The sequence below is a fragment of the Larimichthys crocea genome, chromosome I (assembly GCF_000972845.2).
Source record: "Larimichthys crocea isolate SSNF chromosome I, L_crocea_2.0, whole genome shotgun sequence".
Lineage (NCBI taxonomy): Eukaryota > Metazoa > Chordata > Actinopteri > Sciaenidae > Larimichthys > Larimichthys crocea.
Window position 1 is genome coordinate 15,208,399 of NC_040011.1, and position 72,089 is coordinate 15,280,487.

The window sequence follows — 72,089 nt, forward strand, 5'->3', positions numbered from 1 at the left end:
CGGACGCTCAGTCTTTTAATGATATTCTGGCTTTTAGATGGCGAAATCCCTTTTTCTGTTTGTTTTATTTAATCATTTTAATAAGAGGACACCGTGTGAATGTGAATTTGAATGGTTGTTTGTCTCTATGTGGCCTGTAATGGGCTGTCTCTCGCCCAAAGTCAGCTGGGATAGGGTCCAGTTCTACTGTGACCCTGATGAGGATAAGCAGTTACAGATAATGGATGGACGGACTCGTCCGCCACCTCGCACTGAATGCCAGCTGGGATCAGCTCCAGACCCCACAACCCTGATAAGGACAAGCCGATTTTACTAAGACATATAGCGCATTAAGTTTAACATTCAGAATTATAGTTAAAACATAGAAATATAGTAATAGTATGACCCAAATGCATCCCAGTTTATTAGAAGAAAAACTAGCCATACTTATTTTAAGGTTTATTTAGACTATTTAAAGGTCCATCCGTCAGGGGACAAAGAGTTGAAGAACAAGAATTAGCTCTCACTATGTATTTCATCTTCACTAGCTTTAAAAAGGACTTGATATCACTGAGCCACTGAAATTTGCATAACACAAACAAGAAATGGAAGATGAGCTCTCACCCATCACCTCCTTTCCCATGCAGGGAGAGGAGGTGATGGTCTAATCATCATGCTGAACAAAATGATGTCTACGTCTTCTATATCAAGGTATGGGGAGCATGAAGAAAGTATTAGACAACAGTTATTAAAATAAATCATGACCATGAATCATTATAAATGTATTTAATACACATTACGTGGACACAGCTGGTGCACCAGTGCTTGGTTTTTAGCACAGCCTTCAATGGAATGTTACATGAAAATACAGAGAGCAGCCAGACATAACTACAGCTCTCTTTGACCCAGTATGATTAGTAAGGAGAACAAGGCCACCAAAAGTTTAATAAACGATCTATTGCCTATCATACCCAGCCTGTCCCCGTCTGCCCTAACAGATGTGAACATTCTCAAAGTCTCCTGACTAAAGCTACACTACTGGAGACTCTTTATAACAATCAGTCAAACGTGTACCATGAAAGATGTTTCTCACAGAAACAAACATATAGAAAATGATCACATACTGTCATGTGAATCAGCTTGACGGAAAATTTTGATCATTGCTTTGCTTTGTTGTGAAGCTGAAACAAACTGTGCACTGCCTGTCCAGGATACAAATAAGCAAGTGTTTGCTAACATGTGTGACAAAATGTGTAAAAAAGTGTAGTGTTTACAGCTTGCCCTGCAGTCACCAATAGATGAATGAATACATAATTCATCTTCAGGCATGCATGTTACAAATTGAACAGTTAGCTGCTCTTGAGAGACAAAATTGTGTGAAGGAAAATATTCAGAAGTTTTCATCGCATTCACTCTCAGTGGACTTTTTTCACAGTAGACACATGCAGAAAATCACAGAAGCAGAAGCACATAGCTGGCACAGCTGGATGGAATGCAGCCATTAATAATTTTATGTCTAAAAAGTTGTATGTCAGTTTTGGTTCTTTTTTTGTTCATTTCAATGAATTTCTCTCCAACTAAGAGTTCTGAAGATCAGTCATCATGGAGTCACCACGTGCCACCTGCTGTTGGATATTTTTTGCCTGGTGTGTGTGTGTGTGTGTGTGTGTGTGTGTGTGTGTGTGTGTGTGTGTGTGTGTGTGTGTGTGTGTGTGTGTGTGTGTGAGCGACCAGTCAATCCTCCTCCTCCTCAACAACTGGGCATAGTTGCAGTGACATAACAGCAACTCCACCAGCTCATATCCAAGTGGTATCACCACTGTGGCTGACCGCCAGTAAATCTGGAAGCATGCTGGCCGAAAAAGGTAAGACTGTTGCTTCTGTCCGGTCACACTAAATATCTTAACTTCACGAACCAAACTCGGCAGCGCGTTTCTGAGCCTCATGTCCGCCCTATGTCGCCGCAGGCAGCCGGTGTTACGGTTCAAAGAGCGACCCTGTTTTTTGGCGCAGAGTTGAATTAACAATAGATTTATTTATTTTTTAAACGATTGTTTTTTGGAGTCTTGTTTGAGTGAACCTATCATAGTCGTGTTTTAAACGTTGCTTATGTTGTAAAGTGAACGAAACCACAATATAAAACAAAAAAATACCGTAAAAAAAAATACCGTATACATTTACAGCCTGCCATCACTGGAAAACAGGACAGACAACCAGGTCAGCCTGTCACCTTTCATGAGCCGTCTGTTGTGCTTACAGGGTCTCAAAATATAAAGATTAATGGTATAACGGTATGTTTGACTGCGTACAGAAACTTAATTGAGTTAATTGGCTCATATGTGAATGCACATGGGTTTGAATAAGATGCCAAACTGTTGCTGTCTGGTGTTATTTTTAACCTTGTTTAGAACACTTCAGTAGCATACAGTCTCTGGTCGGATTATTAATTCTTGTTTGTTCAAACCAATGGAAACAGATTCAAGTGTGCTCTAATACAAAAATAACAGTACATGTACATAGTAAATTAAATATACTTAAAGTAAGGGTTCATTACACAAATTATTAGAGACTTCTACAGGAAGAGAAAACTTTGTTTTTTTTCTTGACATTGTAATAAAAAAACAAACAAACAAAGAGGCATTCACGAGGACAGCTTTTCCTGTTTTCAACAGGCTGAAGGTCACCAGTTAACAGGGTCGCTTGTTAAACTGAAACACCGGGTTGCCTGTGGCGTGGTTTGTGGTCTTTCAATGAAGGAATAAAAGAGTTCAATAATATAATATAAGTATGTATACATTATTCAGTAACGTCAACATGAGTTCACTATTAAGAAGCATAAAAGTCAATTCTGTAATAATATATATCATCAGTAAATATTTTGACGTTTTAATGGTAAGTCATATTAGGGCCAAAGACATCACTCACTTAATCTATCAGTCAATGGACAATCAATTATATTAATCAGTAACATCTTTGATATTGACTCATATTGTTTTTGTTGAGCAAAAATGCAAAGAAATGACTTTGGCGAAGCTTGTAAATTGTTTAGTTTCCTGCTTTCCTTTGTCTCTTGTGACAATCGTAATCAGAAACAGATTTATTGCCAAGCAGGATTTCACATTCAAGGCATTTGCATTGCTTTGGTACATGGTGCTACATCACATTGCATGGAAAGGAAAGAGTAGTGGAGTAGTTAATTACTAAAGTAACATTTCATCATCTTTTCCCCTCAGTTCCTGACACCCCTGTGGAGGTCCTCGTGGATCTCCTAACAAAAGCCAAAGAGATAGCCACAGCAAGTAGCAATGTGCCAAAAGAGTTGATGAGTCACTTGCAGAAGGCTCTGGACATAGCCAGCGGCCTGGATGACTACTTGGAGAAAATGACCACGCAGGAAAGTGAACCTCTGGCAGAGCTTTATAAGTATGTCTTGGTTTCTTACATGTCACCATCCATAGTCCAAAGTACTTCCTGTGTGACATACATTTGTTCATTCATATTTAACTGTAGAAAAACGATTTCCCACGACTGGGATCAAGTGCACAAGGAGGGCAAAACCATGTTCCGGCTTCCCAAAGAGTGCATCACTGGACATATTGAAGGTTGGATGTGTACAGATCATTGTTATATCATATTTTCTGGTTTACCATATCATAACAACTTGCTCTCTGCTGTGTTTTTGGCAGGTCAGACCCTGAAGATGCTGATTCACATGAGTCAATCTAAGAGGGTCCTGGAGATTGGGATGTTCACCGGCTACGGTGCACTGTCAATGGCTGAAGGACTTCCCGAAGATGGCTGCGTAACTGCCTGTGAGTTAGAACCATACCTCAAAGAATTTGCCCAGTCCTTTTTTGACAAGTCTCCACATGGCAAGAAGATTACTGTCAAAACTGGACCCGCCATGGACACCCTGAAGGTGAGAGAACAGAAACCTCAATATTGAAGGAGTGAAGAGAACTGAACATCTTTTAATATCCTTTAGAGGATGGAGTGTTTTGTAAACTTATATTACACATGGTTAGCACTTTTCTCTTTGGGTGCTTTGCATAATTAGTGCAGGCAAAGGTTAACAGAATCTTTTTTTTTTTGGTGTTAATAAGTTAACAAACTGTGGAGCACACAGCCAGTTTCCTAATAAGTCTCGTCCCGTCCAGGAACTGGCTGCTGCAGGTGAGCAGTTTGACATGGTCTTCATTGATGCTGACAAGACTAATTACATCAACTACTACAACTTTATTCTGGACAACAATCTGCTGAGATTGCAAGGGGTCATCTGTGTAGATAACTCGCTGTTCAAAGCAAAGGTTTATCTAAAAGACACAGCAGATAACAACGGACTGGCGCTAAGAGAATTCAACCAGTTTGTCTCCAGTGATCCACGCGTGGAGCAGGTTAGCTTTCAAACCTTTACACGCTACCACTCCATGTGTTTGACTGGTGTTCTTTTTTTTATTTTAAGAATCTCTTTCTTGTTTTAAAGGTTATTATCCCTCTTAGAGATGGCATCAGTCTTATACGGCGGGTATCTGTGGCGCCTGAGTACTCAATGACACAGGTAGTGTTTAGATAACCCCAGTGTTCAGGCCTCAATGAGCCAGTAGCTGTCATCATACCATCACTGAGGATTTCCTTTTAGCTTCATTCTCACTGATCATGTCCCCTAATCTTCTTTTGTTTTTGTATTAGAGTAAAATAACAGATGACGAAGTGTTTCGTGGGGTTAAGGGGCGCCCCATCCTCGATCGGATGCGTCTGGATGGAAAGGTGGCCTATGTGACCGGTGCTGGGCAGGGCATAGGCCGAGCATTTGCTCATGCCCTGGGTGAGGCTGGCGCAAAGGTGGCTGTGGTGGACCTAGACCAAGATAAAGCTGAGGCAGTGGCTAAAGAACTCTTTCTTAAAGGTAAGGGGTGTAATCACAAGTGTAGACTTAAGCATGAACTGCGTATCTGGTGACGGACTCAAGCTGTCTGAGGTTCACCAGCTGTATATGATAGAGCACCAGCACACAGAAAGTCATTAACTAAACCCTGGTTAAGCTTAAAATTGTTTTATCATATGGCTTATATTTAAATATAACATATATAGAAAACTAGTAACTATTTAATCATTTTGAGGGCCAACTCATTTTTTAGCATGTAGTACACTGCAGCACATTTCTTGCATATTGGGCCACTAGAGGGCACTTTATCATTTGCTATGAGAGCCATTCAAGAGGATTCTTTTTGTTTCTTTCAAATACTTGTTTGTGTGAAACACGTGAAAATAATGAATATCACAATTTCAACAGACAGTCCAACAGTAAGTACAGTAATGTGAGGACAAATAAAGGCAGTTCTTACATTTAAATGCTCAAAATATACAATTCTAATGTTTTCTGGAAAAGAAATCAATCAATCAGCTATAAACTTTGAAGTCATAATAGTTGCAGTTCGACTTGTCTGATAGGACTAATTAGTCAACACATCAAGATTAAAATAAATTTTGAGTTTTTCAACCGTTGTAAAAAGAATAATGCATCAGCAGGAAGCATTTGCTTCCTTTTTAAATGTAAAGTTAACTAACTGAGAAGCTCATTAAAAACAATTTGAGTGTAAATTTATATTGATGGTGTCATTTTTAGTATAATCTGCAGTAATTTTTCTGTAATTGAAATGTGACGTTTTTGAAAACATAATTCTCACAATACCCTTAAAGTTGTAATTGTCATAAACCAAAAATGATTTTGCTTATTCTTTTGTGACAAACCAACACAGCAGCTGTAGATCTAATTGATGCAATGGCAAAATCAGGAGGTATATCTTAAATCATTAATTATTAATTTAGAGATGCTACAGTAGTCAATGGTCATAATGGTTGCATATTTTTTGTTGTTTATGTAGCTCTGTTTTTCTCCCCTTCAGCCTTGATTGTGAAAAAAGTCCAGACTGACTTGATGAGTGAATATTTTTCAACTTTATTTTGAGCAATAACTTCAAAGAAGTCAGCGAGTAACCAAAGGGGGAATGCAGAAAGTGGAAAATTGTCATCAAAAGGCATAAATGAGACAACTTATGTCAAAACATACAAGAGTCACTGCATCATGTTGATCTTAAACTGGTGAAAGTGGTCAGCCTTGGTTTTGGGCCAGCAGATGGCAGTATACTAAAGCACAAGATCTGCTGTGTCAGGTTATCCATGATACTCTGAACCTTCTATTTTCAAAAAGAAATAAAAGTCTATTAAAATAAATGTTTAAAGAAAGAAAACCCCATTTTAAAAGCATTTTTTATTACTTGTGTTTTTTCTCCATCTCAGCAACATTTTACATCTCAAACTGCTAAAATGTCCAAAGATAGAAGTTGGTTATTTCATACTGTGTGTTACAATATATACAGTTTAGTGTTCTAACAGACATCCGTGTTTTTTGATACAGGTATCAGTTCCGTTTCGATCACAGCTGACATCAGCAAATCAGACGACGTCCAGAGGATGATTGACAACATTGTCTCCAAATGGGGGGCGATCCACATCGCCTGTAACAATGCCGGCATCAACATGAACTCAGCCAGTGAAGACACCAGTCTAGAGGAGTGGGACCAAACTTTTAATGTCAACCTGAGGGGGACTTTCATGTGCTGTCAGGTGTGTATTGGTTGCTGTAAATGACAGTGTGTGTGTGTGTGTGTGTGTGTGTGTGTGTGTGTGAGAGTGTGTGGCCACCAGAGAGATTATTCAGTCCAAGATATTGCACTGTGATGTATCGGTGTGATGATGAATATTCAGGCGGACAGAAATGCACTTATAAAGATAAATATTATATTAAAGTTGACTTCAATTTTCATTTATGTTATAAATGTTAATGGTATAAGTCAGAAATAAAAGACAAACATTTTGTAAAAAAAAAAAAAAAACCTTTGAAAGGATTTATTAGGCGGAGAAAATAAAATTCAATATAATGTTTAAAAAAGCTTATGCATGTTATGAAAGTCAGTTCCCTAAATAATAAAGTACACAGTTAAAATTATGCACCTTAATATGAGTGTGTCTTTTGTTCATCTTTGAGAAACTGGAATTATTGTACAGAATCAGACTAAACTTCCATCTTTAACAAACAACAACAGGCAGTGAGGGAATCAGGAAGACTGAAAATTAATATGTGATAACGCTGTAAATGGTTGAATTATGAGCAATTAAATCACAAGCTAAGAAAAGCAGCTCTAAGGTTTTTAAATGACATCTGCAGCTATAGAAGCAGGGGAGTTTTGCCAACCCATAAAACAACATTTATTTCATATCATTCTTTGTTATATCTGAAGAAAAAAAATAAATTACCAGATAATGACAAGGAAGCAGACACATTATGCAGCAGGTGCAGACGATGCAATAAGCATGACGATAAACCCTGAATATTTATTTAAGAAGGCTGTTTAAAAAAAAAAGAAAAGATAATTTACTATATTATACTATATATATTTCTGCAATCCTGTCATCACTTTGCCAGAAAATCTAAAAAAAAAACAAATTGATTCTTGATCATGTATTCCTTCAGTAATTTCTTTCTGTCAAAACTAGTTAGAGTATGACCTAATTACTGATGGTCCAAGCAGCTTTAGCGACTCTGTCGTGACTAAAATTAGTTCTAAATTATCTAGCTGCTGTCAGACATCTATATACAGTGCGTACGTCCCACCATCCCTCATGTGCAGCTTTTAAAATCCACTCAAGTGCCCCAAATGTTGTTTAACAACTATCTCCGTCTCCAAGGATGGACTACATGTTTTTGTGTTGATCCGTGCTCAGACTTTTTGGTAGCATATCAGCGCCATAATAAGGTGTTTAATGTGTCTCTTTCCCCCTCAATCCTTGCCTTAGGCGGCAGGTCGAGTGATGTTGAAGCAAGGATACGGCAAGATTATCAACACAGCCTCCATGGCCAGTCTAATAGGTGAGTGATGATTCTATTCCCCCACCTTCTCTCTGGAGCCCCTCCATGTCTGCTTTTAATCTCTCCATTTGGCGTGGAGAGTTGGGTCGAGAGGAGGAGGAGGAGGGAGAGGGGGAGGAAGGGAGAGTTAAATACATTTGTGCTGTACAACTATGTGTGGTAGTGCACATCACATTAAATAGTTTTTATCAGCGGATGGAAAGTCGTCCTCTCTGACTTTACATCATTACTGTGGCAGAGTTGAAATAAGAAGAAGATTCTGCTGCATTTCTCCCGTTTACGAGACACTTGAGGTGAACCTGCACATTTCAAACAGGATTAGCAAGCCTTTCTCCTCTGCAACTTTTACCCTTGTTAAATTGTTCTATAGCGCTGCATCCACCCCTGCATACAGTAAGCATAGCAGGAAAGTGTTGTGATTGCGTCTCGCCGAGGCGGTTTTGCATCATAATAAACATCCCCTCTCTGCGGAGCTGTCTGGAGGATGTGGAAGGCAACCTGAGGTCCAACTTGTGAAGGAAGGGGTTCCTGTGCTACGGCAAAACCCCAGCCTGTGCCAGCAGCCTTGTTTGAACAGCGGAAGACACTTTTTAGAGTTCAGTTAAAGCCTTGTAATTCGCAGCGACGGTGTAATGTTCCTCCTCCAACAGGTTCCTCCAGAGGAACAGCAACACTTCATCAGCAGTATAGTCAAATCGCCAGTAAACCGCTGCGCCATATGGGCCCCAGTCCCGACTGCAGGGGCAATCTGTAAAACAGGAGCATGCTGGTAAATAGAGGCCGGCGTAAAAAAAATGATCAATTACTCACATTACGTACAGTCCTTCAGGAATTTACTTTATTGGTCTGGACATCTGTTATAATATTGTCATAATGTGTAATCAGATGGGACCTGTTCTAGCCAAGTGGAAGCCCAAAAAGCAGCCGTAAATGCCCAATTAAAATGCACAATGACAGCTTTTTGTCCATCTGCTGAATAGAATAGTGTGTGCCCACTATGCCCCCTCCACACACACACATACACACACACACACACACACACACACACACACACACACAACCATCAACCACCATTTTTTTTTTTTTTGGAATAATGGCCAGCAGCTCAAAGACTCCCAGACAGGAAATATCCAAGTGGTCACACACTCACTTTTTGGATCTGTGTGATGACCTTAACTGAGGGATTTGTGACTCTCGCACTCATACCTGCAGATCTCAGCTGCATAGGAACGTACATTACAGGCATGGCATTCTGGGAAAGGAGTGCATCATTTGAACTTGTAACAATTCAAAATGTAAAGGCATGCCTGATAAGGAGCATGTTTTCTCCCACTTGAAATGGGCAATAAGTAGCAGGGTGAATGTTAAAGAGGGGTTTTGGAGAATGCTCTCCTTCTACCTCCTTCTCCCTTCTCTGGGGATTACTGCTCTTTAAGACCGCGAAAACATCAATGCAGGTTTATTTAAAGGATGAAGGCATTTTCTGAATGGTATTTTGGGGCCGTATCATCAGGTCTTGAGCGAGGATTAGTGCTGTTAGGCATTTTGAGCTGTGTTTCCTGTCCTGATAAGTCGGATTTCACCTTCAATCTGCGTGTAAGCCCTGGGCTCTGCTCCTCCTCGCCTGCTCCTCTGAGGTCCTAGCCTACCCTTATCCAGCCCAGCCCAACACGATCTTACCTTCCTCTGCTATCTCGCCACGCTCTACACTCACAACCACAATCCCAGGTACAGCGCCGTGTGTCCCACCATTTATATCTTATTTCTTCAGCAACTTTACCTCTATCCTGCATGTTTTTCTCCTTTTTTTTTTTATCTGTGCAATGTATGCGGGATGCTCCAGCCTCTTTCTCCCCAGGACCGGTCCCTGCCTCTTTGCAGCTGGCTGGTATTTATCATCCCGGTCTCACACTGAAGCCATTTGGCAGTCAGATCGGCGGGTGATGAGGTTAACTACTAAAGTTGTATGTAACTTGGAGCCTTCCTTGTGATGATTAATCAACCAGCAGAAAATGAGCCCCTGTCCCGGCATCCCATGCAGTGTGCAGCATCTGTGATGGTCAAGCAAACAAATGGCTCCCTGTCTTTGTTGCTGAGGACAGAGCATAACTGGACATTATAAGCAATTAATTTTACATGGCTTCATCCGCAGAGTCCCCAGCAGCTAATGGACGAGCTTTTATGTAGGATCCGCAAGAAACCGCATGAGCTGCAATATAAAATGTATATGTTGTCAGCTTTTGTGAGGAAGGAGCCTATTGCTGTCCTCTTTTTTTCTTTATTAACAAAATCATTTTTTTAAATAATTACCTGATAAATTTTAATGATGCAGTGAATGTTATCTTTATAAAACGCTGTGTTGTGTCCATTTATGTTAACTGGTTTTCTTTCTGCTCTGCAGTCCCCCATCCCCAGAAGCAGCTTTCCTACAACACGTCCAAGGCTGGAGTGGTCAAACTGACCCAGACTCTGGGCACTGAATGGGTTGACAGAGGAGTCCGCGTCAACTGCATCTCACCGTAAGTGCCAGGCCGCCTTCTCTTCGCCGCTTTGTGCCAAAATGTACCGGTCCACCTTTTGAGTGTTGTAAGGGATTGAGCTGCAAAAGGAAGTGGTGATTAGTGTGTTTGCTTTCATATGAAGAGCCCCATTTGAGAATGATGCACTAATTTAAGACCTCAAACAATACATCAGTGCTTAATTAGATGACGTCTTGAGGGATGAATCAACCAAACACTTGCTCTAATTGTTCTATTCAATTAGGGAATCAAATTTGCAACCTCACTCCAAGTGTCGGCGCAACAATAGCGCCTTGTTTGTATCTATTTGTCTGTGAAGCTGAGCAGGGGGAAGAAAAGAGGAGAACACAGGAAGGGCTGTATGTGTGTGGTGTGTGTGTGTATGTGTTAAGTGGAGCATCCCTTAGCCCCAGCCATCCCTGAGCAAATCCGTCCGGTGGCACCGGGCGAGCCAGGCCCCGTCACAGCCCCAGAACAAAGCCCTCACACTCGCCTCGCTCAGCTTTATTTATCGGCAGCTTGTTTGCTAATTTTAATTTGCAAAGAAGCAATTCTCTCTCTCTCTCCCCTCACTAACTGGGTGTCTCAATGGGCCGCTGATTTCTTTGAAGTGACAGTCGGTAAATATGCATAAAAAAGGGACACAATTAGCGCTCGCGAGGTTGACTGGAGCCTGATTCCATTGGCAACTTTAGCCGCAGCGGTGATAAGCTGCATTATCTAGAAAATTGGCTGAGGGAAAACAGTACCTCTGATTGCCAGCAAAGGTTCCAGATAACAGGGCAGCTGAAGAGAAATATAATTGAGGTGGAATATGTTAACCAAGGTGTCACACGCTCCTTGGAAGTGCTAATTTATCCAATGTTGGAATTCCATATCAAGGCACCAGGATACATCGAACAATGATTCAGGCCTCACGGCTTTTAGTCACTGTCACGTCAATTGTGTAGAAAGTCAGAAGTCGTCGCATATTAGGCACAGTGTTGACATATTTGTTCAGATGTAAGCTCTGTGATATTTTCCTGTAGAAAGTGGAGAGAACTGCATTTGTTGTGACTGGTGTTGCGGAGCCATTAAGACGCCGGTGCAGACACAAAACCAAAAGCAGCATATGTTTTCTTATAAATTCCACCTAAACACTGTCTCATTTCAATCATGAGTCAGAGCAGGAATGTAAGGGAGTTGCTTATAATAAATACTTAACTGAAGGCTTTGAGGAAATTACGCCAGACGTCCCATCATACCCGTGGGCTCTCCCTGAGATGTGCCAGTCATTTAAGTGCCACCGGTCCCACAGTAAATATCATCAGAGATGCCACGCCATGCCCTTTCTTCAGAGGATAATTGGGTTTATTTTTGTTACCAAAGTGGTGGCTCTGAATCGACGCTGTCACTCCTGGCTCTGTACTGTGATGCCTTCTGATTTCGTTGTGTGTGTGTGTGTGTGTGTGTGTGTGTGTGTGTGTGTTTTTGTACCCCCCTCCTCCCTTTTCTCTCTCACTTTCTCTGTCTCTCTTTTCAGGGGGATTGTTGACACCCCTCTCATCCACTCTGAGAGTCTGAGGCCTCTGGTGCAGCGCTGGCTGTCAGATATCCCTGCTGGTAGACTGGCTCAAGTGACAGACCTGCAAGCTGCAGTGGTCTACTTGGCATCTGACGCCTCCGACTACATGACAGGGCATAACTTAGTCATAGAGGGTGGGCAAAGTCTGTGGTAGAGGGGGTAGATGAAGAGATGAAAACTTTTTCTTTTTTTTTCCACTCTTCACTCTCCTGGGGTTAGTCTCAGAAATAGGTGGCATTCACATTATCTCACATTCACAGTGATGTTAGTTTAAATCTTGCTGGATGTTTAACTTTCGGTCAAGTTAACATCTGTTCTGCGGTGTGACGAGATGACTGGCAGCTTTTTGTCATCAGTTAGCCATCATGTGTGTTATGACTGTGGCACACTGAAGGTTTTTAGTGGATGAAAAAGACTGTATCATGTTAAATTGCTACAGAGAGGTCTAACAGCTGGCAGTGTTTTGGTCATACAATGGAATTTTGCTAACAGGACAAAAAAATCAGAAGTCCGAGAAAGTAAAGGGAAACTGTTACCACTGTATAACGTCTCTATTTCTGCTGTATGTTCTCTTGACTGTATTTTATACAATGAATGCTGTTTAAATAACAATTTTGGTAAATGTGACAGATGAAAGCCACCGAAAGAAAGCATCTTTTGACTGTATATGTTAGAAAAATGCTTGAAAAGTTTCATTTATTATTTTTACATCACAGTTTCTAGTTCAAGCTGCTTTACAGGTTAATAAAGAAATGACAGGTTTGTATATGTTTGTATGCTTCTTGAGTACATGAAAAGTTCAACTACATCACACACAAAGTGCCTCATACATAATGACGGCTTCAGTGACGACCACCAGCCTACACCCGAATGGGATGCCAGTGCGTTGCATCGTGCACCTTGACTTACTACTCCCTCCGGTCTAAGACCCATGTGTACCACATGCAGGATTACAGCGTCCTCTCTCCTCTCTCCAGCTCTTTCTTGCCAAATGGTCCCCACAAGTGCTACTTGTGAGCGCCATCTTAATTGCTCCATTAACTGTTTGTGTGCTGAAAAACAATACTTAAAGGAGAGGTTAGCCGAGGACATGACCCCAGCCGCTGCAATTATATGAAAAGTAGTGGCCAATTAGCACTCTCTGCAATGTGACACTGTTGGTGTTTATGTGAGCAACTTCAACTTCTCACTGTTAGTGATTTACATAATTGGGGGATTGGTCATTAATGGGAATGGCGTATGAGAGGATCCCATTAAGATATGGAGTGAGATCTGATCATCTCCTCTGCTCTGTGCTATTTATCTCCAGCTGCATTGGCACATTAGAAATTATTGGGATTCTTATCCTCATATTTTATGGTGAAACGTCGAAGTTTGCCACAGTGTGTGCATGCAAAGTCCTGCAGAATTTGTTCACAAGAAGGCAATTTGTCTTTTGTGGGCCATTGCCCCGTCATGCCACTGAGGGGCAGTGTAAAGACAGGCAGCTCCAGCACTGACACAAGGACACAAAGTTACAATAAGAGGTTATCACATTATTTGCTATCATCTAAAAGTAATAATAGTTAACTCTTTTTTACATGTATGGGATAAAATAAGAAGATCTCTCCAATTCTAGTATGCAAACATCTCAGCAGGAGCGACAATCAAAGAAATGCTAAACAAATACTCATATTTTCAGTTAAATGGTTCCATGGTGGACATTTGAATTTCAAATGCATTAAAAATGTAATTATATCCATGTATCAAGAGGAGATTGGATTAGTCTTTAAAGTCCAGAGACAATGGAGAGCAAATATGAATCTGAAACTCTAGTTGATAAAGTGCAATATCCATTTGTATCTACAGACCGAATCTTCACTGAAGACAAATAGGATTCCAGTTAACAGGCTCAGTGTTTTTCATGTATATTCTTCCAAGTTGAACAATGGTGAAGTTAGGATACACACTGTGGTTAGTTCTGACAGTTACTGCAAATAAAAGTGATTGTTGAATCCCCATGTCCACCAAAAGAGATGCAAAAAAAAGAAAAAGAAAACACGTATTTGGGACCAAAAACCTATTTTTACCCACAGCCCTCTTGTTTCCAGCTATTCGCTATCATCACTCAGTGGCAGTGTCTAAACTGTTGTTTTGCCGTCATGTTTTGCACTATATTAAACTCTTTCAGAGCCCTCTTGGAAAGGTCTTGTTTTCCTTTACAATTGCAGTCAAAAGAGCCAAATCTATAATTTGAGCAGCAAAATGCGATATCCCCTCGTTTGCCATCGCTTGCTTCATGAAGTGTAAGTGATCTTGAATCCATTATTTATGACCTCCTTTTGCTACCATTACAGTGAAGAGTGGGACCCTGTTGTACATAGCGCTGTTGTGCTAAACAGTTCTCCAGCAGAAAAAGCCACTTGCGCCCTCACACTGAAAATCAACTTTGATTAATGCTCCGCTCTGTCACGGCATGCAACATTTTACAGCAGCAGCCGTTCAGAGGGAGACCCGGGTCGATGCCGAACAACATGGCGAGGCAATGGGTGTTGCTGGGGAGGCTGTGTCCTGGTGACAAGAGGACCCAAGGGTTTATGGATGACATATTAACATTTGACAATATCAATACACTTTTATTGATGGATTATAGCGTCCTGTTACCTAACCACTCAGTGAGGTGTTTGAGGATGAAATGTTACCCCTTATAAATTGAGTCGAGGCCCCGCGATGCTATCATCAGAGGTACGACTGTGCAACAGCAAAAGGAAAATGTCAACATTTATCTTCTAATAAGGGCCGGTAAAGCTGTGTGAACTTCAAACATAATGACCCAAGACGATTTAAGTTGACTAATTACCTGAAGGAAAATCTCATCGTCAAAACACAGAGTCAAGTACATGCAAAGCTTTAACTTCGCTTTGTCAGGCATACCTCGTGTCTTCAATCCTCTCAATGAACAGAGATAAATGCAGTAGCCACTGTATGTTAGACATCTCTTAAAAAGACCTTAAAAACCTTTAAATATCAGTGTGTAAAAATGTGTGCTGTCTGGTGCTTGAAGGAGTCGTATGAAATTTTGCTTTCTTACCAACAGTTAGATGAGGAGATTGACTCATGTTTGTACAGTAGATATGAAGCTAAAGCCAGTTACCCTAGCCTAACCTAAAACCAAACCCTTGTTTGTATGGATTAAACAAGATATAACGTGATAATTAGGGAGCTGCAGAGGTGCGGGTAGGCGTTTTGCTACCTCTGGAGCTTCCACTGCTTGAGAGTGCTATTGATCTACTCTTGTAACTCTCGGCAGGAAAGCAAATAAGTGTGTTTCCCCAACATATCAAATTGTTCTAATGGTTCTTTTCAAGACAGAAATTAGACGAAACAAATTAAATTCGGTTTATTATCTTTTACAAAAGCGTCGTAAAATAGCCACAATTGGCTGCTGTTGCGTCAAGTTTAATTAGCCTTCCGTGCTCTCGTGTGATTTTGTGCTTGACTCATTGAAGGCGCTGGATCATTGTCTACCACTGTTTGTTATCTCATGTGTTATTCATTGAAAAGCTGTTTTGCTGTTTGCTCTCCCCGTGCTACCTGCTGACTTAAAATGGGGTGACTTTAACTGGCTGCTGTGTGTACACAGATAGATTGCCAATAAATACAAGTGTGAGGACTTCGTCGAGCTGCAGCATTATATCGTATTCCGTTTGAATGCTTGTGGTGACTTGCTTTAAAGAATTGTTTTTTTTTTTTTTTGAACAAAACAATCTTTCACATACTTTTGTTGTGTTCCTTTTTAGTTTCTTGGCTTTAAAACACATGGTTTTTCAAATCAAATAAATATTTCATAATGAAATCAAAGCATACCTCACGTATTATTCTTTCACTATTTGCCATGACTGCAATAACACAGATGTGTTCCTGCTGTTTTATCAGTCTTTAGCCCTGTACTTTTTTTTGTTTGTTTGTGTAAGCTTTGATACTAATGCATTCACCCGACATGATTATGATTTTTTTTTTTTCAAGGAAGCCTCTTATGACATGTCAAGAGGTGTCTAAAAAAAAAAAAAGTGTCCACGTCCTGTATCCACATGGTAAATGTATCAGGCTTTTATTCAACATTAATACTGAACCCGGGGAAACATTGCACTCCGAGTTCTCTAATTACAATGCAGCTAATGTGTTATTTCCTCCCCATGTGGGATTACTTTCATCTTTCCCATTAAGATGCACATTTTGTTTGGATACTCAAATTACAAACCCCATATTAAATCTGACTGTGCAAAAGGCATTGATCATAGCCCCGATAGCTGCACTCCAACTTTGATTTAATTTGCACTTCCATTAATATCTATGAGACGTCCGATTGTCGTCTTGGGCATATTGATGGTATTGTAAGCCCTGCCTTCATATAATGTTCCCCAGCGGCAATGAGGAAATGTTACAGAGAATTAGGCCGAGAAGCAGGCTCAGTGGAACTGGCACTGCAGTCGGAAATTCATTACCCTAATAAATAGAGGGGGAAAAAAAGCGAGAATCTTAAGAGAAATTTCTCTCTCCCTATCTCTCTCTCACCACAAAAACACACAAAAAAACCTTCACTTTGGCCTCAGAGTGGATGACTGCAACTTAGGTGCTTCTCATTATTGCTGCCCGTGCACCCAAGGGTCTTCTTGGGACCCTGAGAAGTCTTTAAAATGTGCCTGATGATTCAATAGAAAAGCAGTCACTTACTGCCTGTCCATCATGAAGCTTTATGTCTACATACTGGGCTACTTGCATGCATGTGGCTGAGCCTCTTTTATCATTACATTAATGAGAACGCAGCCTAAATCTCATTAAAATCTCCGGAATAGAATGAAAGAAAATACAATACAGTAGTAGATTCATTGTGAGCTAGATAAGTGTCAAGCCATGCTGATTCCTTATGTTGATTAATGAAGTGCCAAGCGAGTATATGTACTGTTGCCTTCCTTTGTTGAAGCCTTGACACGCTGTTTTCTGTGGGGAAAACACTACTGGAGCCCAGAGACGTGAGTTATGCTGTAATTAATGCAATCATGAAGATGAAAATAGCTGTTGTTGCAACTAGAAAACGACAATGAAGAGCGTGTGAACTGAGAGGGAGGAAGATTCATTGTTGGGTGACTGCGTTCAGAGACTGTGTTGTCCTCTGAGGCCCTCTCTGAGGCTCGACAGTGTACCTTTCAGTAAGCAGCATCTCTGAAACAAATATGTTTTACTGCACCCCTCACTTCCCCGTAAGCACGGCTTTCACTCCAGACATCTGCAAGCTTTTTCAGTGGATGGCACAATTTCCCCTTTTTGTTTTCAAAAAGGGGGAGGGCTCCGCGTCTCTTACGATTCTGCCAGAGTGATTCATTTGCAGGTCATTAAAAAACTCGTCTTTTGAAAGCGTTAGGCTGCTCAGGTGGCGAAGCCTGTGCAGGGGAGACACGTCGTAAATAAAGGCAGCTACATTTCAAATGCCATAAATAGGGGACACCTAAGGACCTTGCATGATTGCAGACATCTAATCATTTAATTTATGCGTGTCTAAAGGAGCCCTCATTAACATTCAAGTAGCACTCATCTGTCTAGCGGGATCATTCCGAAGGCTGCATCACTCTCGGATGGAACGTATCTATTTGGGCAACACAGCATGGCTACACACTCAGCAAGCACCTTCTCGCTTTCCCCCTCTCAATGTCATGAGAGACACAGCATGTAACTCTCATAACTTACAGTGTGTGATTTGTGATCCAGTGATTGTGTTACTGTTAATGTGGAGAACCTTTGACAAAGTTAAAGTCATATTCTGTAGGTCACAGTACAGTGTTGGGACTAACGCTGTTGCCTGTGTTGCAGCTGATCACTTCACCTTTTCTCAAAGCGGCCTGGACTTAAGGTGCATCTTGGACTGTATTTGCAGACGATCATCAGCAGTCTTTTGATGAAGACAAGTGAAGCCTGTGATGTTTATTTTTGAAAACTGTCTGAAGTCTTTGTTAGCACTGCGATACTGTAACGCACCTCAGTGTCTGCACAGCAGATGCATGCATGACAGAAACTCAATAATAATTGGCGTGGATTGCTTTTGACACGTGCTGGTTGCTGACAGCTGCTTTGTTCTATGGTCAGATTTCATATTTAACACATCAAAGAGTTGGAATACTTCACACTCTGCTAAGGACTGATAGCAAGTATGACACTTTGCTGTTAAGAGAGGAGAGAGTCGGTCTTTCTCTGGAGGAGAATAAAGTCAAGTTGCATTGAGTGTGCCTTTTTTCACTTTCCTGCCAGATACACTGCCAGGCAGTCTTTTTTACAAGGAACGTAGTAAACATCATAGAGGAAGTGTCATGTTTACACTGATAATGAAAGAATTATTGGCAGGAAATTCCTCTAGCATGAAAGCATACTTAAAAACTGTCCTTTGCATGAGTAATCTGTACTGTAAACATGTGGATTTCATAACTGTTGTGAATATATGACATACATATGTGACAGTGTGGAAGTGTCTACAGTATGAAGGACTTTGCAGCAGGACGGTGAGAAAGGAAAGAATGGACTTTTCGCTGAACCTGGATCAAAACATTGATCGTCAAATCATAGCTTATCAACTGTAACAAGGCGTAGCAGGCTTGTCCTTTAGATTCCTCCACATGGCGAAGGAAATTCTCCCCCGGGTACGCTAATAGTGGCTCTTTTTTTCTGGGGATTTCGAGACGTTACAACTCCTGGCCAATGTGACACCATGCCAAGCTACTTTTTTTTTTTTTTATGTTAAAACTGAGAATATGAAAACCAAACAGGGTTATGCTAGAATGAAAAAAAGAGTCTTACAATACTGGGCCTAACTACATTGCCATACAATATGTAATTTCTTTATTTCAATGTCTTCTACATGGATCATCAACTGTACAGCGAGGGGGATTTTTTGCCCTCTGAAATGTAGCTATAGTCTCAGTCTTTTAGCACCATATTTAAGACCCTTTTCACAGGTTTCTCGTTTTAATGAGCCAACTGGAAGAGTTAAAAAAAAACAGCTGGACACTGTGTTTTCAACTCATGGAGATAACATTAACTTAATCAGCTAGATAGCTGGTCGATAAAATCTGCCAGTGACAGTTGTCATTTCTAAAATCAAACGTTTCTAAAAAAAATTCAGCTACGAATTCTGAGCAGCAAATCTGCCGCCATCATGGTTGGAACGATCATAAAGAACGGAAAGCCTGACAGGTGGAGTGAACAGTCGATTAAAGCTTACACATCATCAGCACACGCAGCCTTGAAAACAGACGGATCCTGAGTCAGTGTAGCTCTCAGTAGGTTTTAGCATGAACCCAGATGGCCTGGAGGAAAGTATGTAAGTATGTAAGCGCAATGTCATATGTCCTCTCATCAGCCCAGAAGACCTGCAACACCCCCACTTCATAAGGTAAGGCAAAGCAAGGCGGGGGCCTTTTGATGGCTCTGAGTTAAACACCACATTTTAACAAATGCACCAGGAGTGAGAGAGGCATGCTCCTCTCTATAGGCAGTATCCAGCAGCATTTTGATGTCTCTAACAAGAACACAATAAATTGTTCCTCATTATTCAGTAATTAACTCCAATGCGCCGGGTCCCCATCCCCCTGCGCCACGCTCTAAATCACCACCCTCCTCCCCTCTTCTCCTCCTGCTACACAGCTCTTTAATTTCCTCTATGCTGTGGGGGGTGGGGGCAAGAGAGGGTGGAAGGGGGGGCATGCACAGCTTGATGCACTCCATCATCCCCTGGCCACCCTCTCGTCACCCCTTCGCCTTATCCCAGCCACACCCACCTCCTCCTTCCACCCTCCTATCCCCGTGCCAGCTCCTCACCCTCTCCCTGCAGGACGCCACCTGGTTAAAGGAGGGAGAGGTCACCTGAGCCGGGACGACAGGCTCCAGTCACGTTCGACGTAGCGAGATTGCGGCGCGTTGTGCTATCAAGGCATCAAAACCAGCCCCCCGGCCGTGTTGGCTGTCTTTTCGCTGGGCTTTCCCTTTCCTCCTCTGCTCTTAATTGTTAAAATGAGGTCATTAATTGGAGACTGAGTCAAATCACCTGTCATTTCAGCTGGGAATCATCTGCTGATTGAAAGGTATCATAAAAACCTGCCCAGGGCCTGGTTTTTGCCGTGCCTGCTGGGAGCTCCCTTTGTGCCTTGACAATCTCCGCCCATGGGCACACAACTCACTTTACTTTCTCTGGCGGAGATTAGGCGGGTAGTCTTGGGTGACACACATCCACGCGTGTGGCCCAAATATAGATTCAAGAGAGTCAGTAGTGTCAGGCGCAATTCCTGGAGGATGTTGTGGGGAGTGTTCGTTTTCCACTGTACTATTAACGCCCCTGACCTAATTGAGGATGATGCTCACACACACTACTTCCCTATATGAGAGTGAGGTCAGGTTCATTTGAGGGGGTAATTGTGAAATTGGCATGTAAACTAGGACAATAGAACAAATGACAAAAAAATGAGGACAGATGACAAATTTCTTGATAGATTTTTAATACATTTAGACATGTCCTGCTGCATTCGCAGATGTGGCAGTTAAGCAATAAAAGCACACAGGATGAAATTGCGTTGAGGAACTGACTTTTGTAATGTTTACTGTCTACTAATGTCATAATTTGGTGGAGCTGAATGTTATTTTCTTGCTCTGACAGTGTTCTGCATCATGGGTGTAACTGCAAAAGGGTCTTATGAGAAACACATGCATCAAATATTTGTAGTGACGTCAACTTAAATGTGCCCAAACATTCGTCACCTTGTGACAGCTACATTGCTCTCTGCAAGGTACAGAAAGCAGTGCTCTCAGCTACTTAAAAATGCTCCATTTACTTATGAAAATCACAGGAAAAATGTTGGCAATATTAACACAGAAAGACCATTAGAAAAACAGGCCTAAATTATTCTATAGGCACAATGCTGCAACAAAGCTCGGAGACCCCATTTTCCACATGGACTTAATCTTGAGGAACACTACATAAGATGCTGACAAACCCGCTGTTTGAAATAAAAACCCTCTAAACACATGGCATTAATATTTAATGGTGCTGCTTCCTCGGGAGGCCACTCTGGGCTGCAGTGCTCTGTCTGAAGGGAGACGGTATTAGTGCTGCGTGCTCTGGAGGAAGAGCAGCTTCACACTAATGAAGCGATCAGGGCCTGAACTCTGAAGAAACCTCATATCCGATTAGTGAGCAGAGATGCATGTAAACATGGCGAAGCGGCACGCGATTAGATCACTCTGTTAATGCGAGTCTTGTGTCACTAAACACAACAAGTGGCGTGCTGCGTTTTAAAGTGTTTCGCTAGCAACAACACATTTCACATTTAATCACTTCAATGCTACAGTTTCTTTTTGACCCTCCACACAAGTGTTTTGAATTAAGCTTCCAAACTAGAGGATTTGTGTGCGTGCTAATGGCTTAACGCTATCCTCTGAGCGACCATTAAGGTGCATGCATGTGTTGTGCAGCAGTGAAAACCACCTGACCTTGTCCACATCCGCTCGGCCCGGGATGGGGCAGCATTTCAACCTGGCCAGTAAAGGACAGGCCATTTGGATGTTATTAAAAAACATTAGAGGTCCTGCTAGCCCATGCTTCTCCCAAAGCCATCAGGTAATTTGAAAGAGATCCAGCGAGTTTAAGATGTGCAGATGTTTTCGCTTTAAAACTGGCATCTGTTTATGCAGACACACTTTATGTTCGAAAAACCACAAAGGACCTCCAATAGGTTTTATGGAGCAGTATCAGCTCAGAGCACTCAGCTTTGTAATTGTGCTGCACCAGGTAATGAGAAAATTGGTCACAAGCAGTGTTCCCTGTAGATGTAACCCGCAACATACAATTTTGCACAGCATGTGCAGTATCTACATTTTTTTTTTTTTTAGTGTGTGCGATGCTGTCTGAGCTCCTGTGCTGCTTTTTAGGAGGTCTGTCATGGTCACAGTTTAGTGCCTCATTCATATACTGTAAGAGGACTAATGCCATCTAAAAATACATGTGCAGATGCAACAGTTTCTATTAAACTTCATACAATACATATAAAATAGTACATAAAGTACATCGGAAGTTAACTTTGTTATAAATGGTAAAGTGAAAAAAAATTCTCCATCCCCTCTTCTGCTTTCCATGTGTCAAATAGTCCAACATGTAAACTCTGGAATATATACAAATTGTGGGTGATGTGTAAACCCTTTGTATTTTTATGAAACTGGACCATTTTCAAAATATTTCAGTCTGGTTTTCATAAAATAACAGAACTCAAACAGCCTCTCTCGGAGTTGCTAATGATATCCTGATGAATGCAGACTAATCCTTGTTTGTGCTGTGTGACTAAACTGCAACTTTCAACACAGCTGATCAAAGTACTATTAATAAAATATGGAGGATTTGGATTATTATCTCTGACTGGCTTTAAAACATTACCTGTCAGACAACTTTCAGGCTGTATTAGAAAGTACTGCATATGCAAAATGAGCCAGGATATTAATATATTCACATATTCATGGTTACCACCTGGATATACCAAGTTTGGACAAAGACTTGAAGAAGAACCCTGTAATCTGGTACCTAACAGGTGGGACCTTTATTTACCTTAAAGAATAGCATCAGTCCTCCACCAGTGCAAACTAGACCTTTTATCTAATATGTAATCAATTTCCTTTACTTCCCATGCTAGCACAGAGACTAAGACTAACATGCTAATATTTGGAAAATTCCTTAAATATAAAAATGTACGTAAAAAAAGTCGCAGTGTTGGTTATGTGTCCTTGTCCCCTGACAGTGAAATCAGCCTGGCTGTATATAACGCCTCTTTGATGCTCACAATATGTTGTTTTTTTTAGACTGTATCGCTTTTGTTGTTGACATTTTTTATGATGCAATTACAGAGAGGGTGCAATCCAGTATTTTGCTTCTTTTGAAGTCTGTTGGTTGCCAGAAAACACAAATAAAGTTGTGACTGTCTCTCCCACTTTTACATGTTTGGTAGCAGTGACAACCCCTGACGTTAGCCAGCCAACTTGCTTGTTGGTGTGGGTGTAGCCATTATTTTTGTTTACCCCATTATTATTCACTATTCATAAACAAAATTTCTCTTTTTGCTCCTTTCTTCTCAAGATTATATATAACTATGTTATAGAAATGAGCAAATTATATATCATAATTATATAACTTCAGAATTGAACTTATTAACGTAATAACCTTAAGGCAACAAGTATTATCTTATCAAGGACAGTGATGAGAGGGCATATAGGGAGGAGGTGAAACTCTTCGCAGACTGGTGCAGGATGAACAACTTGGCCGTTGAGAAAACCAAGGAGATGGTGATTGACTTCAGGAGAAATCAGCCCGTACACGCCCCAATCCACATCAATGGGACTACTGTGGAGACTGTTCAACATCACAAAGTTCCTGGGGGTTCATGTGGCTGACAACCTGTCCTGGGACCTGCACACCTCCTCCCTTGTCAAAAAGGCACACCAGCGTCTGCACTTCCTGCGGTGGTTGAAGAGGGCCCACCTTGTTCCATCCATCCTCATCACCTTCTACAGGGGCACCATAGAGAGTGTTCTGACCAGCAACATCTCTCTCTGCTTTGAAAACTGCAGCAGCTGCGGAGAGAAAGGCACTGGTGAGGTTAGCTGGATGGACTATTGGTACAACTCTTCCTACCGTTCAGGAGCTGGCCCACAGAAGATGCATGTCTAAAGCTAAAGGCATCATTAAAGACCCTACCCCACCCCGGCCCCAGTTTGTTCTTCTCCCCTCTGGCAGTAGGTACCGCCGTCTATGGATCAAGAATGTGAGGTTTCAAAATAGCTGCTACACCACTGCCATCAGACAACTGAACTCAGAATCAAACTAATCCCACTAATTCTCAAATTAGACTTATCAGACTTATTTATTTATTTATCTTCTTATTTAATTTATTCTGTGGTGTTTTTAATCTAAGTTTTGTGCTCGTCATTTCGTTTTACAGTGCTGTGAAATGACAATAAAGAGATCTTGAATCTTGAATCTTGAATTTTTGCAATTTAGCACCAAAGTGTAATACCTGTTGTATACGGAAGGCCTAAGCGGTCATGCCTGTACATTCATATATTTTATTTTCCTTTTTTTTCTGTTTTATATTATGTACAAGACTATCCTTTTGTTTTCTCGAGATGTCAAATTAATTATTTGTTCTCTTGGAAAAAACAATGTTTCAGGGTTTTTTTTTAGTTTAAATTATCCCATTATCTTCGATTTTCAATGTAAATAACTTGAGATCTTGAGAAAACAAATAAAATGTATTTATCATGAGAAAACAGAGGAAATATGTGAAAAATTTATGTATGACTGCTTAGGCCTCCAAAGTCAAAAACATAGACAGTTATACAATTGTATTTTTTCTGATTACATTACTTACAATCAAAATCTAGCAGGTGACAATTTTGCTAACAGCCAAACATCGAGCAAGGTCAACAACACAAGACATAGCAGCCAGTTAATACTACTGACTAGTCCAACAGCAGTCAGCCCAGCTCAGCGTCTGTCTTGCAGCTTTTTATTTCACCAAGCTCTCACCAACCACTAAAAGTCAGTCCCAGATTTACTTGTCCGCCTGCCTCTTGTTCAGTCACTCTCGCCTTTACTCCTCTGTCAGCATTCTCTCTTGAATCTCTTTGCTTCTGCCTTGCTCTGCCTCTGCTGGACCCCAGTATGTAGCCCACTCACTGCTCTACTTCTGGTGCCTGGATCTCCCATTCTGGATTTGCTCCTTGTCTACATTTTTGTAGTAACAGTGTAAGCATTGCCCTGGTACCCTTGGCTCACAGTCCTGGTCACACAGCTAACTGAGCAGAGCTAACAGCAGCTATATTTACCTGCAGTTTACTGTTTACAGAAAACATTTTCAACATAAAATATGATCAAGTAACGAAAACAAGTGAAATTGTTGCTGATCTGTTACTTAGTGCTGTAAAGTGTTACGTACTTTTTGTGGGAGATTGTACCATAATGTGGTAACAGGCGAACAAAGCACAGAGTTGGAATGAAAGACATACCATTCACCAGTGTAGCATCAAATGTCGCTTTAATCATTTTAAGTTAAACTGATGTTCTATCCATTTATTTTGTACTCACCCTTTTCTCCATTTTAAGCTACTAATGATATATTGACTTAATTACATTTATTTTGTCAACAAGTTTCACATAATTGTAAAAATGTTATGTAAGGGATTCAATTACATAACATTTTGTGTTGACAAAATACATTTAATTAAAGTCAACATTTACATTTTTTAAGTGTAGACACATTATACTCACACATTACACATTTGTACACATTAATACTACAAAAATGTATTTAATACTCTTCTCTTGAAACACCATATATGTCATAGTGTCAGAAAGCTGCTACGTACTGTGAATGCAGAAAAAAAAAAAACAAAGATAATAAAGTTCATTGTTCATAATTCATTGTAATAGGCCACCTTCAAAACTCAACTTTCCAGTTTCTGTAAAATAACTTTAATTACATGGCCTAAACTTATTTTATGAATATGTACACATTGTCAACAGAGCTAACAGTGGCCATAGTCTTTTTCAAAAACTGTGTATGGTTTATTTGTGTTGGAAATCAATTCCATCATTTGTTATGTTCAAACACTAAATAATTAGACAAAATACATAATTAAGACGTCAGAAATCAAAGTGAAGCAGCATACTGGTTGCTGTCTAATTAACTCTGTTAACTGTGCTACAACACAACCCATTCTTTGTCAGTGCTAACCATGTCACCTTCCGTCAGTGGTACTTACTGAAGCTCATCAGAAAGAACTCAAGAATAAACGGTTTCTGAACTACAGAGTAGGAACCCATGAAACCCAATAATAACTCATAGTGTGTCTGTTTTACACATGAAAGTACATTTCCATATCATGTTGTATATCTCAGGACTGTACTAATACCAGTACCACAGTGTATAACTGTAACAGCAGCAGTGCTTCTGACAACTACACTGTAATAGTCTCCTTGTTTGTAGAGTGAGATTACTCATGGTCTTTATATGTAATGGCAGAAAACAAATGTTTGGTAATTGAAGATAATCCAGTCACACTGTGTTGTGCGCCTTGGCTCTCACACTGACCTCTCTGGGAAACAGATGATGCTTAAGAACAATGTTGTCCTGTATACTCTTCTCAACTGACATAGCAGCACCATTTCCCATTATGTGACAAGGACATATTTCAGACTGAAGTGATCCAAACAGTGATCTACCACTTGAGAGAACTGTCTTTGAGAACAGAGGTCGAGGGGAGCGACAAGGACGATCGTCCTACAAATGCCATATCCAACAGCTCCTGTGTTTCCAGTGGCACTTGAACTGAAATAGACACGCTCAACAGGGGACAGGCTTCAAGATCTTTTTTTTCTCCTCTCTCTCCATACTTCAGAAAGACTATCATGTTGAAGCTGGAGTGCTTGTTGGTGTGTCAGCGTGTGCATCAACAGAGCAGCGATGGAATTCGCAGGCCTCAAGGCCAGTGTATTGTTTGTGATGACAGTGCTGCATTGCTGCATAGTGATGTGATACTGTAAATTGAAATTCAAGACAGTACATTAGTCAGACTGTTAAGGTATTCATTCATTCAGTATCCACAGCAGATGGTGTCTATTAAGCTATGATGTGAGTTTTTGTAAAGTAGGAGGAGGTCAGAGATAAAGAAATATTTATTTACAGTGGTGGTTTGGGATGTGTATGCATCAATCAGTTATCAAGTATCCATCCTTAAAGCAACAATATATATATATATATAATATATAAAATGTTCTGTCTGAATACTGATTCAGGGTCTATTTCATACATTGTAAACAAGGTCACATGCATACAGAGATGAATAATGTATACACGTATTGTCATTTTAATATCACAAATGTTGCATGATAAAGCTTTAATTCTATTTTCTTCGTGTTTATTTGTGTTTTAGCCCTTAGCTCTCTCTTCACATGAAACAGTCTAATCTTTGACTATCCACCTGCTTTGATTAGTTAGAATTCCTACTAGTGATAGCATATTTCTGAAATCTCCATGGCCAACTCCAGGCAGTCACTGGCATCCTGACCGGGGTTGAAAAGACCACAGTCCATGTTCGTGCAATAGTCATCGCTACTGCTTGGTGACTCCGGTGGGGTGACGACTTGCTTGTAGTTGGGGCAGCAGTGATTGGCAACTCTCTCACAGGAACAAGGAAGCAGAAGGATCATGTCGTAGAACCGACAGAAGAGACAGTTCAGGACAATTTCTGCACAGTCCACTGTGGGAGACACATACAGTTACCAAGTTTTAGAATAAAATGTTGTATTCGTATTGTGTGACCTGTAAGTTGTGTTGCCAACTCATCACCCTGGTTTCTATAGATCCATAGAGCAGAAGGCCACCTCTATCAGTTGATTGAAACAGGATCTGTAGAACAGAGGGCTACTCTGATTATCAGCTGGTTGAAAACAGAGGGACAAGATACTGTCAGGGTCAAAAGTCAAACCCCCTAAAAGTTCAGTATGCAGTTAGTCATGTGAGGCATACTGTAAGATAGATGTCTCAGATCGCTGACTAGGTACAACTGAACATTCGAAGGGGGAGTAGGTTTTCCTCCTCTTTTGGAAGCTGGCTGAAGACGATCGGAGCAGCTGAGTGCCAAGAGGCTGGGACCAGCCTGTGCACCAACAAGGGAGATCCAAGTTTAAACCAGGCCGCTCCCCAACAGTTTTTGGACCAATGAGATAGGCACACATATTATATAACTTTGTGTAAATCTAAGTTAGGCACTCTCTTTTTGGAAGTTGGTTGCAGCTAACTGCTTGCAGACTGCGATTTGCTGAACAAAAGAGGTTCATGTACATGTAATATTTTGATGTCCTGATTCTAAATAAATACTCGTACTAAGGAATAATTCGGCTATAGAATTCCTCTATGCAAATCAACGAGCGCACTAACACAAGGACATTCAAAACCTGGTTTGGTTTTCTTGTATTTATTTGAAGGAAAAATGAATTATTTTGTTTTGTTGGTCTCTAAAAAGGATCTCCCCTCTACACATTCGTAATGACCTCTTTAAGGTGATGTGTGATGAATTGTGTTTAAACCATATCTTGGGACGTAAATCATCTGTGCTGCTATAAGAGCTGCTCCTCACTTATATCTTGTAACATTTTAAAAGCCTCCTTCCCTTCCTTTACACATGCATTATTTAGGAAATCAAGCCTTGATCTCTCACAGAGAGACACGCAAGAAAGCTGTTTGGAGACATAATCAATTACCAGAAGTCTCTCCTGCATTTTGTGCCAAGAGCATTTCTAAGTCGCGTTGTGGTTGGAGTGAAACAGTGTGCGATGTGTCTTCCCAGCAGCCTTTGCCAAATGGCACTCCCAAGGGTGCTATGAAGCATGAGATCATCAAATGACACTGACCATGAACAGACAGTTACTCACTGAAGACATGTTGCAGGAAAGTCCTTATGGCTTGTGAGAATTTAGCAAAGGCAAACCTCCTACAAGGCTGCAGGACCCTCTAAATGTTTTCATGTTTAGAACTCAATCTGCACCTGGATCAAGATGAAAGTTTTCACTTGGGTACTCAATGTGATTTTTGGACAATATCCTTTATGGTATTATAAAGACTTACGTACAAGGATGAGTTATGCAAATATTATTTGGACCTTATGACCAGTTAAAGTCCAGCGCCAAGTTAAAGTAATTTAAATGTGTGATGTTGCCAATAAGTAGCGACCTATTGTGACATAGAATCACCTGCAGTTGATTTAAGTACACATTATATAAATGTGGTTGAGATTGCACACAATCCATTTAAATGTTGTATTAGTTTTGTTCAGATAAGAATATGGCAAAAATCATATGCATATGGAATATCAAAAACAAAACCTTTTTTTTCAGGGTAACTGTGTGATATTCAGCAAATGTGGTTCAGATTAGATGAAAAGTGTAAATATGTGAAATGAAAATCTGTTCTATGTATTAAACCAAGAAGAGAGAACATAAATGCTCTTCATGTTCATCTGCTCATCTGATTTATATATCCCTATGACACTATCTGCACAAAATTAGTTCAGCTCATATATGGAAAAAACAAAAAATACACACCAAACGTGAAGGTAATGATAAGACTGAGACAAATTTACTAACAACTGAACTTTGCTTTTGAGGTATTGATCTGACATTGCCATCTAGCTGCATAACTAATACCAGGTCCATAGATAGGTACATTTCTTTTTCCATAAATAAGTTAAAAACAAAACATTGTGTTTCTCCTCTGATGTGCTCTGGCTGCTTCACATCAACTGTTCATTTACAGATTTTTTTAACTATAGCTGCTGTTAGCGAATGTCAACTCAGTATGTTGGCTGGGACTCTAGAGCTAACTCAGAGCACTGGGGGAGTGTTAGTGTTTGTTCCACAGGGACGTAGGAGAATGCTGACAGGGAGTCATGCCAAAACCGGAGCTGTGCAAGCGGGCAATCTAACTAGATTTAGCAGCCCCTGTGGACAAAAGTAAGAGTAAGAAGCTGCCAGACAAGAGTAAATCTGAAAGACAGATGCCGAGCTGGGATTCTTGCTGTTGGACTAGTAAGTAATTAGCTGGCTGCTATGTCTTGGGTTGTTGATCTTGCTTGATGTTTGCTTGATGTTAGCAAAGTTGTTGACTCACTAGTTTTTGATCATAAGTAATGTAATCATAAGAAATACATGTGTGTAGTTGTCCATATTTCTAATAGTGGAATCACACTTTAAAACTTTTTTATTATTATTATTATTATTTTCTTTTACAAAATGTTGCTTTAAATGGGGGATACAGAGTAAAACAAAGGACATAGGTATGTGACACCTATAACTGACCCCGCTCAGGTGTTTGCCTCAAAGCGATAGCATGTATCGACTTGCAACTGTTGCTTAACTTTGCTGACAGCTGCATCTGATGGAGCTGGGTGGAGTGATTACGTACAGTTTCCCAGTGACTTATACCTCAAACCTGCAGTCACAAACCATATCTGGCAGCCCACACGACAGCTGGAAACAATGCACCAAAGGACAGGCTGGATGGATATACTGCTGTTCATCAAGAAGTAGTTCCAACATTTAATTCCTTATAAAACTACAAAGTAATTTTGACATTTTAGTCTGTGTACATATTAATCAAACAAGATGTTAATTAGTGAACTTGAGAAGTGTAGCTGGATCTATTTCTGAACGTCCTGGCACTAACTGTATTTAATGCACAGACATGAGCTTGACATCAATTTTCTCATCTCTTGGAAAGAAACTGAATAGGGGTATTTCCCAAAATGCTGAACTATTTCTTTTATCAAAATTAGTTACCATTACTAAATCTCCAGTTTATTCTAAATATTACATTTAATAGAAGTGCATGAGAACATAAATAGACTGTGGTGCAATCACTGCAGCTGCTGCATCTATAGTAGCGAGTCTACTCTGGTGGCCGTTTTTTGCTTTAGTCTTTCTCTCTTTTGCTGGAGTTTCAGTTTCTAAATTATTCACACATTTTCATAATTAATTATATGAACTGTATTTAAGCATTCTCACAGCATGGTGAGGCATAAAGCTCGCAATTTGTCAAATTTTTTATTCTGTCTGTGGTCTGTGGCATTATTATTCTGCATATTAATCATCGTTTATTTCATCAGTAGGAAAGCTATGATGAAAAAGTTAATTTCATAACAGTTTTACTGAGGACCGAACATTTTTTTTCCTTTAATAATTTCAATGTGTGTTTATTCAGAAGGGTTTGGAAACAGACCACAACAGCTGTGTGTGCAGCCAGAGGGCATCATATGGGTGTGATGAAGTGCCGGTGTCACTAACCTCCCGTGTTGCTCGGCTGAGAAGAAGACAGAGAGTCTGTAGAGGAGGAGGAGGATGTTGCAGAGGAAGATCTCCTCAGGTACCTTTTCAAAGAGAACAGAGGGGAAGAGCTGTCACACTCTCTAGGCTGCTGAGCGTCTGTGTCTCTGCTGGTCTCCCCGGGCTCAGTTTCTGCAGAGGAACCAAGTCTCCAGTCGCTGACTTGAGCTTCACTTTGTGTGTTTTCTGTCCAAGCGACGAAAACATATATAATGTAAATAAATAAAGACACATCAGTTAGCAACAGGTACAATTTATACAGGTACCACTTGGCGATACAATACAAAACGACACTACAATACAACATGATACATGAAGGCACAATTTAGATCAATAGAATGGGACACGATAGGACACGACCAAGCTCCCAGGAAACAGGTCTAGGCTTGGAAAACAATTTAACATAGTGGCCAAACCATGTAATGACAACAATATTGTCCAAAAGACTCCCATAATCTTACATTGTGAAAGAAGCATCTGTGAAACAGTGAATAAACTGCAAAATGACTAGTTTCGGAATTTGATCCATGAATTTGGAAAGTCTAGAAAAGACATATGATTAAATTATTACACCCACATTCGAGGTAGCGCAGGGCTGAATCGGAAGTGGCTCAGATTGACCAGCAGCAGGAGCCTCTAATGTAAGTGCTCTATGAGCCCCACAATGCGGAAGCATATGCGGAAATTTTCTGCCTGTAATTATGTACAGGATTATTGATTGACACACACAAGTCCTGCAGTAGTGTTACTTCCATAGCTTCTAGAACACCTAATGAAAACCTCACTAACTACTAACATCATGAGAATATATAAACCCTATACTACACCACACTACAAAATATACAAGTCTGTGTGTTAAAGACATTTCAGTAACACTTTCTATTTAGACCACGTTATGTGTATACCACATAGTGTATAATGGGGGCATTTATAGTGAATTAGAATGCGTTCATAATGACTTATGGCTACATTCATAAACATGTACTGCTTTCTGATGCACTATATCAACAATCATGACTGGTTGCATATGATACATTATGACTATCCATACTCACTTACATCTATACTTAACACTTGTATAACTTTTAACTTATGACACTGCTGAATTGTTATAGTGTATTATGAGTTCTTAATACAGCTGATTGTTGAGATATGTGTATAGGTGAGTATAAGCAGTCATGATGCATCATAAGCCCCATCAGTCAACCTTTAGTTCATAACTAGTCACGAGCATCCATAAGAATCTTCAATCTATAATGTTTCATAACTCTTGTTGTGCATCAGAAGACATTATGGGTGTTAATGAATGTCATCATAAAGCATTATGAATGCATTATAATTCACTATGGATGCCCACACCATTGATGTATCTTATAGACAATCAGACAAATGTGAGAGTTAGGCTGTGAGTGCAGGAGTACATCTGTTTGTTAACATCTGATTTAAATAGCTATTAATGAATTATTGCATCGGCTGCAGACTGTTTACTTTTTCACCACCTATTCAGAATGAATTATTCACTGTTTCTTTCTCTGTTTTATTTAACATTTAATGCCTAATGATTTATTTACACTCTGGACACGTTTTTGAAAGTCGAATAAACTGTATTTGTCTTACCTAAATTGTTGGAAGAGAGATACAAATGGACGTCGCTCACGGCTGTATTGGTCATTTTTAAGATTTAATAGCTGTTTTTAATACATTTGAAAATAAAGTATACAGGATACAAAGTTCAAAATATTCTCCACTGTTCTCACCTTTTGCCAGATTTTTCTCTCATTAGGATTGTTTGTGTTTTTATCTGTCATTTCACAGTGATCGAACGAGAAGTGAACAAGGCAGACGTTTGTTTGAAGTGCAACAACTTATGTTTGAGCTGAGAGGCAGTGTGATGCTCCCAGGTTATCTGATGAATTAAGTAAAAAGTAAAGCTGGTCCATGCCCATGACCATTAGCTGATAGAGAAATAAGGCCTGCAGGCGTACTATGCATTTTTAAGGTTTTGTTCCAGTGTTTCACCGAGCCACGCTCACTCATTAGACACCAGAGTTACTCAGAGACGTGGATCTGACGATAATTTCACTTCATGTTTTAAATCAAAATGCAAACTCGAAATTGCAGCACATCAGAACTAAGAAACAGGAAACATCTACACAATTTAAAGAATGCATGTAAGTACGCAGATGACAAAATCCTTTTGTTTCAGAGCAGCAAAATGTGATTTGTTGGGGAAATTTTTTTTAGTTAAATATGTAGCACAAGATAATAGTATAATAGCTGTGAATTTGCCAGGAACAGGATGGGTGACAGATTATTGTACATTATCATAACATTGATTTACTAGAAACACAGTGACTCAATAGTGATGCACAGATTTTTTCCACAGACCTCAGTCACAGTAACTTACCTCCTCTCACCAATGTAGAGCTCTCCTCCGCAGTGTTTACTCTCCGTTTGTCTTTCACATCGGCTCTCAGCGTCATTTCATCCGCCATCTGGTCCATTGCATCACAAATAAAAAATGCACTTCATATGACAAACCTGATTACCTCAAGCCAAAAATATGCGGTTGCACACAAGTGAGGCCAACGATAGTTAATGTCTAACCCAGTGTTACCACAGCTTGGTGTCTTCAGGACTTTCATGCAGCGTGCTACTCTTCTCGCCCTAGCTGTGGAGGCAGCTGTTTACTTCAGCAAAGCAGAGAGAGCATCCAGGACAAATTATCCTTTACATTGCACAGGGTCCATTTGGCCTGCTGCCTACTGTACTGTAAGCCTCTCCAATGTTCCAATGACGTTGGCAAAAACACTGGAGATCCGCTCCTATTAAAACAAAGTCAGCAACATTTTATTAGTTTGACTTAGTTCCATCTATGGAGTGATAATGAAGCCAAAGGCAAATGTAGAGCATCACATAATAAAAAATAAATAAAATAAATCACATTAAAACTGTAATTCCCTATACAGTACAAATACATTATTAAGCAATCAGGATGCGCTGTAAAGGGTTCTTGTGATGGGGTACTAATGTGATTTTTTCAGACTGTATTCAAAAACATTTGGCAGATGCCGATTATTGTAAAGAAAAGACAACATAGCATGCGTTTAGATGCACACTCACTCATGCATACACTACATCTCACTCACTGCTTCAAAGCTGTGATGCTGCTGAACATATGCATGAGGCAGCCAGTGCCAGTTTGTTTGTTGGGGCAAAACACGCAGTGAAACATGAATAGCGTGCTGCATTCAAATTTCTCCGAATACAAGCCAACCAATTTACTCTAATTAGGCTCAACACTAGAGTTGCATTTTAATAGATGCCCCGCTGTGTTTGCATATGTTTAGAGAACAAGAGCCATGCTAATTGAAAAATTAAGATGTGAGAGTATTTGTCTACTGAGCTCCCACTATGCTGCGCTCAGTGTAAATATAACTCCTGAAGAGAACTTCTATGGAGTTTCTAGTGCCTTCCTTCCCTCTCCTCCTCCTTTCATTTTCTCTGTGTTGTGACGGTGATACAACGTGATGGAGAAGAGACAAATCAAGATTGTGCTCTTGTGTTCTTCAAAAAGGCCTCCAGTTGTGATGTGACAACACCATATTCCCGCTCTGTGGTCTTGTTGTTCCTCGCTGACACAGCAGCAGGTTTTGTTTTATTGGTCAGTGTCAATCACGCTGTCAGAGAGGTTCAGCGGGTTGCGTGGTTAATTTGGCTCCCGTGGAAATGTCCTCTCTGTGAAATGAGCTGTGTGGCCCTGCGTCTACAGAAAAGTCACGGTGGCTGACACTCCACCCCATTAGAGCTTTCTCTAATGTAGAGAGAAGTGACAGCCTGAGATCAAGTTCAGGTACAAATTACACTAGATCTAAGTGAAAGCTTCCTGACCTCCTTCGCTGCACTTACAGTCCACTCCATTATTTACAGTTGTAAACAAGTACTCACCCACCCTTATTTCTCTGGCTCAGGGGTGGACCTGTTAATCCACCTTCTCCATCTCAATTTTTCTTCAAAGGAATTTCCCTTTTCTTGCGATATTGCTTGCCTGTTGAGTGAAGACACCACAGATAGGCAGATAGGAGTACTTTATTAGCAGAGATGGATCATCATAGCTCTCTGCGTGGATATACTTTAGTCAGATTTCTGTTGGTGTTTTGATTCTGCTCATGTGCTACAAAAGTCAGAAGGTGAAGTGTTGTCTTTGAAAATGACAAGCAGCTGGCCGCAAATGATAAAAGAACATTTTTAGGCAACAACAGCAGCAAAAGCATGAAAACACCCTAACAAAAGCAATACCCTAAAATGCACAGGAGTAAGTGTGTATCTGTACAACTGCTCAGTGCTAGCAGTTTAGCATGAGCCATGTGAACAGTTGGAATAGGAAGTAGTTGCACTTTTAAAGATAGGACAAATGTGTCAATTATGGTGGTTTTTAATATGATGTAGTGTTGAGTTTGAAGTACAGCAACAACTTAAAATGACGTTTTAAAATGATTACCAACTTCAATGGTAAAGAATACTTTTGTTTTCCGATGTTATATGGTCGAGTGTAAGCATGTAGAGTCACGCTGAAGCAAATTATCTGTTGGGTATACGTGAAGATACATTTTTGGGTTGCATTCACAAAGGTGGACTGAAATGTTACAAACACACATCTAACACATTCCCTTTACTTTTTGACAAACTGCAGCTTATTCACTTTAATACTGCATCAGTATTATTCTAAACTGCCGAAATTGATGCGACTCGTATTGAAACACCATGTGTGTGTTGATGCCCTAAATCCCTCATGTCCTACCTGAAACATCCATCTACTGACTGCCTGTAATCTTACATGAAATGCAGCATTAAGTCACAGTCCAACACTTCAACCACATGAAATTCTCGCAAAAAACATTTTTCCTCTAATTCTGCGGTGTCCGGATCACCTTGGAGGGACAACTTAACATTTACTCCATGCATGTGTGTGTGTGGTCGTGGCAGGTGTTTCGTGGAACTAAATGGAAATTGTGACTTTTTTTTTTTTCAGGATTTTTGTAAAATGTCTTAGTTTGTTGAACATGCTGCCAGTGCAGAGGTCCCCTTTTGCCCCTTAATGAGCTCCACAGAGACTAAGTGTCATAGTTGGCTTTGGTGATGAGAGCCGACTCCCATGTCACCTTGAGGCCGGCTAAGACAAAGGGAAGACGACACTTGATGTCATATTCACTCTCTCCTTTTACACATGGTTAACCCTGGTGGGCTGAGTTCATTTTTATAGGCAGATGTCATCGTCCTCAGACAGATAAAGGGTGCAAATCTAAAATATGAATGATGGGGAAACAAACATTTGGAGTATTAAATATATAGTATTAAATAATGAGACTGTGCAGTTGTCAAAAAGGTTAATGATCATGCTTGAATTATTAATTACTTAATAAGTACATTTTAAATCAAAACATCTTGGAAACATTGATGGGAAACATCAGTTTAGTTCCTGTTTTGAATAGTTTACTTTATTTGCAGGAAAACAATTCATAGCAGACATATTTAATAAGTCATTAAATAATATGATTCTTTCAAAGGGATTCTTTGTGTTGGTTTGAACACTAACTTTTACCATCTTTTTTCATGTCAGGTTTCTTTAGTGCAAAAGATACGAGAACACTTTCCTTCCAGCGGTAACAGTATTTCCTTACAGGATTAGTCGAAAATCCTGAAAAATCACCTCTGAGAAACTGAGCTGTTCTCACAAAGGCATGAAATATGAAATCAAAGAATCCTTTTTTTTTTTTTTGATGGACCGGCTGCTCTACCACTGGTGAGAGTTTACATTGCAGCAGTTATTCATGGTCTTCATTAACTACCACAGAGTTTACTGTGGAGCAGTTTGTTCTGATCCACTTAGAGTGCTGTACCTTAAAGCAGAGCTCACCTTGTGTGCTCTGGGGAGTGTTTCTGCTCAACCCATTAAGAGCACAATAATTCATTTTCGAGATCATTTTGCTCTAATTGAACATGCCTGTTATATTCAATTTTTTCAACATCTTTAAGGACACCTGCCTACCTTTATGACAGCCGAGCAAGAGGGGGAGAAACTCCTGCTGCTTGTCACAAAGGGAAGAAATCACAATTTCCAAATTAAGATTGCAGATAAATGACCTTACAAAGCAAAGGAAATCAAAGAAGTATGGGAGTGGGGTAAATTGGATTCTTTGGCGTCTAACAGTATATGACTTAAACCAACTGGGGATTCTCTCCAGAGTGGAGGAAGTCAGAGTTTCCTGAGGCAACAGTCCCACCTGGGACCTCCTGATGATCCATGGGGTGTTCGTAAAAAGCCTTGAAGTTATTCAACCCACTAAAAGGCTAAATAGATTTTTTTTCTATTAACATTTAGGCTGTATTGCTCTGATTTCAGAGCTTCTATACTGGTTTCAGGCAATCTATTTCATTTTTCTCCGTCAATATTCTGTATTTAATTTGCATAGCCAAAAGGTTCGTTAATGTCTTGCGTCTTGTTGTTTCACACCAACAATGATCAAACAAACATATAAAAAGTGTTTGGTCCAAACTTCTGATTAATGAGCATTGTTACATGGCGTCGCTGTCCGAGGAAAATCATGCATGTCCAAAAATCTTTTTTTTCAGCATGATGCAAAAACTGTTTTTCTCATAAACTAAACCTCAAACACTCTAATGAAACACATGTAGCACCATAAATGAAAATATAGGTTTACACAGTCATCAGTGAACCATTTAATATTTTAAATATAGGTTGTGAGCAAAAGTGGATTTTTTTTCATAAATGGTTCTGTCAGGTGAGTGGTTCTGAGCCTCAGCTTTCCTGTTTACATCCACCGTAGTCAGTAAACTATCAATAACAAGGCTGTTCTATGTGTTTCCACAGAGCACATTGGCCTAATGAAAGCTATTTTACTATTTTAGATTGAAATTGGCATAAGCACTGAGCTTGGTTGTTCCTTATAACTAGTTTATTGCTTGGAATGCTTTATGCTTTGATACAATACAGTACATGTTAAGGTCTGTCAACAGACATTTTCAGATTGATCAGTTTTTAGATAAAATGAAAATTAATTCTAAAGGCAGCATTCATACACTTCTTCTTGGTGGCAAGTTGAAATCAGTGATGCATTACCTATAAACAAGGTCAGCACAGCTAACATGTTGTTATGTTGCCTGACACATCGAGCAGACAAAGAGCAACATTATCATTCATTTGGATTCATGGTATTTCAGGACACAACACTAAATGTAAGTCTACGAATCACTCTTCTAGCTTTTTAGTGGAAATAACCACATCTTTAGCTGCTACTGAGCAATCCAATGTTGAAAACATTGATGCAGCATTAACAGGGAATACATTACAGATTTACTTTGTTTGAAGTTCTGTAATGGAAAACTGTTATATTATAAAAGTATTACATTAACGATAATTACATGCGTCTTAAATATATATCAAGTATTAAGTAGTTTTAAGAAAGTGACAAAAGAAAAATACCTGGCAGAAAATTATGATAAACCGGACCTTTATGCTGAAATTAAAGAAAACCCTACATGAGTAGAGCATTTGTACAAAATGAACAGTCCTTGCGGTTTTTACACAGACATCATGAGAAATATCCATTATTACAGACCAATTTGCTCCTTCAGATAATCAATGTTGGCACTGACTCAAGCCCTGCTCTACAAGCTAAATGCTTGAATTGATCATTGATGCTTTCTCACCAATAAGCAGTTTAAAATGACTAATTGGGTGGGGCTAAGAGTAGCCCGGGCTTTTGCTATTAGTGTAATGATGATATGACATCAGACGTTTTCTGTAAAGCATTGTCTTGTTGTTATTGGGCAAGACAGATTATGATTGGGTTTAGTCAGTGCACATTATGAGATGCTCCTTAAGTAGCATTCATAAAGCAAAGCTCCTCGTTGTGTCAAAGTGATAATAAGGGTAGTGATTCATATATACTTTAGGAGTCAAGGGGAGCACCATGTTAGACCTGTATTTTCTTTTATTTGTCCTTGCTGTTAGGGGATCATGGATCTTGTACTTCCTTTGTCCCTGCGTACATCAGACAGAGAGCTCTGTCTGGCGAGTCATTGATATGCCAGCTCTGTTTTTACACATTGTCATTTTATCTTTCTCATTACTGTCATTACTACAGACTCAGATACATCTCATTACAAGGGTAATTGGGACAAACATAAAATCTGTGCTCCCTCCCTTTAAGTTGGATATCTTTCAAATGCTCAAAGTAGATAACTGCTGTGTTAGGTCCACAACAGCTGTTAATATTTCATGATAATATTGCTTTATTCCCACTGATATCTTTCTGACTGTGTTTCTTTTGATGGCATGTTAAAATGGAAAATTAAAACGAGTTCAAATGGGTCCACTTTATCTGCACATTGTCTCCGGGAAACCTTGGTGTGCACCTGTACAGCTAAACTCTCTGTCACACACACACACACATTACTATGACTGTTTAATGTGAATGTACGTGGACACTCGCTAGCCTGAGCATGCAAGCACACACATATACACACACTGGAACAACCGAGCACACACACACACTCACACACGTGCTTTCATGTTGGCTCCAACTTCTGATGTAATTTTATTTTTAGCTGGTCCTCTTTTCTGTCGGAGCCCCATGAAGTCTTTTCCATCTACAACTTAGTTCCTCAGCCAAATATTGACTTTGGGATCTGATTATTAAGCAATTTCCACAAAACTTCAAATTACTATCTGAACAATTATTTTAAAGACGTTACAAGACCCAGTAGACCCCCAAGGTCTTGAAACTGATTATGCAAAAAGATAATTGCTATGAAGATTTAAAAAGAATGAAATTGGTTTGACAAACCTATAAGTTGTTAACTACTGCTCAGTGTAAAAGAATACATCTGCTGACAAGGCCACAAAGAACCGGAGCAAAGGAGGCTCTTCCCGTGTGCTCAGGTGGGCGGGAGGTATCGCTCTCTTTATTATCACAGCTAATGGCGTTCCAGATCTGTCCTCAATTATACGGGATGAGATGAACTATTAATTAATAATTCTTCTGATAGGTAAATTGTGCCATGTTCAGCAGATGTGCACTTCTCAGAGATGAGAGGAGACACAGATGGAGGCTATTGACCAACAGTGCCCCCCTTTGCCTTTATAGATGTGTGAGCTGTATCTCAGCTTGACACACTGTTATGTTCCCTGTCCCCCCTGTCCTGCTTTAACTGCCCACATACCGTCAGCAGGCGCCCATGTTTTCCTGATTTACTGTGTGTAAAGCCAATGTTGCATAATTTGTGTTTTAAGAAAAGATATTAATCCTTCTTCACATTGCAGAAAATGGTTATTTTTTTCCCTCGCAGGTTAAACGTACACTGGCTGAAAAATGACACATCCTCAAAGTACTTTTGAGCAAAGGCTGAGTTGTATAATTTTCCCATAAGCTTGGAGCGTTTAAGTGTAGAAAGGAGGAATTATATGGCTATGAATGGCTTCCTTAATAGTGATATCACTTCCTAGAACAAAAGAAGGTGGCTCCGCAATGAGCTGGGGAGTGCGGACACTAGCTCGATTGGCCATTTCCGTGGCTTCCATTAAGGTCATGCACTGCGCCACCGTGCCTGAGAGTGCATGAGTGACAACACGGCCAAGACGAATGGACCACTCTACCACAAACCTCGTTAAGACTGAAATCACCGAAAAAATAATAGTTATTAAATTAATTGCAGTCATAATCTCGTAAAATATGTGTCAAAAAATTATGTGCGGTTCGATTAACACATAACATGGGTGTCAAATCTGTAATAAAACCCTGATCAATAAAACAATAACCATGTTGTTAAAAGCAGTCATTGAAAGGTGTTGCTGGCAGCGGGCTCCCGGGGTGAGCAACCCTTTTAATATAAACGGATTTCATCTTTCCACCATGTCACCTAAATCACCTCAATGTTTGTGTATACAATTAAAATAAGATAATAAATTGCAGCAATGGATGGATTACGAACGCTCCCTTCGACCCCATACATCAGGCTTTGTCAGTGGCCCAGAAAATGCATGTCTAACAATCTGTTGATTACAATGCGGTGTGAGCAGAGGCCCCCGCCGAGGGAGGGCGATGACTGTTGCAGGATACATTATTTTAACATATTGTTATGTTTAAATCGATAAGTTTTAAACGAGCGCTAACGACTGCTATTAATTAAACTTTCAGAATCTTTTATTAGAAAAGTTACCACTTGTGTGCTTGATTTAATGAATGGTTTATTATTTCATTTTGTTGGCCCTGACCATTATGCCCAAACGACTGGTCTTTTATCTTGAAAAGAAATGAGGCAAGGCATAGTTTATTTGCAGTGCGGAGACGATGATAACACGTCAGTTGAAGGGCATATTTGTTTTAAAGCCTTGGAGGAGTAACTGCGACTGGCTCTTGATACAATTTGCCTGCCTCTTAACCATATTGAAATAATTTTCCTCCCCCCACTTTTTTTTCTTGCTATTTGGCCCTTGAGATATTATTATTTTTTATCAGTGTGTTTATATAAAATCACTTGAGTGGGGATGTCAATTTGGAAATGAAATTGTCTGTGCAAGGGAATCATACAGATTGGAAATTAATGGTGTTGCAATTAAAACTTTGGCGTTACAGTATTTGGTAACAATTATGATAATGACTCTAGCTGGAGGTGTGAATTTCACAAGTGGAGTGAGGGGGTGGGGGGGGTGGCTGTTAACACGGGCACCGTGCTGGAAAGCTAGCAGTGGCAAACCTCTCCCTCCCAGTGTAAAAATATGTTTCCACCACCAGTTTCTTCTAATAGAGCAATGCCACCGAGAAAATATCTTGACTTCTCCTCGGTAGAATGTGTGTTATTCCATTACTGAACACAGATAAACTGCCTTTTGTGATATTGCTGCAGGAAGCTCTTTGCTCTCAAGCTGCCATTGACGGAACGTGTCCTACATTGTGCTGTAGTAATAGAGTGGTTTATCAGCTAGTGTTGAGAGCAGCTATAGGCTAAGTATGGTTGAGAGTCACAATTACCAACAGACACAACATGCTGTTTGTCTGCTCATGATTAATGTGCTGGATCAATGTGGGCCGCCGCAAAGAAGCAGGGTGATGGAAGATTCCTGTGAGATTTTTTTTTTCTCCTTCCTCTCCCTGTTTTCTTTCTTCTTTTTTTTCACACACACTGCTATCAGCCAAATTGGATGATCAGTGGGGGAATTCTCCCACTCTCTGGGGTTTTCGCTGTGGTTTGTAGATTTTGCCTTCAGGTTTGAAATTCACTCAAACAGACGAAGTCCTTTATCCAGAGACTGGCTTTTTTCAATTGAGCGTTAAGCAAGGGTCTAGATGGGGGGAAGTTGTGGCCTTTTTTTAGCCGGGAAACAGTGTTTACTTTGCAGTCCCATGTCAGCGAGGATAAACCATGAATAATTGTCTAAGCACGTTACTGTAGACCTTCTTGAGATCTGTGCTGTTTGTGTTGTGTGGGGTGGAAGGAAGATGATTCACCTCCACCAAACACCCAAAAAATTAAATTTACTGGATTATTGTGCATATTTCTTTTGTAACTACTATAAGGAATAGTTTGACATTTTAGGAAACGTTCTTGTTGTCTTTGTAGAAAGGACACTACTTTGTCTGTATGGTAAATATGTTACTGCAGCCAGCTGCCCATTAGCTTAGCTTAGCATAAAAAATGAAAGCAGAGGGAAATGGTTAGCTTCACTCTATCCAAAGGTCTAAAATCCACCGACCAGCACCTTTAATCTTCAATTTTTCATTGCCTGAGTTGAAAATTGTAGTTTTTATACTACCATGTACATTATACTTTTCATGTGCATTAAACAAAGTGAATATGAATAGTTAATTCATGAGATAATTTAGACGAAGTTAATTATCTTTGGATAGAGCCGGGCTAGCTGTTTGCCTCTGTTCATGCTAAGCTAAACTAACCTCGTTGTAGCTTCCTCTTTACCACACATCTGTGGGAGTGGTATCAAATTTCTCATCTAACTCTCAGTAGGAGACTGAACGATGTATTTCACAGAAAGTCGAACTATTCCCTCAGTGACCACTCACCTCTCATCATGAACATTTAATGTCATTCCAGTGGACGTTCTGAATGCAGCTGGATCACTCTGCCAGATTCAGAGCAGACCATTAAAGTGACTAGTGCACACTCGTCTCCGATTTCAATGGACTTTAAACAAAAGCCGATTACTCAACATACGTGTCTCCCACTGAAAATGGCAATATGTGGTTTAAGTGCAAAGGCCAGCATCGCATACCAGAGGTTACTTAGCAAGATTTTATGGATAGGCCTGCCACGCGGTATTTAGATCTAACCCTTTCATGGTTCAAACAAATTATAATCTAATATGCTTTTTGGACGAAGCCCAGAAAATGAATTTAAATGACATACAATCCACCAGAAAGAGCATTCTCTGGTTTTTTACCAGGATGCTAAATGCTGAGCCCCGGAGCCAGAGTCGAGAATGAGAATTACCCATCAACTCTTGAGCAGATTCAGTGGTCAATAATTGAATGAGTGAATCCCATTGTCCAATTACCCGCATTATCTGTGGATACTCCTCTCATTAAAAGGCTAGGGAGGAAGGAGAATAATTAAAAAGATTTGCAGCATGGGCATTTAATGATCACGCTGCTTTTGCCTGATATACTCTCCAGGACCAGTGAGATCATGTGGGATTGAAGGCAGAGGAGCAGCCCCCCACCTCCAATCCACCCCCTCCCTTTATCCTTGCCCTCCCTGCAGCGCAAACTGGCTCCACTCTGACAAGTGAATGGGGCTTCAGCCACAGCTCTGCAGGGACGAGCTCCCACTGTGGCCCCGGAGGTTTTCAGCTGAAACCATGCAGGGTTAGTGTACCATTTGCAAGTTTCCAAATTCACCCTTTTAATGTAAATACTCACTGAATATTTAAAAAAAAGAGCTATAACAGGTGTATTAAAAAAGTTGCAGTGCCAAAGTGCAGTGTAAACACTGATCTAAATTGCTGTTTGGACACATACCTGTGGTAGGAATGCCCTCATCAGGTAGAAATTCTTTGCACCATTAAGCTTGTGAGTGCTTCAAGAAATACATAGCCCCCTCCATCCCTCCACCCCTACTTCCGTTCTTCCATGAAGCACAGCTTTAATTAGCACAGTCTCAATGAATAACATCAGTGCAATAGTTCAAGATGTTTTTTTACCTCATTCTCAGATAGCACATCACACGGTCAAGTGCACTCTTGCGTGGTGTGTCTGTAGGGCTCTGGTTTTACTGTAAACATGCTTGAAATGTTGCTCAGGAAATAGCCGAGCCGAATGGTTTTACATTTCAGTAAGCTGTCCAGAAATCGGCAAGTCATCCCGATGATGCAACAACTTACCGTATTTAGTCATATCTTCTCATTAAGAGCACTTGTGAGGCCTTTTTTGATAGTGCTCGACTCAATATTTGATGTTTATGGAACTTCTTAAGTGGTGTAAATATTAGCTCAAATGTTTCCAGGCAGCTGGCATGGGTCAAGAGGTTGTGGTCTGGACGGAGCTGAGAGAGAAGTGTTTGATCATGTGAGAGAGAGGCCAAACTTGTGGGTCACTGAGCTACAACCATTCCTAGAACCCAACACCGCTGAGATGATTCATAGTGTGATCAAATGATATTGGGTTTTCCCACATACATATGTTTTCCTCTGAATATATATCACTAATACACCAATAATATAGTGTTTATCTTGGAGAGGTGGTGTGTCATAATGTTTGTGGTTGCTCTAGTCAGGATATGGACATGTTTTATAAATATGTTGAGATTATTCATGTCTGATGAATCTTAAAATGGATTAGCACAGGGGAACTACTGGGAAACTGGAAGTTTATTTCTGTTTATAGAGACAAAATGAATCAGAAATAGCTTTTACTTCATAAGGCGTATCCTAGCTCATTGATGGGTAAGAAGCTAAGACGTATGAGTCCATTATAAGTCAACTTACCGGAGTGAATGGAGATGTTATATTTAAATTGCAAGGGCAATGTCACTATTTTAACCAAGATCCCATGTATGAAGGTGCAACTGAATTTTTTTTCCTTGTAATTTAACTGCATGATGATAAAAATAAAAAAAACCCACACATTTCTGATACAGTCTTTGACAATTAGATTAGATTTGGCCATGTTTACTGTTTACATGTTGACTTTATGCTTTATGTCCATATAGCCATGTTAAAATAAACAATGAAATATGAAGAAACACAATGAGTATTGATCAGTTTTCTAGTACTGAAAAGCTCCCTGGCTTATACAGGCTCATAAATATATAAAGCTAAGGGCTACATGTATTCATGTATCATGTAAATTTAGAGGATTTTAAAGGATAAGTCATTGTCATGTTCAATTTTTATTATTGTCAACAAGACCATGAAAAAACCCACAACCAATATTACATTTATCTTTGTAAGAAGCATTACCCGTAAAAAGACTTATTCCTCTGTGCCACAGAGTTCCACCATTGTCCAAAATATATTAAAAACACATCAGTTCCATGCAGGTGCAGTAGGTTCTTTCACTGAGATGTGAGATGTGAGATGTGACTGAAGTGCATTAAGTGCATTTAGTAATGTTTGATAAAAACTGCCGTGCCCAGCTGAGGGATTTACTAATTAGTTTGAAATGATGAAACTAAATATATAAATTTCCTTTTTCCCAGTGGGAATAAATGGCAGAGAGCCACTGTCAGGCTGTGGTGATTGCATAGTATTAAGGGTCAGTACACCTAGTTCACAAAAAGACATAGTTTCCCAGAGACCCATTGTAGTATCTATGGTTTTATTTGGCGAGGTTTTGAGACTTCTGCCGCCATTCTAATGAAGCTGAATTGAGTTTGTTGGCATTTATAAAAATGTTTTTAGAAACAATGTCCCTGTTACTCTGGATAATTCAGAACTTTTTTTTTGTTTTTTTTTTTAGAGAATACTTCACATTGGAAACTGTTGGCTTTGAGGTCTGTGGATTATCCAGAGTTAACAGGGACATTGTCTCTGGAAAGACATGTCACTGTTGGCTTTTTTAAAAAAGCTTTAAGCACCGCAAATTGAATACCATTCATTCTCAACAATAACCTTTGCAAACTCAACAAACAAACCTAAAACTACAGAGATAAGTGGAAAATATGGTTTGTGATCACAAAACATATTTTCCACTTATCTCTGTAATCATGGAGAATAACCCTATAAGTATTTGTATGTGTAGTAGTATTATTAGACAGTACCTTGTCAATGTTTAGCATGTATTAAAGCCACAAGGACACAAAGATTAGTGGTAGATAATGTTTATTTGAGTTGTACCAAGAGGAGTGTTCTTTAAAAGTCTTGTTCCGGAGAATACAGCGTGCTACTGACAGTGCAGCAGAGCATTAATGGGTTAATCCTCCTTATTCTGACCTACCTTGTGACCTATTAAAACAAGCCTGGGCCCACTTTATACTGTAAATATAGCATAAAGAATAAACTGCCATGTAAATGCCATGGTAGCTATTATGTATAATGTAAATATACAAGCACACACATGTACATACATGTAAAGCCTAATTTGCACCATGACACACTGGTGAAAGAAAATCTCATCTATTTGATCTACAGCTCTCTCACAATATCCAGCAAGCATATTAGTGGTAACTATAACTAGAGCAAACCTGAGGTAACCCCAAAAATAGCACTAAGGCTAAATGAGCAGATATTGCAGTTATCCATGAGGCAGATTTTTACTGTCATTAGAGATATATTGTTTCCCACACATCTCTCCTGTGCAGCCTCAAGATGAAAAGCTGTGTAAAAGGTGCCATAAGAATGTCAGTGGAGATTAATCACACTTATCCCTGATCTGTGGTGGCATTCCTAACCGGGTCACCTGTAAAAAGATGACTCCCGAGCTGAAATAGTCCAGCCTTCTCTTAAAGCGAGATCCAACGCAGAGAAATAACCCACAATCACACAAGGCAGTAACCGGAGAAACGCACATCAGCAGCTGCTGAATCACAGAACAGAACAACAGTTTTTTTTATGATGAGATGATTTGGGTTGTTTGCTTGATGATTGATGTGTGTGTCTGTGTGCATGTAGCTGTGTGTGTGTTACTGCAAAGTGGAAGAAATTGAAGCTGTGTTAGTGGTTAACCTCAGTCATTTGTGTTTATCTTTTTCAAATTTTAGGTTCAGCTTCTCCAAACTGACACTAAATAAACACTTGCCAGGAGATGGGAATAGTCTGTATTTTTTTTTCCAGTCATTTGCTTTGCTGTTTTAAACTGGTCTGGTATTTCCACAAAATAGGTTCTGTCTCTTTATCCTCACCTAAGTTCCTATTTATGGTGGCAGCAGAGCACATAATTTAGAGGTCACGCTCAGAGGATGGAGGAGATGTGTCTGTGCCAGTTGGATTCGGATTAACAATCGTCCATTGTGGAGTTGTGGAGTTCAACGACAGCTTTCTTTGCAGGCCTCTTAACTTTGCAGAGAACAGAGTTGTATCTCAAAGTTGAGCCGCTCAGGCCAAGGATTTTCCTTAACCTCTTTTGAGAAATGGACCGCGGGGTGAATTCATAAAAGAGCAGTCTGTTGGACAATTTGTCTTTTGACAGGAGGGAACATTGGAAGCCACCAGAGGGTGGTCAGCGGTGAGTGGCACAGGCGTGCCTGGGGCGGTACCTGCAGGCCATTCTTCCTCATGATTTGTCCTGGATGAGGAGATGAGGGAGCGGCAGCGCGGGCCGCCATCTGGCCCCGGACGGGGAATAGGGTGGTGAGGTGCAGGCGGCGGGTGCGCGTTCGGTGTCAGTACGGCTCCGTCAGGGCTGTTTGCGAACAGATGTTCTGTGGTGTGTTCGCTCCAGCACGGCTCAGGAGGGAAGACGTGTCTATCAGTGGCTGGAGGCTTTCAGGGGAGCAGCAGACTCTGACCTTGAGGCTGCCACATGTCAATCCCTGTCTCCTAAAGCCCTGCGAGACTACCAAACATTGCTCTATTTGGTTATCAAATAGACAGAAAATTGTACAAACACGATACATTGAATTTCTGATGTGCATTCATTAAAGTGGCTGCTCGGAAAAAGTTACAACCCGGATGAATTCTCAGCTAAAAGTTCAACCCTCAAGACGTAGCACGAGTCAGGATTTTTTTCAGTCAGGGATCACTCTTTGGCTTAGTGTGTATTATGCTTCCTCGTGAACAGACGAGAATGTAAAATGCAAGGGCAAGAGTATCCATATCCTCTGTCGCCATCACCCTGATCTTAGCAATCAATAAGCGTTTAATCAGTCAATTATATGGCGCTAATTTAACAGCCTGCAGGTACAGCCATCTCCGAGCACTTCCCCATGAAAATACAGAATATAGGAAATTTATCTTGCGGAAAAATGTCAGAAGCAGAAAATGAAGTTTCCAAAGGGAGGAATGTCCCAAAACATGTCGTCCATGTTGGCAGATAGAGAGGACAAGCCAAAGAGCTGCAGTTTAGGGGGAAAGTGTGAGAAGGAAAGATTGCAGCTTCAACTTATCGTCATGTTGAGAACGCATGGAGAAGAAGATGCCCCATGGTAGAAACTGATCTACAAATAACAGCCCGGCTTTTTAATCAGACAATTTGAGCGAGGGGAGGGGGAAAAGGAGAAGCTATGGTCTTGATAGTGACGGGAATATTTGGACATTCCTGATAATGATTCCTTTGGAAAAGATCTGAGTAAAACAGCCTGAGAGCGAGCTGCTCTCTTCTCCTCAGTGTCCATGTTGAGCAACGCCCACATTCAGCTTATTATTTATGAAACAAATGCCCCTGCCTTCTCACTGACATCAGACGCATTTGCGAAACTGAACTCTGTACGGCAACGAAATTGTTTATTTGTTCATAAACCAAGGGCTAATGGTTTATTTATGGGCAGTGATTAGAGAGGGCCGAGCTGAGTTGATGTTTAGCTAATAGTGAACAAAAACAAGAAACCAACATAATAGCACAGAGTTTGCTGGAGACCTGGCTTGTAATTTCTGGTGTCAATATTTGAATTGTTGAGGGGGGAGTATTATGGACACGGGGCCGGTGTGGAGAGTGCGCTCTAGCTCCTCACTCACCTATAAAAACTAACATCTGTTGAGGCATACATTAAGTTTAAAAATAACTGTACAGAGATCACCGGGTAAAGTACAGTCAACCAGATGTCGTTTTAAAAGTGCCAGATGGAACAATGAAAGCGGGATTGGAAATTAGAAAGCACTGTGAAAGGTCAGATCAATTAAGAAAGCTGCGTTGGCTGCCATATGACAATTAAGGCAAGTTTAAAGCACTTGAGCTAACGGGGCAGCCGAGTGAGTGGCTGTCGCGGGGAGGAACTTCTTGAGGGCATGGAAACGTGCGCATGCAGGACGGGGGAGCTTCCTGGACTGAAGTGCATTTACACCAGGTCAAGGTTAATGACCCGTACAGATAAACCTGATAGAACGCCTCACAGCACTGCTCGCGACCTTTGTCCATCAGTATTAAGAAGCCAATAAATTACAGCCGTGACTTTAAGTGACATTGAAATTGACTCTGCTCTAATGAGGGAAAGAGAGAGAGAGAGAGAGAGAGAGACGGCAAAGAGGGACAGAGAGAGAGAGAGATGTGGGTATGAGAAGAGAATGCAGCTAATCTTGAAGGAAGAATTCATATTTTTCCCAAACATATTTTCACATCATTCAAAACCTAATAACTCAGACATGATATCAGTTAAAAAAAACACCTCCTCTACCTCTCCAACCTTTATTTTTGTGTTCCCCAAAACAAGCTATAACAGGTTACCGTGTTTCTGCTGTCCCAGATGGCTGCCGGCCTCCCTCAACACCCGAGTGCACATGAGCCACAAGGGGGCAATATTTGCATTGTTTGTCTGTGTCCTCCCCAGGCACACACACACACACACTCTCTGATTTACATTTATGTTTTGCATTTGCACATTTGGATCAAGTGCAGTTTAGCTGTTCATTTACATTGCAACATGTTAACAGAAAGCACGATAAGCTGCTTCCTGTAGCGACAACAGCTCACAGTGTCTGACTAACAGGACCACAGGCTCTTTATGTTACAATTTACAGGCAAATAATAATTTACAGACTAAAACAGCCACCTCTCTTTTATATCCAGTACAGTATTCTGTACTTTTTTTTTGAGGAGGGGGTGTTTGCACCAAAGCAGCATCTGTTGTCTTGCCCTGCTCCGGTTTCCTTTGAACTGTGGATTAACAAGACATTGTTCTAAGTGGTCAAGCATGCAACGGCACGGCTTGGTATAAAGCACTGGGAGGAAGGAGATCTTTTCCACACTTAAACACTCTGAACAAGACCATTTAAGAATTTCTCACACAATTTGTTCTGTTGATTCTTCCAAAGTTCTGCTGTAAGCACTTTTGCAGTGTGCAAACGGAATTATTCATCGCATTAACGATAACATAAATGCAGCGGCGACAGAATTTAATGCACCCATGGAGATTACCTTTATTTACTCATGAAAAAGAATACATTGAGCTACTTTTTTGCAAAGCGGGGTCTCTGTAAAACGATTCTTTTGAACTCTGTCCCTACCACACTGAGAAGGATATATGTTAGGTCTGCTAATATCTCCATTTGCATGTCCTTAAAATACAGTTTTAATTATAGATAAGGCTAACCTGCGATAGCACCACCTCTAAAGCTGCGGCACACTCACAGTATGTTGTTCGTGTCGATTTTTTTTTATAGATTAATGTTAATAGCGTTCTCCTAAAAAAGATAAGATGCTCAAAAAAGTTGAAGTCATAAAATAAAACGCGTGCACACATGTGCTAATACGTAGCGTTCTCTTTAGCTTTGCAGCTGCGCTACTCCAGAACGTTTGTCCATGTGAACTGCAGCTTTTTGTCATTTTCTTTCACAGAAAAAGGTCAGAGTTAAAACCTTGCACCAGGTGCATCACCTCCAGCTCTGCATGCATCAACTGTAACCGTACACTGGGCTCTGACTGGGCTCTTCTCCCAGTGTTTTGCCTCCATTGATTGTTGGGCCACTCTGCTGGAATGTGGGAATTAATTAGACAATTTGTATAATGGACTTAGGCACATAAAGACACGCGGGGCTCGACAGAGTGGCGGCATCCTGCGGCTCCCATTGTCCTTGAGGAACTCTCATCCAGATGTTCAAACGGATTGGAGGCTAACCTCTCACCCGCTTCTAATTATCATCTGAATGACAACATGGCCCAGATCAATAGTTCCCAGTCGCAGTTTGAAGATCACAGATAAGACGCCACCTTGTTGTCAGAGAGAAAATGCTAATGTAATTAATGTTCAATAATCCTCTGGCAAAAGATCTGTGCATGGATATTAATGCCAGATATTTACTCCAAACAGGCCAGTGAGCAGGAAAACACACACAAGGTTTTTATAGGTTTGTAAGCCAGTTCGAGTGCACTGGCTGCTGGTCACAGCATACTGCGGTGAAAGTGTAAAACAGAGGAGACTTCCTGTTGAGAGTGCAACTCATGATGAGGTCAGTGGGACTCTTTAGAGCGGTGTCAGACTCCCTTGCTGCCCTCCCTGTGCTGTAGGTGCATGTGTGTGGTCAGCTACTGTGGATTCACACTGCAGGCATCTCTGCTGTCAGACACAGTGTGACTCACTACCTCGTGGTTTAATTACACTTTATGATAACGACACAGAATTTACATTCTCTGAGGAGGCATTTTAACCCTTTAACACTCAGCTTTCCCATGAAGTATCTTGTTCCAGACAGTGCTGGTGTGTCACTAAGTACATTTAAATTAAATATTTTTTTTAAGAGAAAAGTATTTTTTTTACTCCATTCTATTCATCTGACTTTCACTTACTCTTTGCAGATTTAAGGAGGTAGGAGGTAAATACAGCTCTACTTTGACCAGCTACATCATTAAAATGCTGCTTAAAATGATGCAACTGTAACAATATTCCAATTATATAACATATAGTAATGTAAGTCACTTTTCTGTGATGCTTTCTGTGTAGGGTAGCTCCACGTATTTTACACCTGAGGTTAGGCATCACGACTCAGGATGACTCAGTTTGTGAAAAACTGTCTAAACTGTTTAAACTGTCCTCTGTGGCTCTAGAGGGCGCACTCCAGTCCGCACCACCGCGATTCCAACTCTTCATCGAAGCTACATGATGTTTACACACGTGAGTGAAATAAGCAAACTCCATGTTTGAATGGTTTTTCATATTTTTTTTCATTATTTCACAATATTTCAGTTTGACATTCTGGCAGAAGGAGTTAGATAGCAGACACCACTCTCCTGTATGTACAGTAAATATGAAACTACTACCAGCTTGTTTAGCCTTAGCTAAGAAATAGCACGGCACATGACTGCCAGTAAAAAGTCTATTTGGACACTTCGGGGTCTGTATGGGTCAAGCAAACAAGATATAACGTGTTAATTATTGAGCTTTTGAAGTGCTGGTGGAACCAGACCAGCTGTTTTTACTATACTAACATGAGAGTGGTATTGATCTTTCCGTCTACTGTCCATTTTCCCAAATGTCAAATAATTGCTTGAAGTAATTGCTATTTAAATTTGTTACTTGCACTTCTTTGCACACTCAGAAGTTACAGCAGGACTAATGACAAATGTTAAAAATCACGTTTTCTTTATTCCAGAGCAGTATTAAGACATGATGAAGCTCACCACCTCTGTGGCTGTCCAGCACTGTGGCCATGTATTTGCTAATGATGCTAACCTCCTGGTGTCATGGATACAATGTCCTCGGCCATGCCTTCCTCCTCTTCAAGATGTGTATATTTCTTTTTGATGTCGACCCAGCCGCCACCTGCCACTGCTCTCGTCTCTCTGACTGACTGAGTTCATGATTAACTCAGTATTTTTTTTATCTTCCAAACCTCTGCTCATAACAACACTTCCCACTGAGGCAATAGCAATTTCTATGAGAACTTGCACTCCTCATGATTCAAAATCATAAACCCAGCGTGTGTCAGTGAGGATCCCGTCCCTGATTTTTGCAAATATGAATAAAACAGGTTGCGGTGAAATAGGCAGAGATGCCCAATTAAAGAAATTGTTATTGTGAAATAGCGCTGGATCTCATCGGGATTTTGCTTCAGTAACTATCCCATTCCAGCTTAAATGATCTATATGAGCAGTGAAGAGAGGAAGGAAGGGATGTTTATATGTGTGTGGGAGGGTGTGTTCGTTACAAGATGGAGAGAGATGGAGCAATACAATTTATTCCTTAAGTGAGGTAAAGGCCATATTGCCTACCATTAACAGAGCAGAACGTCGGCACGGGCTGATAATTAAGTAATCCATGAGAGCATGAGCAATATAGGACAATCACTAACATCCTCTGCTCCTTTGCCACATCGTTTTTTTTCCCTCCAACATCATTTTAGATTATGCTGGAAAATATTATTGCATTGTGATTTGAAACTGCTGCTATAGAGGAAAATGTTCTGCTCGCAGCTCCAAACTAATGATTCCAGTGAGATGAACTCATTTCAAAGACGCGTGTCGCCTGTCACACTTTTCTGATTTGCTCCCTTTGCAAACTTTAGGTTAATATTTGATTGAACAGGGGAGCATTATTGGTTAGTTTTAATTGTTGATGCCTGGCTCGTGTATTTAAATGTGGACCTGCATGCATGATTCAAACAGAAGATACAAGTAAACAGTCGGGATCAACCTTAATTTAAATGTTATTCTATAAGTTATTCTGGTTTAGAAACAATTCCTGATCACAGGCAGCACTGAAATGATTTTCATTTTTTATCATTTCATTCAAACAATCATTCACACGGCACCACAGAGCAGGTGTTTTTGATAATATTGATGACGCTCAATGACTCTCATTAACTGACTTCCCAGATTTCATTTTTCATTGATCTTCAAGGTCTTAGACAGTATTTTATTATTATTTTAATGGATAGAGCTTAATATTAATTCTAATTATTTGATGACATCTGCTAGTTGAATTCATACACACAAGTTATCTTCTAAAGATTGTAGTCCAGCACTGATCTCTGTGGGTAAAACTTTCAGGCATGTGGCGATTCTCACCTATCACTGATCTCAGGGCAGTGTCTTGCTTTCAACAGCTGATAGAAAACACCTGCTGCAGTGTGACATCACTGATTATGGTACATCCAACATGACTGAAATTTGAATGAATAATGTTTGTCTATGATTTATTTTTTTTTCATTAACAATACAGGACATGCCATTTTACCACTCATACTTGTTTTACAGGCCTCGGTGCATACTGCACAGCACACTGAGTAGAGATGCATGTTCATTCACGGTAGTATGTGTGTTATGATTAAAATAAATGAATAAATAAATCAGTTTCAAAGTAGTATGACATATAAATAAAAATAGTGCTGGAAATTGGCCACCGCATGTAATGTCAGGGTCATTGTTAGCATTCAACATTATATTAAAAAGAAATTATACCACTATGAAATTACAAAAAGAAAAAACAGCCTTCTTGACTGACCACATATTTACATTTCATTTCTCACCTTGAAGCTCAATTTGTGCCCCAGGGTCACATGACAGTTTTTGTGTTGTTTAGTGAAATGACCAAATGAGTCCAAAAAATACTTGTATTTGTCTACAAAAGACTAGAAAATATATTTTACAGATTGTTATATTTGTGGCATTTGTATTTTATATTTACAAACATCAAACATTTAAGTTGAATGAATGTCTGGTCTATACATAGACTATAAAGCATGCCTAATGCCTAAAATAATTTATTATATGATGAGCTAGTTCTCTTTAGAAATGGAATAAAGTTTATTAAGCTGAAATGAAAATGAAATATTAACTTCCAACACTACTGCTTCATTCATTTATTCATTCATTCATTCATTCATTCTCTCACTTTACTCTGAGTTTGTCTTTGTAGCTGTTTGCCACCTCTAGATATAGAAAAATGGACAACATCTCGCCCTGTGTTTCATCATGTTAGTCCAGTCACCACTGAAATATTTATCCAGATTGCAATTTACAACAATCCACAATTTACGACAGCAGTCTGCATCATCCATCTCCCTGCTTGTCTAAATGCATTTCCATTGTTTCTTAAAAGAAATTGAATCATGGGAGGTTTAGGACAAGACTCTTCAATTTTTTTTTTCCCTCGCTTCCTAACAAACGGTAACATTTTAATTCTTGCTTTCATCCCTCAAGACTGAAAATACAATTTCATGATCACCTCGCTGCTAGAGCCATGTTTAATAATTCCCAATTATTCAGCCAGGCACCTAGTCCTCAGCGTGAGCCCCACCATGCTGCCTGAACAGCAGCTGGCTTGCTGCTCTGTGTGTGTTCAGTCACCTTGATATCATCGATGAGCATGTTCCTCCATCTCAGCAGGTTACAACGCCGGGACCTATGCTGTTGTTTTAATAATACAGCATGGTATTGTCCAGGAGGGAGTTTACTCTGTGTCTCCTGCTCCAGCCTTTTTTCTCCAATTTGTTACGCAGTTTACCCAAACATGGAGCATTGAGCGTTTCAGGCTCTTTATGTGTGACGCACAGGGACGACTTACACTCGTTGTGGGAGAAAAATGCACTGACTGTAAGAACAGTGAACACTGTAAGTGTCTGTGTTGACAAGCTTCAAATAAAAAGCTGTCCTGCATCCTCATACCCATTTTTCCACTCGGAAAACACTGTGGCACAATGTCACCTGATGTGTCTGTTTTGAGCATTTTTAACAGAAAAGTGACAGCAGTAGTTCCCAACCTAAGGGTCCCGACCCCTCTAGTGGTCGCAAAAGATTCAAATGGGCGGGGTAAAAAAAATTAATGAATTACATTCATTAAAATCATTATTTTTTAAAGTTGAGATTATTATTTAATATCAAAACTTTAATATGAAATCTCACAAGACATAGACGTACAGCTCTGAATGCTAAACTACTAAAACTATTCAAAGAATACTGCATTAGAAAAGTATGCAGTTAAGTTCATCAAAAACACAATGGCCGAGCAACAGGGAGAAAAAAACACTGTAATTGTCAAGAAAAAGAAGATATCGATTAAGTATGTATGATTACTTAAAATATATGAAAACTCATATCTGATGCTGATATCCACAAGAAATAATCTGCTCAAAATTCAACTACCAAATTATCTGTCTTACACAACCTGCAGTTATTGTGCTCACTGTTTGGATAAGTATCCGTAAGATGTGACATTTATTGCGGAGTCATCAGTTTACTCAATTATAGAAGAGGAGTCCCTTAAGGAAAACAGTTGGGAACGCTGTGATAGAGGATGTCCTATTTAGGCAGGGAGTTTGCTGAATTATCTGGCTGATATTTGTCTTTAGCTGCTGATATGACAACAGCATATATAGTTATGTTTTAAAGTGGATACCTTGAGGGCAGGCAGTTGGTGTAACAGTAACTGAAACCTGCTTTAATTTGTCTATAGGAGCTGATATTTCTGTTAGGCCATGTTTGTGCATATTTATAGAGGCTCTTATACAGAGGAGGAAAAAAGTACACACATCCTTTAAGAGTTTTGAAAAGTAAATATTATGAGCAAAATGTAGAATCGGAAGCAAATATACTCAACACATACAAATTGCCCCTTTGACTTTTACTGTGACTCTTTGTACATATTACTGATGTCATGTCATGCAAGGGGTGTTTTACTGTTGCAGTTAACTTGAAACTACACATTGTTAAAAACTGTTTGATTGTATGCATCAAGACAATCAGATATTTTGTATGTAAAATCATCAATCATTATTTTTACATGTATATATAATTCTCTTTGATATAGCGTAAGTATAAAGAGTATAAAATGGATTTCTCAAGTAAAGTGCCATACATATGTACTTGAGTAAATGTACTTAATTACATTTCTTCACTGCTTACAGATAACTCAGCCTTTTGATTTTTTTATGAATGTTTGTACCAAAATAAACCTTTTTCAGGTCTACGGGTTAAATCAGAAGAAGACAACAGAACATCATGGAACAAGTAAAGACATCTCAATTTAAGCAAGAACGTTAACAGTGAAAAGATACAATGAGACATTCAGCAGCTAATTAATGAAGTCCGTGACCAATAAGCAGCTGAACTCATCGAGTTAATAGTGAAGACTGGAGTGGGGTGTGTTTTGCTGTCGTCTCTGAAAATGTTTCTCTTTGCTCAGTGCGTCTTCTGCATTTCCTTCCTGCTCTTTGTTCCTCAGCTAAACATATCTCTCAGTCACCCTGGGTGTCGCAACGGGACGCGCTCTCACCCTCCAGCAACGCTTTATATCAGACTAACGCCTCAGCGAATGTTGTGTAATGCAACATTACAACACTGCTTTGTGGTTTTGTTGTTTTGTTTCATGGTTTTGGGCATTAGCCAGTAAACTCACACGCCAGCTACGCTTTTCTTGCTTTTCCAAATCAATACCACCTTGGTCTTAATGCATGAGTCGTAATGAATGGTGGAGTTTATGCAGGAGAGAGGGATGGAGGTGGGAGAAATAATAAAACACCCACCTGAACGCACACATGAGCACACACACACCCACATACACACACCTGTAATGTCAGCGCCTGAGCATCCATTACATTATACAGTGAAGCTATTCAGGAATGAAAATATTCGAGCTTTCTTTCTTTCTTTCTTTTTGCACGTCACCTTTAATACCGCACTCCCTCTACATATGGAAGCAAGCTCAAAATTAGTGATTGCAGGTTACGTGGAGGTCAAAAGTCTGATCAGAGCCATGTGTTCTGAACATTATGTGTACATTTTTCACGTCAGTCCTCGTGGAAATCAATGTTTGCGGTGACCCACCCATGTTCTCTCAAAAATCAGGGGGGAGTATATTTATGAGCTTACTGTGCACTCGTGTGGCACGAGAAAACACGAAGGGCAACATTTACCCATGCACGAAAAGTATTGTTCAATAACATGTAATACTGAAACACTGAAGAAACACGCCTGAGGGTGCTCGACTATTAAACTTTGTTTTTGATGTACTTTGAGAGAAGTTGCATCTCTTTCCTCCATCATTTACCACATCAGTGTTTCTCACGAACACTCTGATCTTTATTGTCGAATATTGCTCATCAAAACCAAATTTTTCTTCATATTGAGCAGCGGGGATCTGATGACATTTGTGATTTAGAGTGTCACTTCATTCACGTTTCCTGAACACATCTGAAACATGAAACCAAAAAAAACTGTTTGTCGAAGAGAGCATGGGAGTTCAGTGCGTGTGACTTAGAGCAGGAAATAAGCAAGCGCTCATGTACACTGTGTGTGTATGAGGTCAAGAGTGTGTGTGCCTGTGCTTAGGCATGCGTGTGTGTGTGTGTGTGTGTGTGCAGTGGATCTTACTCCTTGTTTTGTACCGGTGTGTAGGGCCATGCAGGCCTCTTCAAAGCGATCTCTCTCCATATGGTGTGTGCTGCGAGCGGGTCAACTTGCAGCACAGCTCTGGAGAGGGGGATTTTCTCCCTGCCCATTGTCTGTCCACAAAGCCTGCGGAGAGAGCCTGCCGCTTTCAGGGCATCACCGCCAGCCCCTAATATGGCAAATGAATGCATGAGCGAATACAAGGGTGAATAACTGAATGAATAACCAAAGACAATTTACATAATTGCACGTAGGGTATGTATTTTCTAACATTTGAGCAGCTATTTGCATATTCACACTCTATAGAAATTATTCAGTCAATACTGTAGATCCATCATGTAAATACAACTCCTTTGAATTAACGGATGAGAGAAAGGGGGAAAAAAAGAACTCAAACAATAATAATGTTAATTATGTTATATGTGCCTGAGGGGAGATCTCCCAGCCACAGTTGCTGTCATGAAAAAGAAGCGTGATCCCAAATATTCAGTTTTGACATGTTTGCTTAACAGGTAAACATCAGGAGGTTAAAACAAATAATAATAATAAAAAAAGACGTCTTCTGTGTGTTGTATCCTTTTTTCTTCTTTTTTGTCCTTCTTCTTTGCCTGCAGCATTGATCTGCGCTTGAACAAACCATCCATTTCATCCATTTCAAATGTCAAGGGGTCTTTGTTTCACACATGTGATCACAGTTTGCAGGAACTCCCCGCAAATTGTCGCCACAGTCTTGTTGCATCATTTGAAGTGCTGTTTTCCCTCATGTCACCCTCCTTTGTGATCAAGACAGACACTCTGTATATGCGCCACGACGTCTTTTGAACTATTCAAAAGCGCCACCGTCACTCCACGTTCCTTCTGTTGTTGTTTTAGGCAGGATAAGAGGCCAATTAACCTTCACACGCCACATTTGAGAATGAAGGCAGGTTGTTTGGTTGATTGGTTGGTGGGTGGTGGTGGAGGGAAGGGGAGGATGCAGGGGGTTGAAGTGAAGAGAGTGGCAGATGAAGAGGGAGATGGGGAAAAAGGTGGGTAGAAAAGTGTTATGCATGTATGTGTGTGTGTGTGTGTGTGTTGACCTGCCTACCCTTCACCTTTTGTCTCACTGTGTGGTGCTGTTGTGAGTGCTGGAGGAGGACATGTGAAGAGCCGGACTCTGGCCAGCAGAATGGCACCCCTGCCTGGGTTTTCACAATCTGAACCCCCTCCCACTCCCCCTTCTCTCTCTTTCACTCCGTCTTCCTGGCCCGCAGCTAAAAACACATATTTTCTCTGTTAGGGGGGGTTTAGATCAGAGGGGAACCAAACACATCAAAAGCCCAAGGATGGACTATGTAGTTGTATTTGAGCAGGTCAGTCAGCGTTGTCAGATTCTACACGGCTCCCTCTTCTCCCTCAATCATCTCATTTTGCAGCACTCAGAATACGAGCGTTTATGCCTCATTTCATACTTAAATTTCTCTTGTTTGTCAGCCATAATTCAGCATCTCATGAATTAGTCATGAGAATAACTGCTTTCATTTAGGGGCTTTAACCTGTGCAAAATCCTCCTTGGCTGACTTGGCAATAGCACACACACACACACACACAAACCTATTGGGTGCGTGCTACAGGCAGGAAGCTTGGAGCCGCTGTAGATTTGCAGCTCTGTGTCCAAACGGCAGGGAATGTAAATGAGATGGCCTCCGGTCCTGAGAGGATGGCGAGGGTGGCGAGGGTGGTGAGGGTGGTGGGAGGGGGATGCCGCTGATCACTGTCCACCACATTAAGCACCACTCATTCCCTCGCCGCTCACACGCGCAATCATCACATCATATGCAAAACAGTAGCCTTCCAGTGTGAACAACAACAACAGCCGCACTAATGAAACACTCGCTTTTAATGTGCTTCTGAGGAGGATGTCATTTGTTGAAGATGGAGAGATGTTCTATTTTAAAAGGAAAATCATCAAAGTGGAGACTCACTGACACTGAACCCACAGCACAGTGCTCTCTACTCTGTTGTTACTTAAAAAGATGATTCAGGTTTGTTACAGTTCTTCATTAATTTGGCCTTTTATTATTCATAATTGCAATGTACGTCAGTCATTGACATTTGGAGTGGATCAATCAAGGAAGATGGTTGAGGTGAGAAACATGAACAGGTCATGACAGGTTTTCAACAAAAGTCTAGCCAGAGGGCAAAATCACAATTGAGAGCACCGGTTATCTTGGTAATGATCTCTCTCTGTGGAGGGAAACTGTGAACACTGAAACAGGACGTTCATCTGTGAACTGTTTTTGGGTGTTTTAAATGTGCAGTTATGATAATCATTTCTCCAACTGTCTGTTTTACTGCTAAAATGTGTTGTCTGCACAGTAAATATAAAGTTACGCCCAGCGGCTCACTAGCTTATCTTAGCGTAAAGACTGGAAGTAGGGGTAAACAGCTAGCATGGGTTAAAGGGCCCCTGTGAGTCTCTAAGTATTGCGGCCTATAGGAATACATGGTTTAATGAAGCTGTGAGTGGGTGTTGTTCTTATTTTCCTTTATTAATGATGAGTACTAAGCTGCTCTGGCATCACAGAGAGCCTTCCTTTATGTTTTAAGACTCTTGCCAGACTAAACATGATTCTTCCAGCGTGGTGGCACACCATTTCCTTTCAGGTTTCCGCACCTTTTGCTTCAGAGGTCTGGAGGTTACACCATGAAGCTAACCTCCTTTGTTTAATTATCTTTCTTTACAGGGCAATAGAATCAAGTGTTCTTCACACTGAGTTCACAGCACTATCAACAAGATGACCAATTTGGGATGAACTAATAGTAACACACAAGTTCTCTATTATATTGATACATGGCACTGAATTAAATGCTGATCATCAATCAGTTCCTTAAATCTATCTGTAAGAGTTTCTAAAGGCTTGTAAAACAGTGAGAGGAATTGAAAGGTTATTAAATAATGGTCAGTAGAAGAGGATTCTCTGGAAAGACTATTAAATGTTCAATTTCAATACCATATGAGAGAATAAGGTCAAGAGCGTGGTTAAGGCGATGAGTGGGTTTATTTACGCTCTGATAGAAGCCAGTCAAATCTAATAATGAGATAAATGTGTAACTAAGATTATCATGATGGACATCCACATGCATATTAGAAATCACCTGCAATAATTACTGTATCTTTTTTAACTAAACCTGATAACAACTTGGTATACTATAACAAACAAGGCTTTTAAATGAGCTATAATTTCTTTAGGTTTAAGATTTATTGGTAGGCTTGAGTTGGAAATGGCTGCAACTCCAGCTCCTCGTCTGGTACCTTGAGGAATGTGAGTATTAATATGGCTAGTAGGGCTGGATAATTGTCTAGCATATTCTTTTCTTGTCATAATCTGATTTACCAATACAGCTGTGGAGGACAGAGATCTGATGTTTAAGAGTCCACATTTAATTCTCTTATTTTGTACTGTTTTATAATTTTTGTATGTTATGTTATGTAACCATTTAGGTGGTCTGGGGACAAACACAATCTCTATAGAGTTTTGGGTGGATAACTGCTGTAATGGGAGCACAATCAAATTATCTTTAGCACACATTGTTGGCTGGACAGCCAGTGGTTGAATGTTGACATGCAGCTGCAAAAGCAACAGCAACATGGTCAGATTAGACAGGTGCTCCGAGAAACCTAAATAAAGAGTTGTTTTCAACTTTCAACCTTATCCTTATCCAACCTTAACCATAGTTAGACAAAGTTAGACAGTTAGACAGTTAGAAAGTTAGACAGTTGGGGCAAGCGACATGAGCAAACAGGTTTTAGCCAAAAGTCTAGCCAGAGGGCAAAATCAAAATTGAGCGCTTATCTTGGTGAGAATCTCTCGTTGCAGAGGTTTGTCAACACTGAAACAGGATGCTGCTGATCTGTGACCTGTTATGAATGTTTCCCAAGCAGTTATGGTAATCATTTTTCCAACGGTCTATGTACACAGTATTAATTGTTGTGGCCTAAAACATTTTAGAGAAAATGTAATATTTGCACTTGAAAGTGTGCAGTCTTCAAATCTATATGGGCACACAGAAACCGGGATTCACATCCTGCATCTTGTGTGTGGTTAGGTTTGGGCAAAATGTACACCCAGCTTTTGTGTTGCTTGAACATTACCATAAAACTGTAGGAGGGAATAGTTTGGCATTTTAGGGTTGATATCATCCTCCACGGTAAATGTGAGGATAGCTTAGCTTGTCATAATGACTGGAAGCAGGGGAAAACAGCTAGCATGGATCTGCCTAAAAGTAAAAGGTCACCTGTAATGCTCAACAATTAACATGTCACATCTCTTTATTTCTTCCATAAAACTTATGGTAAGTGAATTCCTGCAGTCTCTTCTGGTGGTGACAAGAGTCAAGTTACTTCAAGTTCAAGTAACAAGTTTCTGCATGTAGCTGTATATTTAAAGGACACGTTTAAGAGGAAGATTGATCTTCTCATTTAACTCTCAGCAGGAAAGCTAATAAGTATATCTCCCAAAATGTTATATGATTGTATTAGTTATGCCTCAGATGACACAGGTAGATATTTAAGACACAGGACAAAGTTTACAGTACACAACTACAGTTGTTTGTGACAACTGAGGCCTTTTCTTTATAAATGTGTCCTTCATTTCTATCAGTCATAATACATTAGTACAATAGTAGATGCTGACATTGTATATGGGAGCAATGCAAAAACAGTTGAGTTGAGAAACATGAACAGGTCATGACAGGTTTTCAACAAGCCAAAAGTCTAGCCAGAGGGCAAAATCACAATTGAGAGCACCGGTTATCTTGGTAATGATCTCTCTCTGTGGACTGTGAACACTGAAACAGGACGTTCATCTGTGAACTGTTGTGAATGTTTCAAATGCACAGTTATGATAATTATTTTTCCAACTGTCGGTTTACACACTGTTGAAAGCTGTTACCTAATATAATTAAGAACTTGCAAGTATGCATAGTCTTCTAAATGATGTGGACGCACAGAAACTAGGATTCATGTCCTGCACTTTGACAGCAGAGGTCAGAGTTCATTTCGTGCATCCTTCATGTGGTTAGGATTGGCTTTGTTTAATGTTAGGGATCATGAGATCATAGCTGTGGTAAAATACTGAAGAAGTAAACCTTACCAAGAGCTTTGAGTCACTTAAACATAACCATAAATATGTTGAGTGGAATATTTGAACATTTAAAGATTCATACCATCCTCATGTCTGCACAGTAAATGTGAAGTTACGGCCAGCTACTTGTTAGCTTAGCTTAGCAAAATGACTGGAAGCAGAGGGAAACAACTAGCACAGCTTCTGTCTGAAGGTAAAAGGTCACCTGTATAGCTCAATAATTAACATATTATATCTCTTTTATTTTTTCTATAAAACAGGTTGGGTGGCGTTTAGCTCAGTTGGTAGAGCAGCCGCCCCATGTGTGAAGGCTCAGTCCTTGCTGCAGAAGCCCAGGGTTTGGATCCGACCTGTGGCTCTTTCCCGGATGTCATTCCCCGTCTCTGCGCATTCCTGTCACTCGTCAGCTGTCTTTGACGGATTCAAACGGCCAAAAAACTAAGTTAAAAAGAAAAATAATAATAACTTATAGTAGGTTATGTATAGTAATAGAGATGGAGTGACTTCCTGCAGTCTCTTCTGGTGGTGACAAGAGTCAAGTTACTTCAAGTTCAAGTAACTAGTTTCTGCATGTAGCTGTATATTTAAAGGACACGTTTAAGAGGAAGATTGATCTTCTCATTTAACTCTCAGCAGGAAAGCTAATAAGTATATCTCACAAAATGTTATATGATTCTATTAGTTATGCCTCAGATGACACAGGTAGATATTTAAGACACAGGACAAAGTTTACAGTACAGTACACAACAACAGGCCTCAGTTGTTTGTGACAACTGAGACCTTTTCTTTATAAATGTGTCCTTCATTTCTATCAGTCATAATACATTAGTACAATAGTAAATGCTGGTACTGTATCTGGGACAGTTGGGGTGAGAAACATGAACAGGTCATGACAGGTTTTAAACAAGCCAAAAGTCTAGCCAGAGGGTAAAATCACAATTGAGAGCACCGGTTATCAAATCAAATCAAGTCTAATTTTATTTGTAAAGCCCAAATTCACAAAAACACATTTTGCCTCAGAGGGCTTTACAATCTGTACAGGGAGTGACACCCTCTGTCCTTAGACCCTCGGTTCGAGTGACACAAAAAAACCTTTAACAGGGAAAAAAGGTGGAAGAAACCTGAGGAAGAGCCCCAGAGGAGGGATCCCTCTCCCAGGATGGACAGACGTGCAATAGATGTCACGTGTGCAGAACAAATCAACACAAACATATTGTACAATTACAATGACAAAATGACAATGAATTACAATGAATGATAAAATGTAACAGTGGAACCTGTGATAGAGATAGTGAGATATATGTAGTGGACGTTGTGCAGGACCACAGCAGCAGCCACGATCCATGAGAACCTGCTGGGTGAAAGAGCACAGAAACTCCGGGGAAGAAGTTTAGTTAGTAACATGCATTAGGACGTTCGTGAAACAGGACGTTCATCTGTGAACTGTTGTGAATGATTGAATAATTAAGAAAAGAAATATGTTTGCACTTGCAAGTATGCATAGCCTTTTAAATGATGTGGACACACAGAAACCAGGATTCATGTCCTGTACTTTGACATCAGAGATCAGAGTTCATGTCCTGCATCCTTCATGTGGTTAGGTTTAGGCAACAAAAAACACTTTAGTTAATGTTAGGGATCATGAGATCATGGCTGTGGTTAAATACTGAAGAAGTAAACTTTACCAAGAACTTTGGGCCCCTAACATAGCCATAAATATGTTGAGTGGAATATTTTAAATTATGGGAAATGAAGGTTATTCCATGCAAAAAATTGTCAAGAAACTGAAGATGTCGTACAGTGATTTGTACTATTCATGTCACAGAGCAGCGAAAACGGGCACTAACCAGGATAGAAAGAGGAGTGGGGGACCTTAGTGCCTAAGTGAACAAGAGTACAAGTACATTAGAGTATCTAGTCTGAAAAACAGACACCTCACAGGTCCTTAACTGATATCTTCATTAAATAGTAGCTGGGAAAAAAAACAGTGTCAACATCAACAGTGAAGAGGTGACTCAGGGATGCTGGCCTTCTGTATATCTCAGACTGGCCAATAAAAAGAAAAGATTAAAGCACAGCTCAATTTGAAGTTTTGCTCTGGTTGCAAGAATTATTAAGGGAAGAAGCAGTCAGCTGGTATTCTGTTTGCATTGGAGTCAACACCGTCACCAGATCTCAACCCTATTGAGCTGTGTTGGGAGCAGCTTGACCGTATGTACGTAAGGAAGCCTTTTCTTTATAAATGTGTCCTTCATTTCTATCAGTCATAATACATTAGTACAATAGTAGATGCTGACATTGTATATGGGAGCAATGCAAAAACAGTTGAGTTGAGAAACATGAACAGGTCATGACAGGTTTTCAACAAGCCAAAAGTCTAGCCAGAGGGCAAAATCACAATTGAGAGCACCGGTTATCTTGGTAATGATCTCTCTCTGTGGACTGTGAACACTGAAACAGGACGTTCATCTGTGAACTGTTGTGAATGTTTCAAATGCACAGTTATTATAATTATTTTTCCAACTGTCGGTTTACACACTGTTGAAAGCTGTTACCTAATATAATTAAGAACTTGCAAGTATACATAGTCTTCTAAATGATGTGGACGCACAGAAACCAGGATTCATGTCCTGCTTACTAAAAGGGGACCTGTAAAGCTCAATAATTAGCATACCTTGTTTGTTTAATCCACAAAATCTAGTACATTTCCCAAAATGCTTAATTATTTCTTTAATCATGCTTTTGACACCATAAGTGGATGATTTAGGACAACAAATGAAATGAACTTTTGAATGATGTTTAATTATTTATTCATTTGTGTTTTCTTCAAATGTAATTGGGTTGCATTGCATTCCTTTCTAAACTATTTCAAAATATATTTGTTGTTGGAAAACAGTATAAATGTCGTTTTTAGTAGAGAAGGTGGAGCTATCCTTTGAGGGGAAAACAACCTTGATGAATTATGGAACCATAGCTATACATTAATGCAGATAGTTGACACCTCCTGTGCTGATTTGTCAATAGAATTGGCTTTTGGTCACAGATACAGTCAATAGGACAACAGAGAAGACTGTGACCCAGCAGCGTTCCTCCAGTCGACTCATAATAACTTGACAGATTCTGACAATACAGCAGACTGCGACAGCACATTAACATCCCATGTTTGTTACTGACAAATACAGCAAAAGCTGACACTTGTTGTGTACTTTACTCAGATTTACCCTCACGTCCACTCAGCAAACAAACGCTGCTGAGGTTATTTACAGCAGTTGCGAGTTCTGCAACAGTTAACACATTTGTACCCCCTGAATGCTTCATTTATTAAACTGTGTCGGCGCAATTTGTTCACTTAGCTACATGCCTACCTATTTGTTCCTTTACATGACAGGGTAGAGCTTCCTGTCAGGAGTGTTTTTGTTTCCTCTTAGTATGCTTCCAGCATTCAAATGTGCTGAACACACAGAGCGCAGCCGGGTGGGAGAGGAAGAGAAGGGAAGGAGAGTAAGCAGAGTGGAGTAAACAACGCTTTGGCTCTTTAAATAAAACATTTGTTTGTGATTGAGGCTTCGTGATGTGAACAGCATGACCTGTTTTACTGGGAGTCTCTAAACAGCCAGCCCGTCGCCCTCACAGAAACAGATCCCATCTCTCTACCCGCAGACTCACGCCCTATTTATATTGCATGAGAACAAATTTTTTTGACAACTTGAGTGATAGATTTGTACAAGGCCCAAATGTTTTCTCTTTTTTTTCTGCAGAGGCCCCCATCTGAGTGACATAAATTGCTATTAATAAAAATTTTAACAATACATGGCAAATGAGTTTTCTCTGTTAACATGGTACGAGCAGGCGCAAATGGTGCTTACTGAGGGCTTCCAGGGAATAGGGACGCTGCTTGAGTCAACATTTGAAGAAAGCATGTTGTGGAAGGAAAGAAAGCATGTGGTGCTGTATTTCAAGAAATAACATGAACACATGGATGGTTAACAACTGAGCAAACACAACCTAACTGACAAAATATATCTCAATGATGGCAATCAATTCTTCATCTCTCAAATTTCTGGTTTCCTGGAGGAGTCAGCGACTAAACAATTAAATGTGCAGCCACTTTTCAGGAAGTACTTGATGAATTTAATCCAGGTAAAATACATTGTTCTTTATTTTCCTTATTAAATCAATAACAGTAACAGTAAAGAAGATAGAGAGGGATTTTGAATTGTCAAAATGTGATCTTTAAAGGGGAACTCCACCAATTTTACTTGTAAGGATTAGAGTACTAGTGGTATAATGTATTCTGTGGCTCTCAAGGAGCTTTTTAAAGCCTGAGAAATGAACACTTGATGATGTTATCATCTTGGACACAACAAATGTACATACTCCTGCATCACAAAGTGGAAGTGCGGTGCAAAGGCTGGGTGAATAAAACATGGCTAAATATCATTAGATATTCAGGTACTTCAGGGTGCGCTTTTGTTTTTATTTCTCAATCTCATCCCTCATTTCTTATTATTTAGTTTTGGTTGAGTCCTCATTAAAGGCTGGCTGTGCTGCGTTCAGAGTCCACACACACACACACACACTGCTGCATGAGGCGGACTGACAGCAGCAGACCAGGATTCCACAGTTGCCTCTCTATCTCCCCTCTACGCATTTCGCCTCTCACTTTGTGCTGAAATAATTAACTCTGTGCATGTTAGAAGGCGGGATTACAGTTGTCTAATTGTAGTGAGCGCTGTCATGGAGACTATCAGGCCATCAGTGAATAAACAGCCTTACTTGGCAGTGTTTGGCTAAAATGGGGCTTTGTACAGATGTCAGACACAGATTTATGATGGTGAAACAGATTATATTTGGCAGGAAAATCAATAGGCTGACCACTCTGGACTGGCTGCTTATTTTGATAAACAGCTCTGTGGATGTAACCTGCCCAGAAGCTTGTCTCCTCATCTGTTTGCTCTGAGAGCGTGAATTAATGTAAAAGTTTACTTTCCAGCGCAGCGTGGTTGGGTTTCAACTTTAAAGTTTCACACAAATGTACCCTTTATTGCTGTAAGGCTCATGAATATTTAGCAAATTCAAAATATAATATGAAACATTAGCAATCTAACAATATTAGCTTTTTGTTATAGTTACTGAAAGTGAAAAAGATAAATAAATACGTTTTCCTTTAGGTAATACAAAAATGCTGAAAGAGACATTTATCAAAGGAAATAAAATTGACTAATACAATACAGGTTTGTGTATCTCATTTTAAGGAAATATCCGATTAAGTTGTCATGAATAAGCACATCATGTAGAATTTATGGAAATAATTTGCAAACATCTGGAAAATTGTTTTAACGACATCAGGAAGTCTAAGGGGAAAACGCAGGTGACAGAGAGTTGATGACAATAACAGTCAGTTAAGCTGTGATGTAATGCTGATGACATCATGGAGGTTTGTGTCTGCACAGTAGGAGTATGCAGTGAATAGTAGTGGACAGGATAGAATAAATGTAAAATGAATGGGCAAAAATACAGTGTTATATGTGTATATGTGTGTCATAACCCAAACTAACCAAACACATGTAAGGCAGGCAGCATCTAGTGGGGGAAGTCCATCTATATCAGGATTAAAGCTAATCTAAACATGACTTTTGCTAATGTAAAATAAATTTGCAATGTAACAATAAATTCCATGATTGTTGTTGTGACTTCATCTTGATTCCTAGAATATGGCAGAAATAGAGTATATCCAGAAATATAAAACTATGTTTCATTAGTGTGTATTCACCTGAAAATAAGAATGATTATGTTTTTGTTACCTGAGAGTGAGCCTTTTATATCTACAGATACTGTGTCCTCTTCCATGAAGTCCACCATGTTTCTACAGTAGCCCAGAATGGACAAACACAACCCCAGTCTCATTCATGCAAAGGACAGGGTGAAAAGAGGGGGTTGCAATCTGCATCTACAACCCTAGATGCCATTGAATATTACACACTTGTCCATAGAAATATGATCTTAAATAATATTATCTTAAATACTACAAATTAATAAATATTCATGACTAAATAACAAGACCATGTTTGTTCTCAGATAAATTCACCATTTCTAACAAACTAATGTACATTATTGTTAAACGTTAACGTTATTGTTAAATGATTTAATGATTAACACTTTTTAAAAATGGTTTGGATTATTTCATAATGTCGTGTTTTTATTATACATTTTGTCAGTGTTTGTCTTATGGCTTGTCTTATTTGTTTGATTTTGACCGCTTGTCTCCATATTGGTACACAGACACACACACTTAATGTGCCTGATTAGACGTATTTGTTCAAATATCCAACCAGCGTACAATAATAATAAATCCCCATTCATCTACACCCATAGACATTTGTGGGTTATAGAAGCCTACAGTGTTCCTCACAGTGCAGCCACACACATGTTGACATATTCATACTCATACTGAGCCTTAATCTAGATCACCAAAATTTAGCATTGATTTGTCCAAGATCTTGTGGGTGTCATCATCATAGAATATTTGTGTGTGTGTGTGTGTGTGTGTTTTTTTGTTTTTTGTTTTTTTTATGTGTGTAGCTGTATGTTTAACCAAACAACTGCAAACTTTCTTTCATGGTGTGCTCTTATTTTGAAATGCCAGTCCCAACTAACAGCTGTATAGAGTGCTTGGAACTAGAGGGAGCTTCAGCTCATAAAACCACTCCCTCTTGGATAATTCAAATCGATTGTAAAGACAAGGAAGCTGGATGCTAATTGGTCACTGTAAATTTCTTATCTTTTTATCAATGCTGTGGTATTGATTTGATATAACTCATATGGTGTGATCGTGTAACTGTGAACTAAAAAAACAACATGAATGCTCAGTTGGTCTACATAATATTTTGTACGAAGCAGCTGTAATATACATTTAAAGTATACAGTTTAACATTTATTTTCTATCATCAAACCTGTGAAATTAGATTGTGACCACATAACTCCAGCACAATGTGGTGTAGGGTCAGAGGAATACAGCTATCTACCATCTTATCTATGGCCCAGCCCTCCAAGTAATCAACAGTTCGTGCTCATTCATACAGTTTAAGAGTAGGGTATGTATTTTAATATATTCACTTTCCCTACATGCCTGCAAACTTTAAAACGAGTTCAGTTAACAGTCAGGAGAAAAACATTCCAGGAACAGGAAGTCAATAACGCCGCTATCCCCCTCAGGGTGCACATTACCATTGTTGTGAACCAGGTTAATGTACTTCAAACAAGGTTTATTATATACTGCAGTTCACAATAGTGAGGTGAGTGTGAGTGTGGCAGTCATGCACTGTATAGGTGAGAAATGAAGCTGCTCACTTCTCTCCACCTTGTCTGTGGTTGTGGGGTGCAATGACTCAGCAGGACTGTAGAAATACACTGTATATCTGTCTGTGTGTCACATTAGTGTAGGTGTGAGGAGATCTGACTCTGTCCTGAAGCTTTATGAGGAACGCTGTGATCATGGTGCACATAAAGTAGCAACACTGAACTTTATTACCTCCTCTTGGAGCTTGTAAACAGGATCCTATTGGCTTTTTCTCATATCTTATGAATACAGCAGCTTTACTGTTGGATTTGATTGCTTAACAGCCAACAGAAATCTTTAGTTATCTCATCATCTCCCAGGGGACAGTGTGGTTATTATAGTGTGTTGACCTTTTCCTGACTGACCTTTTTAGAGTTTTTGGGCCAGAATCACTCTGCGAACTTGCCTGGACTTGTTTGGATTCAAGGATATATTGAAAGCTGTAAAAACGAGGGGCTGGAGATTTTTTCAACAGTTGGTTAATTTTTCCAGATTCATCAAATGAACTTAGCTTATTTATCACTACTATGTTATATAAGCAAATATACAACAGCTTCTACTTCTGGATTAGCTCAGACTCTCTTCATCATAACATGACTAAGTTATTTTTTAATGAAGGACTCCAGTTTGATAACAGTGTAGTTTAGTGTAAAGGATATGACACATTTTCCAAATACTGACATCAGGAGTAACCAAATAGAAACACCCTAACATTTTATTATCACAAATTGTCCATTTCATGTTTATTCAGTTAGTTGTTGTTTTTTGGTCAGTTTAAAGCAGACCATCACTGAGAAGTCTGGACCATTTACAGTGTGCAAACCAGAAGAGCCTATGTTTATGTTTTCCCAGGCAACGTTTCACAAAGGAAGCAGGAGGAGGTCTTTCTTTTGAGAATTTTGTTTTTGATATTTATTTTGTGGATATTTGCTGATGCTTAGGCTAGCATAAAGCTAAAACAAAAAGCTCAACAGTGATAGAGAATGAGCAAAAGCAGAGTCAGAAATGGAGATAGGGTATGGTGGACATTATTGTAATACAAATGGATTTCGTCTATGTTAATTAGGCCGTGATATTTTAGTTTAAAAGTAATGATTCATTCAAGAATTGTGAAATACTTTTTACCAGGCTAAACTGTGCAGCTTTATTAATATATCTTGTGATATTGTACATTTTCTGAAACAGCAGGAGTTGTTTCTGGATAAAATAACCAGATAGGAAAGTACAACACCATATCAACAACATC

The 72,089-nt window shown here is 39.9% G+C and overlaps 2 protein-coding genes across 5 annotated transcripts; one reads left to right on the forward strand and one right to left on the reverse strand.

The window, feature by feature from the left end:
- The first annotated feature begins 1,701 nt into the window (after positions 1–1,701).
- Positions 1,702–12,743, forward strand: zgc:113054 (general stress protein 39). 4 transcript variants are annotated; one of them, XM_010734955.3, is made up of 11 exons: positions 1,702–1,844; positions 3,213–3,402; positions 3,490–3,581; positions 3,666–3,898; positions 4,137–4,373; positions 4,463–4,537; positions 4,669–4,885; positions 6,398–6,606; positions 7,837–7,909; positions 10,311–10,428; positions 11,951–12,743. In XM_010734955.3, the coding sequence occupies exons 1-11, from the start codon at positions 1,829–1,831 to the stop codon at positions 12,144–12,146; spliced, it is 1,656 nt and encodes a 551-aa protein (XP_010733257.2). In that variant the 5' UTR covers positions 1,702–1,828; the 3' UTR covers positions 12,147–12,743. The 4 variants fall into 4 exon arrangements, with proteins under 4 accessions (XP_010733257.2, XP_027130739.1, XP_027130830.1 ...); XM_027274938.1 differs by lacking the exon at positions 1,702–1,844 and adding an exon at positions 2,177–2,270; XM_027275029.1 differs by lacking the exon at positions 1,702–1,844 and adding an exon at positions 2,180–2,196.
- A 14,316-nt stretch (positions 12,744–27,059) lies between these two features.
- Positions 27,060–33,452, reverse strand: mdfic2 (MyoD family inhibitor domain containing 2). Its single transcript, XM_027279215.1, has 3 exons — positions 33,340–33,452; positions 30,894–31,118; positions 27,060–27,313 (listed from the first exon to the last, which is right to left on the reverse strand). The coding sequence occupies exons 1-3, from the start codon at positions 33,434–33,436 to the stop codon at positions 27,060–27,062; spliced, it is 576 nt and encodes a 191-aa protein (XP_027135016.1). The 5' UTR covers positions 33,437–33,452.
- Between the last annotated feature and the right edge of the window lie 38,637 nt (positions 33,453–72,089).

Bases quoted from the DNA above. Each gene is read 5' to 3' on its own strand.
- mdfic2 (XM_027279215.1), bottom strand. From the start codon at position 33,436: ATGGACCAGATGGCGGATGAAATGACGCTGAGAGCCGATGTGAAAGAC. The intron at 31,119-33,339 runs GTAAGTTACTGT...TCGCTTGGACAG, and splicing joins CTCTACATTGGTGAGAGGAG to AAAACACACAAAGTGAAGCT. The intron at 27,314-30,893 runs GTTAGTGACACC...TGTCTCCCACAG, and splicing joins TCAGCCGAGCAACACGGGAG to TGGACTGTGCAGAAATTGTC.
- zgc:113054 (XM_010734955.3), top strand. The intron at 3,403-3,489 runs GTATGTCTTGGT...ATTTAACTGTAG, and splicing joins CCTCTGGCAGAGCTTTATAA to AAAAACGATTTCCCACGACT. The intron at 10,429-11,950 runs GTAAGTGCCAGG...CTCTCTTTTCAG, and splicing joins CGCGTCAACTGCATCTCACC to GGGGATTGTTGACACCCCTC.